General features: G+C 42.7%; 1 protein-coding gene, 1 long non-coding RNA gene and 1 pseudogene across 2 annotated transcripts; all 3 read left to right on the forward strand.

Annotated features, from left to right (window-relative positions):
• The first annotated feature begins 3,264 nt into the window (after positions 1 to 3,264).
• Positions 3,265 to 17,936, forward strand: LOC115792460 (N-acetyllactosaminide beta-1,3-N-acetylglucosaminyltransferase 3-like). The gene is made up of 2 exons (XM_030746997.1): positions 3,265 to 3,319; positions 15,950 to 17,936. Exons 1-2 carry the CDS (start codon positions 3,312 to 3,314, stop codon positions 17,067 to 17,069), a joined length of 1,128 nt encoding a protein of 375 aa, XP_030602857.1. The 5' UTR covers positions 3,265 to 3,311; the 3' UTR covers positions 17,070 to 17,936.
• A 32,008-nt stretch (positions 17,937 to 49,944) lies between these two features.
• Positions 49,945 to 51,373, forward strand: LOC115792395 (N-acetyllactosaminide beta-1,3-N-acetylglucosaminyltransferase 3 pseudogene; annotated as a pseudogene).
• An 8,020-nt stretch (positions 51,374 to 59,393) lies between these two features.
• LOC115791432 (uncharacterized) lies at positions 59,394 to 60,384 on the forward strand. Its single transcript, XR_004020948.1, has 3 exons — positions 59,394 to 59,524; positions 59,703 to 59,743; positions 59,849 to 60,384. It is a non-coding gene; the product is annotated as an uncharacterized LOC115791432 (long non-coding RNA).
• The last annotated feature ends 11,705 nt before the right edge of the window (positions 60,385 to 72,089 follow it).

Raw genomic sequence — 72,089 nt, forward strand, 5'->3', positions numbered from 1 at the left:
TTGTGCAGCACCAATTTATATGGCAAATTATCTTTGATTTAAACATTTCAGAAAGACAACAATATGAAAAAGTGTAAATGTTTAAAAGAAAATGTGGTTCACAAGTACATGTACAGTTGTTCAAGAGCACAGCTAAGGCGTAATGCTGTCCTGCATGGATGTGGAGAAGAGAGTTTTTTTCCCCCTTTTGTTGTTTAGTAAATTGCTGCCTCAAGATTGGCCTGTAATACAAGCTTGCGCTCCTTAGACGTGTTTCTTTCTTTGGTCAGTAGCCATCCACTTTTCAAACTTTGCTTTCCTTCTGTGGATTTTTTTTTTTTTTTTTTTTGTAAAGACAAAAGAATAAACAAACACTACAAAAACAAGGAAGAAAATATCATATAACCCTTAAAGATTAGTCTTTTTTTCCTACATATTCTACATACTTTGGATAAGCAAACATCCTCTTTGAAACAATGCCCACAGTTAAACGAACCATTACTACAGGACACAATTTTCTTTTAAAATCATTTTATTCAACAAAAATATCAATTGATGCAATAGTCTTTCTTGGCCATATATTAGCAGTAATAACTTCTTGAAGATTTTACTCCCTGATGCTACCTTGCTATTGTTGACTACTCTTCCATACAAAATTCCTTTGAATTGAAGATTTGAGGTTTGAGGATCTTCTTGCATGTGCTGCCTATTCCAGCCCCTGTCCACAACATCTCAGTGAGATTCCATAGCTCTCCTTTTGATCTTTTTGAGCTAGTCGACTGAAGATTTTTAGTGTGCGTAGGATGATTTTGTTGTTGAAAGGTCCACTTTTGCTTCACCTTCAGCTTCAAACAGATGGCCTCTTTTAATCTTCAGGCACTCTTTGATAGGATACAGATATAGCTGGTTATGAGCTGTCCAGGCCCTGACAGAGCAAAGCAACCCCAAGCCATAACAGTTCCACAGAATGCTTCACATCTGGATTGAGGTTCTTCTGCTGAAAAGTTGTCTGCTGTTACTCTGTCAAGAACATATTATTCCAAAAGGCCAGGTCCTTGTCTATATGTTCACTGGCAAACTGAACTTTTTCTCTCTCTTTTTTTTTCCTCAAATGTCCCCCCTGAACTTACTGAGAGCATACAATTTTCTGAAAAAGAAGAAATGAAACAGAGGTGTCTTGAACAACTTTGTAGTCATTTATTTGAATCAAAAACACAACCCTAAACCTAGACTGGTGACCTGGTGGATGGTAAGCAATTAAATTATTTTCCAGAAGTCAGAATTATAAAATAGGAAAACAGGCTCAACTCTGACTCCCTGAGGAAGTTCTAGTCCTTTGTCCCTGATCTGAAACCTCCATCTATTTTATTAAACTTGTAATAAATGCAGAGGTGTACTTAATATTTTCAAGTCACTGATCTGCTATAATTATTTAATTAATTCAAAAGTGATTACAAAATATCAACTTCAAACATTAACTTTGTGTTTGTTTATAGCCAGTGTTTCACAAAGGATCGAAACTTTGAATGTTCAAATATGTTAAATATTTTGGATTGTAAGTTTTTTCACATGTATGTGCATTACCTTATATTGAATCTGCTCAAATGGTTGAATGCCATTAAACTGTATGAATTTAAATATGAGGATTGTGTCGGTTTGTAACAAACTAAAGACTCCTTTTTTCAGATGTCAGTAAAGTCTATTGTATTTCATAAAGACTGTTAACACTATTCCCGCCACTTACAAAATATTCCAGCAGTCAGTGTTTTCACATAGTGCAATAGCATAAAAAAATAAATTTTTCACACATTCTTTTAATATATACTCACAGAAAAAATCTTTTGTGGAGCCTTGAATAATTAATGAATCATGAGTGACTTGTAAGTTCAAAACAATACTCTGGTGGGAAAAGTGTTAAAAAATTAAAGGACAATAAACACCATAAATACCCACACCCATAGCTTGAAGTTCTGGGATGTAGTTTCTTGTTTGGCTTCATTTTGTGACACTATATTTGTTTGTTGTTCAAATAAAGAAAAAATAATTCTGGTAATGCCAAAGATAACATCTTAAATTCCACTCCTTGTGCCATACTCATAAGGGTGCCTGTAGCGTCTTTATTTCTCCAGTTCAAACCATTATACAAACAATAAAAAACACAATTAAAAGAATTAAAAAAACACAAACAATAGAAAACTATACTAAGACTAAAATCTACCACATTTGGTCATGCTGTGCCCTGTCTCCTTAAAAAATTTCAGGAAACTATACAAGTTGGGGACAAACAAAGTGGCAGGCCTAAAAAAAATATTGCAGTAGATTAAAAGTATCTGAAAGGCATGTCCTTAAGAAATAGGCAAAATAATCCAGTAAAGAACTGACACTGGACCTGAGAGATTCAATTCAACTGAATCTAATTCAATTTTATTTATATAGTGCCAAATCACAACAGTCACTTCAAGGTGGATTATATTGTAATGTAAAGACCATACAATAATTAAGGAGAAAACCCAACAGTCAAAACGGCCCCCTGTGAGCAAGTACTTAGCAACAGTGGGAAGGATGAGAAGAAACCTGCAGAACCAGGTTCAGGGAGGGGCAGCCACCTGCTGTGACCAGCTGGGGTGAGGAGAGAGAGACAGGACAAAAGACACATTGTGAAAGAGAGCCAGAGATTATCTGGATCTTCAGTTAATCCATCTACTGTTCACTGAAACCTGATCAGAATGGGACTGAGAACCAGTTAAACAGGTCTCATGTAATGATTTGGAACCTCTGGTTCAAACTGTTATCAGTATGTGTGAAGGAAGTCAGGAGGAAGGTATAACAGTGAGTGTCTACAGCCATCTGTAACACACCATGGAGGCTGCATTTCAGCCAGTGGTTTTGGGAAAACACAAATATGGTCAAACTTTGATCTGCAACACAAAACCATTTGGAAAGCATTTCAGGAGGGCCACATCAGCTTTGTTTTACCTAAAACAGTCTCCACCCTGACACTGCCTTCTCAGGTAGCTTTGACTGTACACTGGTTGTATTTCTGTGCCACTAACTTTAACCTTAATAATATCACCAAGCTATGACAAATGTATTTATCTTTGCATTATTTATTATTTTATCTTTTTATTTCAATACATTTTCTCCTACATCAAATAATTAGAATAATATAGTGTTTTAAAAGGATAGTTTGCCTTGGGATACCTGATCAACTGAACCCAGGTCAAAGTATTTCCTGGTAACAGCCTTTAAAGTTTGAGCAGTTGAACCTGTCTTCACACAACTTTCTCACAACTGACCTGAGGGATACTTGTCAACTGCACTGATCTGCCAATATGCTGAGGTAATTACTGCTGAACAAAACTGATGTTTATAGTAACAGATAGATTTTTAGATATTTATGTTTAATATATGTTTTCAAGTTTAAGGAGCTACAGAGGCTACAAAGGAGAGAGCTTGTGAAGTGAGCAGATAGTGGCCAGTAAGATTTGAGTCAGTTGTTTAAAGTGTGTATTTCATCAGTGAAATGCATGTTTGTAAAGCATAACTGTTGAGTTTATTGTTCCAGCGTAATATAGAATCTCATTCCAGATGTAAAAAATCTCTGAGTATAGCTGTTTCTGTAAACTGGAATGAGTGGATGTGAAACTGGTCTGTGATGTGTTTCTGCCTCATGTTGTGTCAAGAAAATAGAACCATATGTGTTGAAGGTGAGTTTTTATGTTGAATCAGAAAGTCAAGAATTTAAATTCTGGATTATTTGAGTACTGAAATGTGAAAGTTTTTAGAAGCTCTGTTATATAATCTTCCTGATGCTCCAATGTTTTTTGTTTGTTTGGATTTATTTTTTCTTCTTTCTTCCACGGTAAGGAACCAAATTTGGAGAGTAAAATGGTTTGATACTGTTATATTTAAGCAGTTTGAAGAATTTCAGAATCAGCTGATAGTCATTTAGTTACAGACAAAAGCAACATGACTTGTGTGTTTGTGTATATATTTGTACAGAGAGAGATGGCTATATTTGTGCTGTCTGCCAGTTTTGTGTAAACATTTCTGTAAATGACATTCAAGCTGACAGTTAAGGTAGATTTTTCACTCCTTTGAAAATAGCTTAAAGCACATTGTTGAACTATTTTGCAATTCTGGTGAACATTCAGAGAAGATGACACAAACTAAAAATCCTCTGAATGTAGTGAAAGAAGTAAAGTTGGAATGTGCTCCAGGAGGAGTTTAAATAGACAATCAAACAAACTAAACACTCCTTTTTTCAGATGTCAGTTAAGTTTATTGTATTCCTTAAAGACTGTTGAGACTATTCCCACCACTGACGAAATATTCCAGCAATCACTGTTTTCACATCATGCAGTAGCGTAACAACAAATTTTCCCCACTTTGAGGTGTGCCAAGAAGAGTGGTTAAATAATCAAATATTGCCCTCACCTCAGCGTAGCTCATGTCGCCTACCAACCGTGAGTATATATATATATATATATATATATATATATATATATATATAAATATATATATATATGTATTAGGGGTGGGATTCGATTAAAAAAATTAATCGAATTAATTAGGAGCTTTGTAATTAATTAATCTAAATTAATCGCATTTTAATCACATTTAAATATTTAACATAAGAAATATTTATTTAAGTTTGGTTGATATATGAATCAATATACATAAGCTAAAACTTCAAAATTTTGTTTATTTTCCTGTGATAAACTCATGAAATTAAAGTTAAGGATCATAACTTGATAGTTTTATTCAACATTAATGTCTCACTTAATGTAGCTGGAAATTAATCATTCGCTCAGCTGTATTCCTTGATGTTGAAATGTGTTATGCTTGTTTTAACAGCTTATTTTGAATTAAAGATTTAAAATTAAACCAGAAAAGGGAGAAAAAGGTTGTTCTCCATTTAACCAGCTGCTTTTCCACAGCTGTGCTTTGCACTCATGGTTGGTAGGCGACATGAGCTACGCTGAGGTGAGGGCAGGCGACGCTGATATGAAGGCTAGCCGCTCACTTCCGGCCTTTGCGGTCTTCGTGGGCTGCGCAGGGGTCGGGGCCGGGTCCTTCGAAGGATGCGGATACATATATATATATATATATATATATATGTATATACATATAGCTTGCTAGCAAACTCTGGTTATAGAGATCCGTCCAGGGAGCTAACAACTGAAATAAAGAATAAAAAAATAACAGCTGAAATTCTCAGCACAGCGAGCACATGGCAGAGAGCAGTGGAGGCGTGGAAAAACATGTCAGTGGTGATCCACTCAATGTTAAAGGGAATCCATCTCGACTGAGAACTTTTTAGTATGTGTGTGTGTGTGTGTGTGTGTGTGGTGGGGGGGGGGGGGGGGGGGGGGGGTCTAACTCCACACTAACTCCTGATCCACACTCCAGTCCAGTTGGTTTGCCAATCGCCATTAAACCCACAAAATGAAGATAAAGAAGATGACAACAGAGAACTTTGCTGCTAATGCAGGTGAAATGCTCCACTTACATGGAGACACCTGAGCGCTGCAGAGTTTAAATGAACCTTTGAAGCAACAAATTTGCTTCGTTCGATTTTTTTATAATTAAATCATTTGAGTTACTTGAGGAATCATTGCAGCCCTACAAGCAACCATCAAATGTAACATAGGGAGGCAATAGAAGTGCAGTTTTGAAATTTTTAAAACCCTTGAAGAATTTTCTGTGTTTTTACTGGTCAAATTGAATAAGTAATGGTTGCTGAGTTACGTAAAAAGCCAGCTGATCAGGTTCCTTTAACCAACTGACTGAGGTGAGATGCTATGTCTTAATCAGCTGTTCGCAGCTAGTAAGGTCAGGAAACAATCGCCTGGTGTTAAAGGATTAATGTGATAGACTGTGTAGACTGCAAATTTAAAATTTACTATTGAGCAGGCTCCACAAACAACCTGCACAGGCATATACAGTGGCTTGCAAAAGTATTCATACTCGTTGAACTTTTCCATATTTTATCATATTACAACCACAAACGTAAATATATTTCACTGGAATTTAATGTGAAAGACCAACACAAAGTAGTATACAATTGTGAAGTGGAAAGAAAATTATACATGATTCAAAACATTTTTTACAAATAAAAAAGTATTTTACAAATACTTTTGCAAGCCACTGTATGAATTGTTCATCCCTTAGTACAGGTGTCGGCAACCTGTAATCTAGAAAGAGCCATTTGAACCCGGTTTCCCCGGAAAACAAAACAGTGAGAGCTGCAAATACTAGCGGAAGCCGGTAGCGGGTACTGCGAGTGACGCATATATTGAGAAACGAAAATAAATAAATAAATATATAAATAAAATCATTTTATTTTAATATTTCAAGATCACAATAATGTTTAAATTTAAAACTACAACAAAAACCGAACTGACAAAAATAAAATGCACTTCAATTGGATACTTATAATTTACTTCCGCGAGCCGCACAGAGCCGCAGATTAAGCCTGAATGAGCCGCGGGTTGCCGACCCCTGCCTTAGTGCAATTACAAGAATAAAACAGGGCAGGTCATCAGGCAGGAGAAACAGGATCAACTCCTCAGAGGCCTTTGTTTTTTCTGATTTCCAATCTTTTGTTTTTTTATTTGGAGCACTCTATTATATGTTGAGTATATAAAGAAACGTTTGATATATAAAATATAACATGGTATTCAGACCCTCATATTTAACTCACATGCTGTCCATTTCTTCTGATCCTCCTTGAGATGGTTCTACTCCTTCATTGGAGTCCAGCTGTGTTTAATTAAACTGACTGGACTTGATTAGGAAAGGCACACTCCTGTCTATATAAGACCTCACAGCTCACAGAGCATGTCAGAGCAAATGAGAATCATGAGGTCAAAGGAACTGCCCAAGGAGCTCAGAGGCAGAATTGTAGCAAGGCACCGATCTGGCTTAGGTTACAAAAGAATTTCATGCAGCACGCAAGGTTCCTAAGATCACAGTGGCCTCCATAGTCCTTAAATGGAAGAAGTTTGGGATGACCAGAACTCTAAGAAGAACCTAAAGATCACTGTGGCTGAGCTCCAGAGACGCAGTAGGGAGTTGGGAGAAAGTTCCACAGTCAACTATCGCTGCAGCCCTTCACCAGTTAGGCAGTTATGGCAGAGTGGCCCGATGGAAGCCTCTCCTCAGTGCAAGACATATGAAACCCCCCATAGAGTTTACCAAAAAAACACGAAGAACTTCCAGACTATGAGAAATAAGATTCTCTGGTCTGATGAGACAAAGGCTACGTTCACACTGCAGCCTGAAGTGACCCAGTTCCAATTTTTTGTGAAATCCGATATTTTCTTTTTTTGCGTGGTCGTTCACATTTCCAAATACATGCGATTTGTATGTGATCTGTGTGTGAACTGCAAACGAACCTAAAAGTGTCCCACATGCGCAGTAGAGGACGCGATAACATCAGACGTAGGGAGTGTGCTCAGTGTTTGTGGAAGTAAGTTTGTTTTCCTTACCGCGTCCGCGTAATGGGACACAGAATAGTGATGTTTGTCGAGAATCAATGACGTGCGGGTCGGATAAACGTGACCTGGCCGTACAGACACAGGTCGCATTTGAAAAAATCGGAGGATACGTATCGGGTTTAGGACCACATATCCAAGTGGCCTGGGTTGCATTTGAAAAAATCGGATCTGTGTTGTTCAGACTGTCATGAAAAGATGGGATACAGGTCGCATGACAGCAAAAAAATCGGAACTGGGTCACTTTAGGCTGCAGTGTGAACGTAGCCAAAGACTGAACTTTTTGGCGTTAATTCTTAGCAGTATGTGTGGAGAAAACTTCATCACATGCCCAATACAATCCCAAAAGTGAAACATGGTGGTGACAGCATCATGCTATGGGGGGTGCTTTTTAGCTGCAGGAACAAAACAACTGGTAAGATGAAATATGAAAGATGAATGCAGCCAAGTATACCCTGGAGGAAAACCTCTTCCAGAGTGCTGAGGACCTCAGACTGGGCCGAAGGTTCGCTTTCCAAAAAGACAATGACCCTAAGCACACAGCTAAAATAACAAAGGAGTGGCTTCGGAACAACTCTATGACCATTCTTGACTGGCCCAGCCAGAGCCCTGACCTGAACCCAATTGCGCATCTCTGGAGAGACCTGAAAATGGCTGTCCACCAACATTCACCATCCAACCTGAGGGAACTGGAGAGGATCTGCAAGGAAGAATGGCAGAGGATCCCCAAATCCAGGTGTGAAAAACTTTTTGCATCATTCCCAAGAAGACTCATGTTGTACTAGCTCAAAAGGGTGCTTCTACTCAGTACTGAGCAAAGGGTCTGAATACTTATGACCATGTGATATTTCAGTTTTTATTCCTCTTTATTCATTTTTATTCCTCTTCTTCAGCCCCTACTGTAATTCTCTGTATTTGGGTCTCGAACAATCATCTCTCCATTGTTTGCAGGTAGTCCAAAATGCTGCAGCACATGTTTTAACAGGTACTAGAAAGCATGAACACATCACTCCAGTTCTAGCAGGTTTACACTGGCTCCCTGTCCAGCCTCATATTGATTTTAAGATTCTTTTACTTACTTTTAAAGTCTTAAATGGAATGGCAAATTTAAAGGGGTCTGAGTACTTTCCACACCCACTGTATCTGTGGCATTAACCGTTCAGCTAAGAAGGGGTGTGTGTGAGAGGTGTTATAAAGAGACTGTGTCTTGTGCAAGATTCAGAACTCATTTACACTCCTCTGTGTGTGTGTGTGACTTACAAGAATAAAAACCATCTAACAGAATCTTGTCTCTCTCATTTGATAAATAATTTCCATATCACCAAGTCAAGCTGACATTACGGTGCTCAACACTGCGCCTCTGCAGCTCTGCACTCCATGTGAAATCACAGCTTGTATTGGTGAGTGCTGGGCCAAACCCAGTGAACCCACAAGCCAGCAAAAAAAAAAAAAATTGCAGAGACACAAACTCAGGGCTCACACTGATTCAGCATTATGGTGGATTGTATTTTTTCATGTGCTATATACAGCAAAAAAATGGCCTAAGTTGAAGTCACACAAATCAGAAGCATCAGAAGATGCTCTTCACCCCCGCCCCGTGTTGTGACCTGTATGAACTGGTATCCTGGCAACCAAGGCTGACTATACCATCTTATTATGAACATTATCATGAACAGCCTCGAAGCTGGCTGGCCATGACATTATCCTGCTCGTCTCCGCTGGCAGCCCCTCCCCTACCCACCCTAGTGCTCTCCAGACTTTAAATGTGCTACTGCTTTGCTGAGGTGTTTTTTGGAACATCGTAAGGTGTTGATAATGAACACAGTACGAGATGATTTTTTTTTAACCTACCTATCTCCCCTAGGTAAGTGTATCTCCCCTTACCTACCTATCCCAGTGTATCTTTTCCTGCTAAAGGTAGTGCCGGTAAAATGGCTGCGTGGCCTCAGACACCTGTCTCCCCTGTTTGTTTCTGTTGTTTGTATTTCTCTTGGATGGGTGTTCTGGAATGCAAATTTCATTATATGTTTACATATAATGACAAAGTCTTCTTCTAGTTGGTGTCATGGTCCAGGGTCCATGTGACCCTGTGTGGTTGTTTTGGCTTCATTTGTCTGTTCTTTTCTGGGTTTCTTTGGGTTATGGGGTTTAAGCTTGTTATCTCTATGTAGCACGGCGGCAATTTCTTACACTCGCAAGAGTGTAAGGAAAAGGATCCCTCCGGAATAATAAATAAATTAATTACTATAAAGATTACAAGGTTCACAAGTTCGAAATGCACCAGGCCAAAGAAGAGGGATCTCTCTTAATAATCCAATAAAATACTTTATTTAAAACAAAAGAAAACCACAATTCGTCCTCGCTAAGGGAATCCTGCTCCCCTTTAGTAATTGCTACCGAGGACAGAGCCTCAGCACCCAACAGCGAGGGCCCTGGACCTATATGCGCCTTCAACATATCTCGATTGACATGTCGTGTTTTGTCTAGGTTTTCTACCGGGGCAACAGTGTACACAGCACCTTCACTTTGGGGTCCTTTCAGGACGTGGTATAACCCAGAATCCCACACATCTTGAATTTTGTGCCGACCTCGTGCCCCACAATCTCGCAAGTACACCAGCTCATCCGCTGCCAGAGGTGTGACACAAACCTTCCAGTCATGCCTCTCCTTTCACCGAGTGGCGGCCACCGCCAACCGTTCACTAGCTTCGGAGAAAGCAACCTTTAGCCTAGCTTGATGTTCGACCATCCAATCCTGTATTTCTCCAGGCACAGCATCCGGCACTTGCCCCAACAAGAAATCTACAGGTAGCCGAGGTTCTTGGCCGAACATAAAGAAAAAAGGTGACTCACCAGTACCTGGGTGAGCGGTGCTGTTATAGCAAAACAGCACATGTGGCAGACATGAGGCCCAATCGTGCTTCCGAGAGAATGGCAGTGTACGCAATAAGTTATAGAGGGTTATGTCCTAACAAATATTCCCTGAAATTCTCAGTCATGGCCCATTTCAGCGCCAAGAACTCGAGCTTCATCGAGCTGTAGTTGGTCATATTACGCTCTGTAGGCCGCAGCCCTCAGCTGGCATAGGCCACTGGTCTGACCCCACTCTCGGTCTCCTGGGAGAGAACAGCGCCAAGGCCGCTGTAACTTGTGTCAACCTATAGGAAAAATGGACGCGTACCAATCGGGCTTTCAGCGTCTCAAAGCTTGCTTCGCACTGCGAAGTCCAAACCTCACTCAGGGCCTGTCCTGAGCTCCTCCTGGTCTTTGTACCATGCAGGGTGGCTACCACTTTATGTAAAGGAGCAGCCAACGTGGCAAACCCTTTCACAAAGCACCGATAATAGCTGGCGAACCCCAGAAATGAGCGTAATGTTGAGACATTCGTTGGCTGTAGCCAAGTGGTCAGTAGCAACGCCACTACGGGAGATCACGTGTCCAAGGTATTTAACCTCTTGTTGGAAAAAGGCACAGTTCTCTAACTTGACTTTCAATCCTTCCTGTCGTAAGCGATCAAGGACTACCTCTAATCGCTGTAGGTGTTGTGACACGGAGGATGAAAAGATGATAATGTCGTCGAGATAGAGAAGCAGGGACTGACACTGCTGGTCCCCAAACATCCTCTGCATCAGCCGCTGGAATGTGCTGGGAGCATTACAGAGGCTGAAGGGCATTCGGTTCCACTCAAACAAGCCAAACGGTGTGCAAAAGGCAGGCTTTGGCTTGTCCCATTCTGCAACTGGAACTTGATTATAACCGCTGGCCAAATCAATGGTCGAAAACCACCGAGCTCCCGCCAATGCATCCAGACTTTCTTCAATCCGTGGTAGGGGAAATGCATCTTTCCTAGTCTTGCTATTCAACAGCTGGTAATCGACGCATAGTCGCAGGCTACCATCCTTCTTTCGGACCAAGATGATCGGGGAAGCGTAGGGACTACTGCTTTCCCGTATCACCTGTGCTTCCAACAACTGATTGATGTGGTCCCGGACTACCTCGTAGTCTGAAGGAGGGATGCGGCGATAACGCTGCCGAACTGGAACATCGTCCAGCAATGGTATCTCGTGTGATACGAGAGAAGAGCAACCCAAATCACCATCCCCGCTAGAGAAAACAGAGATGTATTTATGCAGGCAGGATTTTACACCCTGTTGCTCTGATTCGGTCAATACCGAAAGGTCCATTGCCTCAAGCTTGCCCTGGACAGAAGTGGCAGTAGTTTGAGGGGCAGCTGCAGGGGAAGCACCCATCTTGCTAACCCCTGCCGGAAGGCTAACCACCACTACCCCACTTAATGTCCCCAGACTAGTGCGTGGATGCAGGAGAGCCTCTACGGTCCCCACATTGGTCACTGGAAAATAGGCAGTGCCCTTGGTAACCTGGACCAAACATGGTGAAGCCAACAGACCAGCGGGTAAACCAGACTCCGGGGGCTCAAAGAGCACTGTTTGACCAGATAATTGCTCTGAACAAGTAATAGGGACCAACTTCATAGTTCCACCCGGCACACGCACCACTCGAGGGCCCCGAACCTTAACGGTCCCAACCAGGTCCTTCGGTGCCTGCTCAGTGGTCTGATGGCACTGCTGTAATGCCTTCACCACAGGCTCTGGAGCCTGCAACACAACACAGGAATCAAGCAGTGCAGAGCCATGCTCCCCAAATAATTCCTGATAGCAACGATGAATGACATTCATTCCCAAAATGCCTGGGGTAGATACCCATCCCGGAGGATCTCTCACAATCAGGATCCCACAGTCTGGCATCTCTTTACCGTACAACGACACATTAAGCTCCAGATAGCCAACATACGGGATAGACAAGCCATTAGCAGCCCAAAACTGCAGCCAATGGCAAGACTGTAACCGCTCGGGTCCCCACGGGGCAAAGTGTTCCCTAAAGAAACTCTCTGTTACTGTAGACACCATGGAACCGGTGTCTACCAAGCACGGAACCACCACTTCCCCCAGGGCTACGTCCATCGTTGGGCACGATGACATTAATTTACCCAAGCGCCCCTCAACCGAGCCATCCAACTGCCCACCAGAACCGTGCCTCCACAGCTCGGTGGGCTTCAGTTTTCCGTCAGCCTGACCGAAGCGTCAGAATGTACCGGGTCCTGGGGCTGGCTCGTCATGGCAGTGACTCGAGCCCGATGTGGCACTTGCTCGTTACGACATTCCCTTGCAAAATGCCCTGGCCGTTGGCACCGCCTACAAATGGCAGAGGCCTTATGTGTCGATCAGTCGACCGGTTTTGGAGGCTGCAAGGAGGCCACAGCTTGCGTGAGCTGATTCAGTTGCTCTTGCTGTCGCTGCAACAACTCACGTAGCTCACATATCTCAGACCTCGAGGAAAGAGGAGGTACAGGGCCCGAACTGCCCTGTACGCCACACAGCAGCCCGTACATGGAGGGGATCAGCAGCTGACAGGTACCGAGCACGCATGCAGGCCCGCATTTCCTCAATCCATTCTACTATGCCTAACCCAGCCTTGCCACTGAACATGGGACATTTACGGTCCAGAGGCACCACCACCAACCGCTCGGTAATAGGGTGGGGGGCACCAAATGAAACAGGACCAGGCGGGTCAGAGGGGCCGGCTCTAACCCCATCAGACCCAGCGCTCCTCTCCTGAAGAAGCCGCTCATTCTCAGCCCACAACTGCACTACTAATTCCTTAAGCTGCTGCACTTCCTCCTCCATCATAACCAGACAAATACGAATTCACACTTTTCGCTGTCCCTACAACCAGGTACTGCTGTTTTGCCTATAAACAACCCACCACAATAATGTTATTCTTACAAAAGAAAACAAAAAATATCATAATCCTGTTTAAAAAGAATAAAAGATAACAGAAACCCCTTTTCTTGGCCTTCAAACAATGCAATCCTGCCGACAATGCCAGATTGTAGCACGGCTGCAATTTCTTACACTCACAAGAGCTCTAAAATTTCCGACAACGCCACCGGAGGAAAAGGATCCCTCCGGAATAATAAATTAATTAATTACTATAAAGATTACAAGGTTCACAAGTTCAAAATGCACCAGGCCAAAGAAGAAGGATCTCTCTTAATAATCCAATAAAATACTTTATTTAAAACAAAAGAAAAACACACAATGAGCAATAAAACCAACATATACTTAATAAAACAAGAATACTCAGCTGAACAAAAACACTTTAAACACCTCCCAGACTCGGCCACAACAACCCTACTAGGCCAAGGGAAAGAATGATAAAATACAACAATAATTATATTGGGAGGTATAAATGTATGGACTCACCAGTGGCTGGACTGGATCCGGACCGAAACACACACGCACACGCACACTACACACAAGGGCGCACAGCACCACAACGTCACCCAGTGCACAACACTGCAAATGTGCCACACAAAACTTCCCACCACCAGGGCAAGGACCCCTCGACCACTGGCTCGCCCACACTAAAACAAAAGATAAGAACACAATTAAAAACAACACACAAGATCAGCTGGGTTCAATAAAAAAGAACACACAGAGCTCACAGGCTCACGCTATAAAAGGTGTCTCAGAGCTTTAAGCCCCCAAATAAAACTGTCCGAGGAGTGCGACACTGCTGCAACTTCACACTTCTGGGTTAAACTTGCTGGTCCCTGAAGTAGCCAGCCCAACCCGCAGCCACATGCCGCTCTCTGCAACAGCTTAACAGTGCTCCTCATGCACTTTATTCTTGTAAGGCAAAACAATATTTATTTCGCAAGCCCCGTAAGCAAAACAGGCCGGTAGGCAAAACAGCAGACTGGTAGGGAAGAAATCCCAGAATAGTGGTAGCCACCAATTGACCCAGAGACACAAAACTGTGATGGAGTAGCCACGGGCACGCTCTCAACTTGGTCGCTAGCGGCGCCGACGTGCCACAGTTAGCCTAACGTGCGTGATCACGCAGTGAATCACTTAAACTCCAGCACAGCTACAGTTGCTGCTGAACACCCAGAATGGCACAGGAAAAAGAGGACTGCTGCAAGGCTGAATCCCAGCCCTCTTATGCTGCTGCGACACTGCACCATAATCAGCCACAGGTGTGTCGCAACAGGCGGAAATGGAATGCGAGCCCCCGGAAGGGAATGACCACCAAACTAAAGTCTCACCTGGCCACATCTAGTTCCTTGTGTTTCCATGTGTCAAGTCTACATCTTTGTTCCTCTGTCTGACTTCCTGTTTTATTTTGACAGTCTCGTGTTCCCTGTACTTTGTGTTCAGTTTTGCTTCCCATGTGTCATTAGGTTCATTTGTTTCACCTGTTGTTCCCTGCAGTTTTTACTTGCCCTAATTACGTTGTGTGTATTTAAGCCCTCAGTTTTCTTCTGTGATTTGTTGCGTCGTTGTCTTGTTTACTAGTGATGGTGAGATGAAGCTTCATGAAGCTTTGAAGCTTTCCATCGAATCAGTGAACCCATGGGTCAAAGCTTCATGGTGTTTCATTTGCTCTATTGCTCCATCAAGTGGACAATCAATGTAAAACAGGCAGGGTGATTATAATCTAGTGAAGGTGAGATGAAGCTTCATGAAGCATTTAAGCTTTCCAGTCAATCGGTGAACCCATGGGTCGAAACTCCACCATCAAGAGGACAGTCAGTGTAAAACATACAGACTGATAATAGTTGTGGCTTTGGTGTGTGAAGCTTTGAGCAGAATAAACAATTTTTGTGATGACAATAAATAAATCCCAAACATGTTCCCAAACAGGGAAAATCTCCTCTTAGTTGGTTCCATCACCAAAAAAGAAGCAGCTCAAATAGAGTGCAAACCAAACTGTGATGGGGGGGATCCGTTGCGTTTCGCTGTCCCTTATATTTCGAATCACACACCAAAACCATGAATAGTTTCCTGAATCAGTCACGTGGTACGGCCGGTTTGCGAGGCTTCGCATGTCCCGACACAAGCCTCGATGCACGCTTCACAAAAGTCTCCCTCAATTACTCGACACACGCTTCGAAGCCTCGACGCAGAACGACACATCACTAGTGTTTAGTGTTGTGTTGATGTTATGAGGATGCTGCTGATAGAGTTACACACAAATACACAGTGGATTCACATTTATTATTATACTTAGAAAATATCACACTTTTGATTGTGGTTGTATCATTTATTTTGTCATATTTATCTGTGACACCTTAAAGTCGGTCTGTGAAAACATTGTCTAACACTAAACTGGTCTGTGGCTCAAAAATGGTTGGGCTCCACTGCTCTAGAGTACCTGTGAAGTAGTCCCTACAGTGACAGACCACTGTTAATTGAGAGAAAAAAGGTAATGCAAAGTTTTAGAAATCTAAATAAGCCAAATAGACCACTGATTGTTAAAAGTTTACAAATCTCCCTTTCAAGACTTTCTTTTACAAACCAGTTACAGGTGCAGCTTAAATCCTTTACATTATTGTACAATTAGTCACTGAATGGTATGTCTAATGAGAAAACTTTCCTGTTACCACAGGTTTTTGAGGATGAACCCCTCAAAAGCAGTTGCTTTCCTGGTGGCAACTGTTGTCCTGGCTGTGACTTTTCTCCATAAAGATACAGTACATCAAGTAATCATGAGAGATGATGTCATTCAAACAAAGCTGCCCCCCACGACTTCACCTTACATTTATTCCTGGCCAAAGTGTCAACAAAACATGTCTGCTGCCAACATCATGAACTTCAGCTCTCTCCCTGGTCATATACAAGACTTTCTGTACTATCGCCACTGTCGACATTTCCCCATGCTACTAGACATTCCTGATAAGTGTGGAGGACCCGACAGATCTGCAGAAGTCTTTCTTCTACTGGTCATTAAAAGCTCTCCTGTGAACTATGACCGCCGAGAAGTACTGCGCAAAACTTGGGCTGAGGAGAGATTACATAATGGTGTGTGGATCCGAAGGCTCTTCATCTCAGGAACAACAGGTGATGGTTTTGAGAAAGAAAGACTGAACAAACTCCTTGAAATGGAGCAACGTGAGAATAATGATATTCTCCAGTGGGACTTTAGTGACACATTTTACAACCTCACCTTGAAGCAAATACTCTTCCTCGAATGGATGGAAAGAAACTGTCCACATGTTCACTTCCTGGTAAACGGTGATGATGATGTCTTTGCCAACACAGACAACATGGTTGAGTATCTCCAACACTTTGAAAAAAAAGGTGGACAGAAGCACCTCTTTACTGGCCATCTGATCCAATATGTTGGCCCAATTCGATCCCCATACAGTAAGTATTATATTCCAGTTCAGGTACAGGAGTCAGACTCTTATCCCCCTTACTGTGGTGGTGGGGGTTTCCTTTTATCTGGTTACACAGCTTTGATTATATACAAAATGTCCCAATCTATCACTCTTCTTCCCATTGATGATGTTTACATGGGAATATGTCTGTCCAAAGCAGGACTTCAACCTGAGTCCCACGCTGGTGTGAGGTTAACAGGACTTTATCTTTCTTCCAGCAAAGATGATGGCTATGATCCTTGCTTTTATAGAGAAACTCTACTCGTTCACAGATTCCTGTCAGGTAGCTTGTATCTGATGTGGCACCAGATTCATGACCCTAATCTGAAATGCTCTAGCAGTGACTAAAAAAAGCCATGACTTTGGCGTTGCTCATTTACGCCAAACAAAAAGCAACATCCTGGCCTTTAATGATGCCTTTCAAGACTTAAAATGTTTTTTTTTTTTCTTTTTTTTTTTTTTTTTGTTTATGGTTACAAACCACCAGCTCTTAGTTCAGTGTTTTAAATGTTTCTTTTTGGAGCTTTTGCAATGAGGTTGTACTTAATTGTATTATGTGGAAAGCTGTGCAATAATGTGTTATACTCAAACTCTAGCTGATTACAGTTCATTAATTACAGTGTGATTATATGGTGTATAAAGGGTTCAAAATTTACTTTTTTCCCTCATTTTTTCAATGACTTTGTTTTAAGATATAAAACACTTGCTATATGGTAAAGTTTGCTGTTAGTAGGGAACAAAACAGGATGCTAATCCTGAAGAAGAAGGTATATCTTTAACTTTTTGGGCTGTGATTTTGTGCACATTTTGGAATAGCAAATACATTTCTGGTGAGGACTAATATAGCTTGGGTTCCACAAGCAGATGATATTACACAAGCACAGACTACCAAATATCCCCAAATTTTATACAGAACTTCAACAACAAATGTATTCATCCATTATGAAACAGGCAAGCAAGGATAAAATTCACAACAATATATTTAGTAATCAGACTTTTAAAAGTCTGAGATGTTTTTTAAACAAACAAAACTTGCTTCATGGCAAATCCCAATAGTGTTGTCAGCAAGATCTCTATTCACCACTGGCAGAAAACTAAACAATGACCAAACTTAAAATGATAATAAAAAAATATATAAAATAAATAAAACATGGTGGGAAATGCACTATAACTTACTAGACTGAATATTTACTAAACTATTGCTGAATTTGTAGGTAGGTGTTCTTTGGTTGTATCAAACTCTGGTGGTCTGTAAAGGGTGATAAATGGATGTTAACCATTACAGAAATAAAACCTATTGTTATGTGATTCAGTTCTCTCTGCTTTTTATTCAAGGTTTTCACTTTTGGATTTTTTGTGCTTTTGGTATTCAGCATTTCTTTTTAAAGATGTGGGCACAGTCATTTTCTTTTTTTTTCTCCAGGGTCATTTTTTTCCTCACACACACCCAAAATTTATATTATGTGCACGCACACACACACACACGCACGCACACACACACACACACACACACACACACACACACACACACACACACACACACACACACACACACACACACACACACACACTAATCAAGCATAGCATTATGACCACGTGCCTAACATTGAGTTGGCCTCCCTTTTGCTGCCAAAGCAGCCTTGACCTGTCAAGACACGTACTACCAGACTGCAGAAGGTGTGCTGTGCTATCTGGTACCAAGTTGCTTGCAACAGATCCTTTAAGCAATTTGTGCTACAGTAGCTTGTCTGTTATATTGGACCACATGGGCCAGCATTTGCTTCCCACATGCATCAGTGATCTTGACCCACGAACCTATCACTGGCTCACCACTCTTCATTCCTTCACAGTAAATTTTGCAGCGTTAAATCAACACTTATAGAGTTAAATTTAACACTGCATCCGAGTCTATTTGAGTGCCTACGTTAGTGCCCTGCTAGTTTACGATCGTCAAACGCTACTGGATCTTCGACTTTGGGCAGAAGTGAACTCTTTTCATGGTGACCATAAACCCTTACCTCCATTTCTGTCAGAGATCCCGGACTACCTCTGCCGAACTCAGGCTCCACCTCCCCGGAGAAAACGCCACCGTTCCTGTGGAAGACGTAGCAGCAGACTGGTACGGCTAAAGGCCTGCTTATTAGTACATCATGCCGGGCCTACTGGAGGAATAGGGTCTTGTTCTGCCCATGGAGTGGTCTATGCCCGTTCTCCTTCCTCCTGCTTAAGGGAACCTGCCTACACCTGGTTGGTGCCTGTTGTTAGTTCGGAGGGTTTGTTCCAGCTACCACGGCCTCGTCGCCGCCTCTCTCCCTGTTCCAGGCAGCTTGGAGTGAATTCGGGAAATCTTCGGTTTCTCCGCTGGGATGTCTGCAGTATCGGCGCCCCGGTCCCACCCGCTCCTGTTAGGTTTGGTCTGGTGAATGCCAGATCCCTTGCAAACAAAACTTTTATTCTTAAGGATTTTTTTATCTCTAAACCACTGGACTTCCTCTGTGTGACCGAGACCTGGGTGAACGCTGGTGAGTCCAGCGTTTTTTCGGAGCTTTTACCGCCTGACTGTGGCTATTTTAACTCACCACATCAGGCCATGGAGGAGGAATAGCGACTGTAGGTTTCCACACCGTGGAGCTCGGCTTGACGCTCTCAGTAACTCCCTCGTTGTTATCCATATCCGTGCAAAAAGAAATCCACAGGACCACTTGTAAACATTTAAAAACGTTTACTTAAACTAAAAACACAAAAATGGTGGTACAGAACATTCGCAAAATTGTTCGTTAATCTTCCATCATATCCAAAGTGTAAAACGAGAGAGAGTGAGCGAGGTCAAAAAACCGTGTGGCTCCCCTCACTGCACCCGACGGTCTGATGAAACCGACCTTATGGGCCTCAATTAAAGTTACAGCACCAAACCCCATCACCTCATACATGCTCCCATACGTTAGAAATACCACAGAAATTACATTTTTATCCCTCTTAAACAAATCAAATGCCCTTTAAGAAATCAACTTATTACAATAACACACAAATAATCCAACATACCTATAAATAAGCCTCTTAATGCCTTCTAAATCAATTAACTTATACTACTATAAACTTAAACTGTCCTTTTAAACTAAATATCACAGAACTGCATTTAGGCTCCTACATTACCGGCCCCTAATTGTTATCAACTCCTTGAAACAATTACTCATAACATGTTTACATCAATGGAGCCTACATGCCACAATATTACTTAAAGCAAAAGAACTGTTCTTATTCTTCCATCTGCCCAGAACCAGTATTTGGCTTCAGAGTCAGTCCATCAATTGTTCTCTGATTCCTGAAGAAGACATAGCTTTGTTATTGGTCGACAAAGCTCATTGGTCTTGGTCTTGACCTTCACCTGGCGCACAAGGCCTTTCTTGTCAGGAAGAGCCTCCACAATTCTTCCAAGTGGCCATGAATTTCTGGGTGAAGTGTCATCCACAATCAACACCACGTCACCAACACAGAAGTTTCTTCGAGGCGTGGACCACCGTTGGCGCTCCTGGAGCTGTGGGAGGTATTCCTTGCACCACCGTTTCCAAAAAATGTCCGCAAGGTACTGAATCTGTCGCCACCTGCGGTTAGCGTAATGATCTTCCTTGCTGAACACCCCTGGTGGTAATTCAGGCTTGACCTTGAGCAATAACAGGTGGTTGGGTGTTAAGGCCTCTAAGTCGTTCAAGTCTGACGAAGCCTTTGTGATGGGTCTGCCGTTTATGATGGCCTCAGCTTCGCACAGTAATGTGTGCAAACCTTCATCATCCAAAAGCTGTTCTTTCACTGTCACGCTTAAGATTTTTCTCACAGAACGGATTAGTCGCTCCCAGCTTCCCCCATGATGGGATCCTGTCGGTGGGTTAAAATGCCATTGCACACCCCTTTGTTGCAAGTGTTTGACAATCTTGCTGGTGTTCCATTCTTTAATGCACCTCTTCAATTCACTGTCTGCCGATTTAAAGTTGGTTCCATTGTCGGAGTACATTTCTTTGACCTGCCCTCTTCTGGCAATAAACCTTCTGATTGCATTAAGACATGCATCGGTGTCCAGCGAGGATGCAACTTCCAGATGTATGGCTCGTATGGCAAGACACGTAAAGATGACGCCATATCTTTTTACTTGTCCTCTTCCTCTCTTCACCAGGAATGGGCCAAAGTAGTCGACTCCAACTCTTGTGAATGGAGGATCATCTGGCAAAATCCTGCATCTTGGCAGATCAGCCATTAGTTGCTTGCCTGCAGGCCCATGTAGTTTTTTGCAAGGAACGCACTTGGACAGAAATTTTCTAATGGCTCCATTTGCTCCGGGGATCCAGAATCTTTGACGGAGTTGAGCCAGCATGTGGTTCCTTCCAGCGTGAGCTGTTACATCATGGACGTGTTTCAGCACAAGCTTTGCAATGTGTGAATCTTTGGGCAGGATTGCTTGCTGCTTGGCGTTGTCTGGCATTGCTGCACGACTCAGCCTTCCACCAACTCTTATGACTCCGTCTTGGAGCATTGGATTTAACTTCTGGAGTGAACTACTTTTCTTCACTCTTTGGCCTTCCTTTAGCATTGCCAAGTCCTCCTTGAATCTTTGCTTTTGACAGTACTTCACAATCTCTGTCTCTGCCTTGGTTAAATCCTCACAAGTGAGGTGTGTTCCCTTGTAAGCTTTCTTAAACTGACTCATTCTGTTTTCCTCACTTAACAAGTTTGCTTCCGTTCTCTTAGCTTTCAGCTCCTTCAATAAATCTCTCAATTTTAGAAACCAGGCCACAGCACATTTTAGCTTCATCCAGGATGAGTAGTGGGTCATCAACTGGTCCACTGGATCTTTGGGCTCTTGTGCCTGAATGGTATGTACTTGAACTACTTTTTTGACCTCTGGGTCATCAATTTCAAGCATTCCAGGATCGGGATTCTTTGGCCATTGGTCTTGTGCGTCGGACAAGAAATCCGGTCCTGAAAGCCATTTTTCATTTTTTAGGAAAGCTTCAACCGTCTGTCCTCTAGAGACATGATCTGCCGGATTCAGAGTAGTACTGATGTATCTCCACTGTGAAGCCTGCGAGTGCCCGAGAATAGCTGATATTCTGTTAGCAACAAAGGTTTTAAATCTTGTACTCGCACTGCTCAGGTACTTTAGCACAGCCGTGCTATCTGTCCAAAAGATAGATTCGGCAAGTTCCAGTTCAAGCTCTCTCCTCAGAAGCTTATCCATCTTGACTGCAACTGTAGCTGCAGTCAATTCCATTCTGGGGATAGTCGGGGATTTTAAGGGTGCAACCCTTGCCTTTGCCATAATCAGCGTAGACTGAGATTCACCAGTAACAGAGCGCAGGAGTAGGTAGCTTGTTGTTCCATAAGCATCTTCACTTGCGTCAGCGAAGTGATGTAGTTGCGCAACGACTGGTGCTTGTAACTGCTTTGTCTTAACACATCTGTTCACTCCAATCTTCTCCAGCTGCTGTAGACTAAATATCCACCTTTTCCAGCTCTTAATCATACTGTCTGGCAAGTCTTCATCCCAGCTATATTTCTGCCTGCATAGATCTTGCAGCATTATTTTAGCAGGAAGTATTACTGGAGCAAGGAAGCCCAGTGGATCAAAGATGGAGCTGACGACAGAAAGCATACCTCTCCTGGTGCAGGGTCTATCCTTGAGGTTGACCTTGAACTTGAACTGATCTGATTCAACACACCACTGGATTCCCAGTGCCCTTTCTGTCGGCAAGTTGTGTTCATCCAAATCCAGATCCTGAAAACCTTGGGCTCTGCTCTCCTCTGGAATGGAGTTGAGCACCTTCCGGCTGTTGCTTGACCATTTTGCCAGCTGAAAACCACCTTTAGCCAACATATTCCTCAAATTAGCACAAAGGGTGATTGCTGTGTCATCATTTGCAGTTGACTTAAGGCAGTCATCCACATAAAAATTTGTCTTGACTGTCTTGGCAGCTTCTGGACCAAACTGTTCCACAAAATCTGTTGCACATTTTTGAAGTGCAAAAGTGGCTACACTTGGTGATGATGTTGCACCAAAGATGTGAACTAACATCTTGTATTCCACAAGCTCCTTATTGTAGTTCCCATCAGGCCACCAGAGAAACCTGAGGAGATCGGTGTCTTCGTCGTTGACTCTGACCTGATAGAACATGGCCTCCACGTCAGCCATAACTGCCACAGTCTCCTGCCGAAATCTCACAAGGACCCCGATTAGAGAGCTCGTTAGGTCTGGTCCCTGCAGGAGCTCTTGGTTCAGTGATGTTCCTCCAAAGCTTGCTCCACAATCAAAAACAACACGAAGCTTCTGTTTGATTGGATGCCTGACTCCATGGTGAGGCAGATACCATATTCGTCCCTCAGTTGGCTCATATCCAGTACCGTTGAGCTTGACTGCGTAGCCTTTCTTAAGGATGTCCTCCATGAATGCAACGTATTCTGCATGAAACTGGGTATCTCTTAAGAATCTTTTCTTTAGGTTAAATGCACGTTGCTCTGCAACCGATCTGTTGTTAGGCATGCACAACGCCTTGTTCTTTAATGGAAGGCAGACACTGTAATGACCATCCATAAGTTTTGAGGATTGAGATACCATCTTAATGAATTGGTGATCATCCTTCGACATTTCAATGTCTTCATTTAGTCCAGCATCAGGAAAGTCTTGCTTAAACTGCTGTTGCCATAACTCCTCTAGCCTGGCTACTGAGATTCGATTTGCAGTGACTTCCTTTGAGTTGCCAGTTTCCATCATACCACTTCCCCCTCTGAGTGGTCCATTTACTGTCCAGCCTAATATTGTCCTCACAGCATATGGTCCATCATCCACGCTACTGATCACTCGTAATGGCTCCATCGCCCTGTGAACGTTCGCTCCAATGAGCAATCCAATCTCTGCTTGAATAGGAGGAAGTTTCACCTCCTTCAGGTGAGGCCAGCGGTTAACATCCTCTTGGCAGGGAATGTTGTCTTTGGTTACGGGGATGGTCTTCTGTGAATAGACCTCAGGAAGTTCGATGAACTCGTCTCCATTTAGGCTGCTGATTTCCAGTCCAGTTATAATGCAAGTGTTCACAATGGATACATTTCCCATTGTTCGCAGCGAGATACTTGTATTGCGTCCATTTATGTTGAGTTGATTAATCAATGACTCTGTAACAAATGTAGCTGAGCTACCTGGATCCAGGAATGCGTACATTTTCACTGTCTTGGTTCCCTTTTTTGCCTTGACATGCACTGGAACAACTGAAAGAACACAGTCTTCCCTCCCGGCCCCAGTGACACTAAAAGCTTCCATTGTTTGCACAAGCGCACTTGACACTGACTGTTGCTCCCCCTCATCCTTCGCTCCCTCTACTCGTGAGTCTTTAGTGCTTATGTGCAGCAGCGAGGGATGCAGTCGAGAACAGTCTTGACATTGAAGCTTCTGTTTGCAGCTGCTACTTATGTGACCATGTTCCAAGCATGCAAAACACAAACCTTTGCTTCTCAAGAACTCAATCTTTTCTTTGTGTGGTTTGCCCTTAAGTTTTCTGCATACTGTGAGGTTGTGTTGTTCACCTTTGCAATAAACGCAAGGTTTGCTATTGGCATCCACTGTGGTGGGTTGTGCCCTTGATGATGCTTGTGTATCCTTTTCCACCTGTATTCTGGGGGGACCTACAGCTGTTGTGAATACTTTCTTAGGTTTGAGTGTCTCTGCACCATGTGCCTTTGGTTTCTGCCGGACTATGTCTCTCGTAATGGTGTTGGATTCTTTTAGGTTTCCAAAGAGCGGGTGTAATATATACTTGACTTGTTTATTTACAAAATAGACAAAGTCCTTGAACTTTGCTCTTTTCTTTGTTTGCTCTTGTAGGTCACAAGCATACTTTCTCCAGGCTTCTTTCAGCTTGTATGGAAGCTTATTAGCCAGTGCCTTTATGTTAGCAGTATTGTCCAAATCTTCCATGTAGCTAACATCTGTCATTGTGTTGGAACAGCCTGTGAGGAATAATGCAAAGGACTGTAGTGCAGTGCCATCTTCTGGCTTGATGATTGGCCAATCCAAGGCTTCCTTTATGTAGGCTTCTGCTATCATGTAGTCATCACCAAAGAACTCCTTTAACATTTGCTTCGCTTTAGCATAGCCTGCCGAAGGTTCCATGTGGATGCAGCATTTAACCAGTTCATGTGGCTGTCCACCTGTGTACTGCAGCAAAAACTGTAGGCGGTCACGGTTGTCACTAGTGCGGCCTTCAACTCCATGTTCAACAGATCTGATGAAGGATTTATATTGCAGTGGGTCACCCTTGAATATTGGAATGGTGAGATCTGGCAATAATGAGGCCTTGTGATTCCTCACAAGGTACTCTGTAACATTGGCTTGCTGAGTGATAGCCTGGCATAGACTATCGAGCACTGATCCTTCATTGGTTCTTTCTGGTGCTAGACTGTCGGGATCTGGTTCATCTTTAAATTCCACCTCTGGGATGAGTGAGACTGTTGGCGGCAGTGCTGCCTGCACATTAGGGTTAACATCAGATGAAGGAGCAATGACTTGTGGTGGTGGTTGAATTGCTATATTCTCTTCATTTTTGATAGACTGTTTGGCACCTCCAATGCTGCTCCTGTCTGCATATGCATTGTCATATCTTTGCAAAACTTCCATTTTTGCATCAGACTCAGCGAGCGCTGTCTGCATTGCATGCATTTCCTTTCTAGCCTTTATTGCAGCTTCTATTCTTTTTTGTTGTGCTTCAAACTCTGCCTCACGGCGTTTTTCTTCAGCTTGCAATTGAGCCTCCCTGCATCTTCTTTCAGCATGCCACTCTGCCTCTTCCTGTTCTATTGCCAGCTTCTCCTGCAATGCCGCTGCCTTTGCCTTTAATGCTGCACGTTCCATTTCTGCCTTCACTCTGACTGAGGATGATGATGACAAAACGCTTCCACATTGAGATCCAGGTCTGCTTACGCGCTGAACAGTAGATTTGGATGTTGTAGATCTACTATCTGCAGGAACTACCTGTTTATCACACTCTTCAGCCTGTTCAGACCGCTTCATAACCTCTTTCATCCATTCCTCACACTTCCAGAAAAAATCATGCATTGATTTATTTTTAGGTTCAAACCAACTCTTCTGGTTATCTGCGAATTCCTCTTCAGTCATTAATTTTTCCAAACCAGAGTTTAGGTCACATAACTCCTGCTGCAGATCGCTAAATTCAACACGCAGCTTATTTTTTACAGTGTCGACATTTGCGTCGTCCTCCATTAACTGCTCAATCAGCTTCTCCAAACTCGTCAACTGGGATAACTTGTTCCTACGTGCCTGCAGCTGTCTAGTCTTGTGCTCCTCCACAGCCTTCTCCGTCATTTTTACGACTCGTTTCTCACTCTGAAGTTCATCCATAATGTTAATATCCACTTCGTCATTCAGCCGAACGACCTCTATTTTTTGCAGCGTAACTAGCGTGACACAGCTGTATGCTCGATCGCTGCTTCGGCTAGCGACCCGTAATAGACTTAAAGAAAGTTAGAACTTACTTAACTTGCTGTTCTTCCTTTCCGAAACCACCATGAATCCCTTCCTTCGTCCGATTCCAGTAAGGCTGTGCCACTGTCCAATTTTCCATGCAGAGCAGGTTTTTTGACTAAAATGTAGGTTTCCACACCGTGGAGCTCGGCTTGACGCTCTCAGTAACTCCCTCGTTGTTATCCATATCCGTGCAAAAAGAAATCCACAGGACCACTTGTAAACATTTAAAAACGTTTACTTAAACTAAAAACACAAAAATGGTGGTACAGAACATTCGCAAAATTGTTCGTTAATCTTCCATCATATCCAAAGTGTAAAACGAGAGAGAGTGAGCGAGGTCAAAAAACCGTGTGGCTCCCCTCACTGCACCCGACGGTCTGATGAAATCGACCTTATGGGCCTCAATTAAAGTTACAGCACCAAACCCCATCACCTCATACATGCTCCCATACGTTAGAAATACCACAGAAATTACATTTTTATCCCTCTTAAACAAATCAAATGCCCTTTAAGAAATCAACTTATTACAATAACACACAAATAATCCAACATACCTATAAATAAGCCTCTTAATGCCTTCTAAATCAATTAACTTATACTACTATGAACTTAAACTGTCCTTTTAAACTAAATATCACAGAACTGCATTTAGGCTCCTACAGCGACTCTCTTTCGGAGTGTGTTTAAATGTAAACCGCTGTCTCCTCCATCCTCGTATTCAAGCTTTGAAGTGAGTCTATTTGAGCTGGGTTGCTCTCACCCAGTGCTGTGCGCTGTTATCTACAGGCCACCTAAATACAACAAGGATTTTATAAATGATTTCTCTGAAATATTGTCTGAATTTTTGCCTAAATATGACCAAGCCCTTTTTATTGGAGATTTTAATATACGTGTGCTGTCCCGATAAGCCGATGGTTAAGGACTTTTTAAATTTAATTGACTCGTTTAATTTTACTCAATGGGTGTCGGGCCCCACTCAAAAATGTGGACACACTCTGGACCTAGTTTTAACAAATGGTTTGACTATTCCTAACCTGTCAGTTTGTGACGCAGTGTTTTCAGACCACTCGCCTGTGTTATTTGATCTTACTTTGCCATGTAACATTGTTAAACCTCGTGCTCCGGCGTGACACTGTCGTGTCTTTAATTCGTCTACTGCTGCACATTTCTCTGCTATTTTTGATTTGAATGGTGGCATTCCTGAGTCCTCTAATACAGAGGTGCTCACTACCCCATTTTATTCCGTCTGCCAGTCTGTTTTAGATACAGTGGCTCCAGTAAAGCCCAGGAGGCCCAGAACTAAATTCGAGCCCTGGTTGAACGACACAACTCGTGCTGTCAGACGTGAATGCTGAAAGGCTGAGCGAAAATGGAAAGAGGACAAGCTGCAGGCGTCTTTCGAAATATTAAAGGACTGTTGGCTTCGTTATCAGGCAACCGTGAAAGATGCTAAACGAGAGTATTTGTCAAATATTATTGTAGCAAATAGTCACAAGCCCCGTGTATTATTTGACATTATTGACTCTGTTTTGAATGTCCCTCAATCCACCGGTGCTGAGCCTTCAACTGAGGTTTGTGAAAAATTTCGAGATTTCTTTGTGGCAAAAGTGGAAAATGTTAGGGCTCTCATTCCACCTCCTACTTCTGACCCATCAGTCTCTGTTCCCTGCTCTGCTGCATTGTACCAGTTTGAGCCTGTCACTTTGTCTTTTATAAATGAGACTGTCGGTCACCTGAAGCCCTCAGGCTCCCCAGTTGATGTTATCCCTCCTCAATTTTTTAAAGAGGTTTTTCCTGTATTAGGCCCAGCTGTTCTTGCCCTTATTAACAGTAGCCTGTCCTCTGGTGTGGTTCCTGATTCTTTTAAGCATGCAACAGTGTTACCATTGATTAAAAAACCTGGACTGGATTCTACTGTGCTGTCTAATTTTAGGCCTATTTCGAGGCTTCCATTTCTTTCTAAAATTCTGGAAAAGGTTATGTATAGCCAAGTGAAAGCCTTTTTAGATGAAAATGATATCCTTGAGGTCTTTCAGTCTGGCTTCAAGCCTCTTCATAGCACTGAGTCTGCCTTGCTAAGGGGTTTTTAATGACATTTTCCTGGCCACAGATGCGGGTGACTATGTGATTTTACTTCTTTTAGATCTGACAGCTGCTTTTGATGCGGTGGACCACAATATTTTAATATCTCGTTTCGAGCAGTGTATAGGTATTCAGGGCACGGCGCTAGAGTGGTTTAGATCCTACTTGACCCAGAGAACTTTTGCTGTTTGCTTAAATGATTTTAAATCTTCCTGTGCTCCTTTGTCATGTGGGGTGCCCCAGAGTTCAATTCTTGGACCATTGCTGTTTTCTCTATATTTGTTGCCCCTTGGTTCTATTCTCAGAAAGCATAAAATTGCTTTCCACTGTTACGCCGACGATACCCAGATTTATATGCCCCTAAAACATAGTGATGCAAACTCCATACAGACCTTGACAAAGTGTCTCAATGAAGTCAAAGCTTGGATGGCTTTGAACTTCCTGCATTTTAATGAAAATAAGACGGAGGCAATCGTTTTTGGTTCGGGCGTCACTGGGGTGCCAACTTCTGTGGATCTGGGTCCTCTATCCCAGTATGCAAAACCCATGGTCACAAATCTGGGAGTTAAGATGGATGAGAGTCTTAGGTTGGAGGGTCAGCTTTGGTGAAATCCAGTTTCTTTCACCTGAGACAGCTCACCAACATTAAGACCATCTTGTCAAAAAATCATTTTGAAGCAGTAATCCACGCCTTTGTTACATCCCGGCTGGATTAGTGTAACTCTTTGTATATTGGCGTAAACCAGTCCTCATTGGCTTGTCTTCAGCTGGTCCAGAACGCCGCCGCACGACTTATGACTGGAACACGTAAGAGGGAGCACGTTACCCCTGTTTTATCTTCATTGCACTGGTTGCCTGTTTATTTTAGAGTTCATTTTAAAATCCTTTTATTTGTTTTTAAGTCTTTAAATGGCCTCGCCCCATCGTACCTCTCTGAGTTACTGCACCTACACTCCCCTTCCCGCTCGCTCAGATCAGCTGATAAACTGCTTTTGGACGTGCTGAGGACTAAGCGGAAGCTTAGGGGGGACAGAGCCTTTGCAGTGGCAGCCCCTAAACTATGGAACTCGCTGCCATTGCATATTAGACAGGCCTCTTCACTGACAACTTTTAAAACCTCTCTTAAGACCCACTTATTTCACCTGGCTTTTGACCAGATTTGAAATGCTGATTTTAGTTGTTGTGTATTTATTTTGTATTTTATTTTACCTAGTTATTTTATACTTTTATTATTTGATTCATGATAAACTATGTATGTTATTGTTGCTTTTATCCTATGTTATTTTAATTAATTAATTTTTATCTGCACTTCCCTTGTGTACTGTTGTCTTGTTTTCTTTGTTCAGCACGTTGGTCAGTGCTTGCTGTTTTTAAAGTGCTTTATAAATAAAATTGGCTTGGCTTGGCTCTATTTGGTCCTTATCGGAATTGGTGTCAATTTAACTCTTTCCATAGTGTTACATTTTCAGAGTACAATTTAACTCAAATTAGAGTTAAAAATTAACACTGACTAACACTGTACAGTGTTAATAAAACTTAACACTACAAGTCAAATAACTCTGATGAGTGTAAATATGATTCTAAGCAGAGTTAATAGGTTACTCCACTGTGGTGACAAATCAACTCTGATTCTCATGCTATTTAACACTGCACTGAGTTATTGAAGGTTAACGCTGGAGGCTCATATAACTCCTGAGTGTTAATTTGGCACTCTACTGTGTTGATTATTTACTCTTTTGCTGTGAAAAAAATAGTCAAATCCTAACACTGCACATATAAATATGTAGTGCTATTTTTACACTTTTGTAGTGTTAAATTGCATCAATCCATTATACTGTAACTCAATAATGCTTTTAAAATGTACAATTGAGTAAAATAAGGTTACCACAGAAATTAATTTAAATTCATTTTATTGAACAAAATCACCTTTTAAAGATACATTGTGAACTTTTAGTAATGTTACAGTAACATATGGTGTACTTCCAACTATGTTGGAGGGCTTTAAGTTGACTGTAAAGCTGTTGTGGTAAATGGTTTCAGGTGTGCTTGCCGTGCCAAGCAACTGATCCCAAGTCCACAAACAATTAACATTATAAGGACACCATTAGGTCTGCATAAAATGGCAATATGGAACCACATATAAGGTGGTATCTGTCATACCATACTTCATTTGAACATCAAATGGTTTGAAGTAGAAAAGATCATTTATTTGCAAAACTTTAAGAACATTGTCTGAATGCAGCTTGACCTTAAAGGTGTGGTAGTGGTTATCAAAACACATGGTTTCCATCAATTTTCCACAGAGCAAAATGCTGTCATCTTTTACAGCAATAGTTTTACAGGCATCTCACATACTACCTCAGTACATATAATAAAGTCAGGATGGTACTCTGTACCATGGTATTTTATCCACTTGGCAGAGAATACACTGGATAAAACAATCCCAAATTTGGGGTGCCTGGGTGGTGAAGCCAGCGACCACATACATATACTGCGTTGCGGTGCAGGCGGCTCGGGTTCGCGTCCCGGCCCATCGCCAACTTGCCTGCATCTTTCCCCCATTTCCTGTCTCTCTCTACTGTCAATAAAAGTGGCCAAAAATGCAAAAAAAAAAAAAAAAATCCCATATTTTGCAGCAATCACTGCACCCAATTTTAACTGATAAAGTGTCACCATCTTTCCTGGACCTAAAGTTAATCTTTCCTTGCCAAAAGATTCATGACACATTGCCATGTAACTTTGGTGCTTTTTGGCCAATGTTTTTGTGATGTTTTTAAAGCTTTTTAATTGTTGCTTGAAGAAATTATGTTTGGCTTCGTAACACATGCACCATGTATGCAAAATTGGACCAATGTGCCTTATGCTACGAGGATAATGTATCATAAAGTGATGCTTTGGCAAGAGTTCAGGAAATAATTGCTTGAACAGCCGATGATGCTCAGTGATTAAATGTTTGAGGTACACTGTCATGCCTTCTGACATGACTGGTGAAAATACAATGCTAACACAATATGTAGAAGCAAAAGTAGGAGATGCCAGTGTTTATCATCCGTCTCAATCAAATCACCAAATAGCAGAGGCATATTGCGTAACAAGCACCAAGACTGTATGGCTGTTAAAGCCAAATCATTACTTCCATCCAGCATCTTATCTGTTGACATAGGTGAACGGTTTCGCTGCTGATTGAAACCATAGTCATATGCATGTATTCTACCAGTATTTTAGAATCAGTTTCCCCTCAAACTGACCAACCCCCTCTAGAATATCATGCATGATATCTACGGAAAGGTTTTTGGCTGTGTTGAAATACTGAAGTGAATTCAACAGACAAACGCGTTTCATACCATATACATGAGGGAGCCTAGGATCTACTTGTACAGTTTGACAGTGTTGCACATGCCCATCAACCATCAACCATCAAACAACTTCGGGGTCATCTTCAGAGAATACAGTTTGAAAACTGTGTTTTTCAAGGAGACAAAAACGACAGCAATAGCGAGCGCCAAATGACTCCACAAAGCCAAACACACCATGCAAACCAAGATTGTCCCCTGTGACCTGAACAACAGTACCACGAATCGCATGTTCAAAAATTGGAATTTGAAGTCCCTCTGTCTCAAGCACTTTCAGATCACTTTCAGAGGTTCAAGTATCAAATTAAAGCTGTATCGTTTGATGTCCTGTGCATGGAATAGAGCACATAAATGAATATTAATCAAAGATGAATTAAAAATTGGATTAAAATTTCTTAGAGTAAAATATATAGCACCTAATTTATGTAAACCCTTTTTAGGTCCCAAGACATTTGCAGTTTCAAAGTCGTCATAAAACAGCTGAATCTGAAGGGCATCTTTTTGAATAGAAAATAATGGACTTTCTTCAAAATAGATGGCATCTCTCAAGTCTGCATATACACCTTCTTTGGGAATATTCCCGGGCTTGAACAGGTCTGCAAGTTCTTTTTTTTGTAAAATACTCTTCAGCGTTTCCAAAATGGGAATATAAGCAAACCTATCAGTTACAATGACTTGATCATATGTCCCAGTACTTTTGTTTCTTCTGCTGTCAAATCTTGTGCCAAGCACTTTTTCAATAGGCTCAACAAATCCCCATTTCTCTCTTAAGTGTTTGTTTAGCTTTGCTTCAGAATTTAAAGTTTCAAATGGATTTTCCAATGTTTTGAATGATTGCTCTAGTAGACCTGTTGACACACTGATGCAGCAAAGGCAGTAAGCAAGAATTGGGTGCAGAAGTTTGAATATGAACATTTGACCACTCTTCTTGGCACAATTGAATGATAATCCCAATGCACTTGTGTAGCAAACATATTTGCTTTTACAAGAACAGCGCTATAAGTTTTCTATATGCTCCTCTTGTTAATGTTTGTACTTTAATCTTTATTTTATTTATTTATGCCAGGTCTGCGAGGTAGAAAGGAAGAGGTAAGAAAAAGAGTGAGAAAGAGGAAAAAAAAAAACAAAGTGGGAGAAAAAATAATTGAAGAATGATAGATATGTTATGAATGTTATGTTATGAATACCTTTATTAGTCCCACAATGGGAAAATTACAGTTAAGTGAACACCCATCCAAGAAATACAAACACAGAAACAAACAGAAACAACATGCATACACAAATTCACATATCTGTACACATGCATATACGTATACACACATACACACAATCTTGCTGTGTCTTGGAGTAATGTGTGTATGTGCCTCTGTCATGGAATGTACTCACTAATGAGAGGAAGAAACTGCAACAACGCCCCCTGTGATCCAGAGGCAAACAGGGAAACCCGGTCAATCCTTTGCCCACTAGAAGCTCAGAAGACAGGAGGCCACACATCCTGATGGCAGCTACGAGCACACCCCAGAGAGGGAAGGAGGGAGACCCCAGATGGAGCCCCCACAGCCAAAGGGCAAGCGTCCAGAGAGCCAGAGGCAATGAGCAGTGTAGGCCGGCACCCCCTGCACGAGCCGAGAACGAGGCCCCAGGTGCCCAAGAGCCGCCCGACAGCCAGCTGGTGACTCCCACCCTCCGCAACCGTGTCCCACAGGTGCCAAGGCTCAACAAGCTACAGACCAGGGTTATTATAGTTAACGAAAACGAAAAAAATAATGAAAACTGAAATTGAAAAAAACATTGTCATTAACTGAAATAAATAAAAACAATTAAAAGGAAAAACCAATAAATAAAAAAAACTGTATTATGAGTTTAAAAAACTAACTGAAATGATAGATAAAATTACCTTTGTTTTCTTGTATGTCATTTTATTTAAAAGCCTTGTGGATTGATCATTTTTCCACTCTCCGAGTTTAAGCTGGCAGCGCCGTCAGTAAGCTGTGTGTGCGTGTGCACAAGAAAGCGGCAGAGTTGCTTAGAACCAATGTAACCTGACGTTCAACTCTGGAGAAATGTGACTACTCGCCGGGTCCACGCAGCCGCAACATTGTGATTAACCTGTTCTATCCTTTGTGCATTTCCAGCTACTTTATCAGTCAGAGAATAACAATCAGGACTAATAATCAAAGCATCAATATAAGGCCTCACAAATATCAGTAAATTCCTGGAGGGAGACTGCTGAAACTATCGGAATGGATGTGAGGAAATGAAGAAAGTGAAAAACATACAAATATGTTTGCAGCAATAAAACTGAGCAAAAAGAGCAAGGACCAAAAAAAAAAAAAAAAAAAGTCCCAGCCGGCACCGCATATAAAACAGCTGCACATGACAACAAGGTACTTAACACATACAATCCAGCTACACAAGCATAAATGCAGACATGAGGTCGGCCACTTCTGTAGGTTATGTACACAGGCTGCAAAGACGATGTAAATCTTATTAGCGAGCATCTAGCCAAGCTAGCTCCAAAACAAAAGCAGCATCATGTGGTGAACATCAGGATGCAGCTGGATTTGAGCTTTGACTCCTTCAGAGAGTCTGTTTTTGTTAAACACCAGATGTAGGCATTGTAATCTACTGCACTGACGCTGAACTTTATTGGGAGTTTACTGAAGAATTTATTGAGTTTGGGAGTTCATATTTCTTCCTGTTGATAAACATACATTTAGCACGCAGTGCTGCTGTCTTGTAAACCGTTGATTGTTGAATATATTTCTTTAAACAGTATCTTTCGTTGAGGTTTTGTTTTTTACACAATAGTCACTCTTGTGCCTTGAATCTTGCACCTGACAAAGTATGAAATACTAATACTGAAACTAAGGAAACTAAACTAAAACTAAGAGAGAAGAAGAAAGAAGAGCTTTATTTGTCACATACATATTCATGCAGTGAAATTCATTCTCTGCATTTAACCCATCACACACATGGAGTATGTAGTACACACAGCACAGCATGGAGCAGGGGGCAGCCAAGGGGCGCCCGGGGAGCAACCTGGGGGGGTGGGCTTGCTCAGGGACCCACAGTGATGCCAGCCCGAGGATTTGAACCAGGGTCCTCTCAGTGATGAACCCTCTTCTTCTCCCCTAGGCCACCACTCCAGTATAAGCATGAAACCCGAAATAAAAACGGGCATGGTCTTGGCTCTTACACATAGTTCACAAATTTTAAAGAGCCTTTGAAGCTGCCCACAAGGACAAGCCAAATGTCTTCTGGAGAAAAGTTTTATACTGAGTTGAGCCAAAGATTGAACTATTTGGCCAAATTTACTGGTACTTGTGCATTCCAGAAGGAAGACGGAATAATAAAGGAGGACGACTACCTCAAAATTCTTCAACTACACCTCAAATCAATAGCTAGATGGTTGAAACTTGGACACAAATGCACTGCATGAAAAGTTGTTTAAATGTACAGCATTTTGACACAACATTGACAACTATGAACTGCTTTATAATGGCTGGCCATGGTTCTGCTAAAGGCTCAATGACTGGTTCCTCAAAACTGTTAGGCTATGTTCACACTGCAGCCTGAAGTGACCCATATCCAATTTTTTCGCCCTCATGCAACCTGTATCCGATCTTTTCATGCTAGTCGTAACAACACAGATCCAATTTTTTTCAAATGCAACCCACGACACTTGGATATGTGGTCTTAATCCGATACGTATCCGATCTTTTCAAATGCAACCTGTGTATGTATGGCCAGGTCGCATTTATTTGACTTGCACGTCTTGATACTCAACAAATATCACTATTCTGCATCCCGTTACGCAGACACGGGAAGGAAAACGTGTGACTTCCGCAAACATTGAGCACGCTCACTACATGTGATGTTATCGCGTCCTCTACTGCACATGCAGGACACTTTCACGTTCGTCTGCTGTTCACACACAGAATGCATCCAAGTTGCATATATTTGGAAATGTGAATGACCACACAAAAAAAAAAAAAAAAATCAGATTTCACAAAAAAATTGGAATTGGGTCACTTCAGGCTGCAGTGTGAACGTAGACATAGTGTTTCCACACCACTTAGCATATACATGTGCTGACCTTTCTGCTCTGGATCCATCTATGGAGTAAGTCACATTCTGATATGTTATCCTGTTGCATGTCATGGCAAAGCAGTCAACATCAGTGATACCACGTTCAGGGAACATCTGTTGATACATTTTCAACAATGCATGCTTGTCAACCTCATTTAAGATTGTGTGGTGGAATGGAGACCGAGGCATCGCTGTACACTCTTACAAGAGAAGATTGTCTGCTGACACCAAAGCACTGTGCTTTACATAAAGCATATCAGATGTGTCATCAAGTAACAAAGTTCCAGTTATTTGTGAATGCAAAATATTAGCAACTTCAGCACCATATTCACATGTCCATCTTCTTTTCATAATTCCATCTGTCCATCTAGTATTTATTTAAGTGTGTACCGTATTTTGCGGACCATAAGGCGCACCGCATTATAAGGCGCAATATCAGGGAACAGGTCTTTTTTCATACATAAGGTGCACTGGGTTATAAGGCACATGATAAAACATTGTAAAGGTCACTGTTATTGTAATGCTGTGTACGGCCACATGGTGGCACCCCTTGCTTATTGTGACTGTTAAGTTACCGTTTTTCTTCGTTGTTCTGTAGAGAGAGAGAGAGAGAGAGAGAGAGAGAGAGAGAGAGACCTTACATCTGTGTGTACGCGGAATAGCGTGCTTTCTCCGTAGCGTGTAGCTTAGCCAGTGCCTTATTTTTTTTAATGCTTGGAATAAACCACCCTTTTTGTGAAATACTACCAGCTGTTGCGCTTTTGCTATCCACCTGCACACCTCCGTGACTGGCTTCATCTCGCCTCATGTTACAACCCTAACTTTTTTTCCTTGGCTATCAGATGATAGTCGGATCCCACTGAGGATTCAACTGAGTTACGTGAGTTTCTGGCTCATCCCCTTGCGGCGGGCGTCCGTACGTTTTTTCGGCTGCCGTCACAGACTCTGCTCAAGTGGGACCCGACTAATTCCTGGATACCACAGTAAGTGCAACGCGGCTCTACTTGGATAGAAAAAAAGAAGCTAAATGCGCAGCACAAATGACCACTGTGGATCTGTTATTTGGACGTAATATTGGATCTGTTTTCTACTAACAACTTCTGCCGTGGAAAGTCTGGAACTGAACATTTATGCTGACTTTCCCTTTTCTTCTTTTTCCCTCTGTTGCGACTGAACTAATTACAGCCTATGTGAGTAGTGACTTAACCAACTACGATTATTAGTGCAGCTCACATACTCAGTATAAATATAAACTATACTGACCACCTTTTACATTAAGCACTAGTTGTAACTGACATGCTTTTTGTAAGACATGCTTTATGAGTTTGATCACTCCAGTCTCATTCTAGTCACAGTGACATTTTAACCCCCGCTGCTTCTGGTGGTACGGAAACAACAGTGTCCGACTCAGGCGAACGCAAATGCACTGCCCCGTAAGCTGTCTATAGCTGTCGTCTACTAGCGGCACTCGCGTCAGTATAAAAATCCCTCTTTTAGTGCAGTGTTGGGTGTGGCAACAGGACAATAAACTGGTTTTGGAATGAATAAAAGCAGGCCAAAATTAAGCTTCTGGAATACCCATCTCAAGGCCCTGACCAAAACCCTAGTGAAAATTTATTGACTGTGCTTAAAAGCCGGATCGCTGCCAGGAATCAGACCATCCATCCATCCATCCATCTTCTTCCCATTATCCAGGGCTGGGATGCAGGGGTAGCAGCTTGAGCACAGAAACACAGACCTTGCTTTAATGCAGCCACATCCTCCAGCTTATCCAGGAGAACACAGAGACGTGGCCAGGTCAGTCTAATCGATAGTAGTAGGATATGCCAGGAACACCTCACCCAAGAGGCACCCAGGAGGGATCCCAATTTAAACCAAAGGTTCCGAATTTGTATTCATAATCCCATAAGATCTGCTGCAACTGGTTTTCAATCCAGTTCTGATGAGGCTTCAGTGAACAGTAGCTGGAGTGACTGAAGGGCCAGAAGCATCTCTCAGGTCTGGTGTCAGTTCTTTGGTGAATTATGCCTATGGTGGATTGGTGCCTATGCCTGTTCCTTAAGGACATGACTTTCAGATACTATTCAATTGCTGCAATTATTTTTTTTAGATGTTATACTTCTTCTATGACACCTCCTGCAGGTGGTGGACCTACAGGAGGGCAGGCTCATGTAACCTCTTCGGGCTGCGCCCGGCCGAGCACCACGGGCTAATACCCGGCCACCAGACGCTCTCCCTCGAGCTCCCTCCCCAGGACTGGCTCCAGGGTGGGGCCCTGGTAACCCTATCCCGGGCAGGGTAAACTGTTCCCTTGCTGTTACAAATATAGGGGTCTTTTGAACCGCTCTTTGTCTGGACCCTCACCATCGTAGGGGTCAGGTGCAGTGTGTGTCGGGCGGTGGCCAAGGACGGAGGCCCTGGTGGACTGATCCCCGGCTATCGAGACTGGCTATTGGGACATGGAATGTCACCTCTCTGGTGGGGAAGGAGCCTGAGCTAGTGCATGAGGTTGAGAGATACCAGCTAGATATAGTTGGGCTCACCTCAACGCATGGCCTGGGCTCTGGAACCAGTCTCCTGGAGAAGTGCTGGACTCTGTTCCAGTCTCAAGTTGCCCTCGGTGAGAGGCGGCGAGCTGGGGTGGGTATTCTTGTATCCCCCCCGGCTTGCTCCCTGTACGTCAGAGTTTTCAGCGGTGGATGAGAGGGTTGTTTCCCTGTGCCTTCGGACCGGGGAACGGGTCCTGACTGTTGTTTGCGCTTATGCGCCGAATGACAGTTCAGAGTACCCACCATTTTTGGAGTCACTGGGCAGGGTGCTGGAGAGTGCTCCATCTGGTGACTCCATAGTCTTGCTGGGAGACTTTAACGCACACGTGGGCAATGACAGTGAGACCTGGAGGGGCGTGATTGGGAGGAACGGCCTGCCCGATCTGAACCCCGAATGGTGTTTTGTTATTGGACTTCTGTGCAAACCAGTTTGTCCATAACGAACACCATGTTTGAACATAAGGATGTCCATAAGTGCACATGGCACCAGGACACTCTAGGTCGATGATCGATTTTGTAATCGTATCATCAGATCTGCGGCCATATGTTCTGGACACTCGGGTGAAGAGAGGAGCTGAGCTGTCAACTGATCACCACCTGGTGGTGAGTTGGATCAGGTGGCAGGGGAAGATGCTGGACAGACCTGGCGCACCTAAACGTATTGTGAGGGTGCGCTGGGAACGCCTGGCAGAAGTCCCAGTCTGGGAGATCTTCAACTCCCACCTCCGGCAGAACTTCGACAGCATTCTGAGGGAGGCTGAGGACATTGAGTCCGAATGGACCATGTTCCGCACCTCCATCATTGAGGCTGCTGCTCAGAGCTGTGGCTGCAAGGTGGTTGGTGTCTGTCGTGGTGGTAACCCCCGAACCAGATGGTGGTCACCGGAGGTGAAGGGAGCCATCAAGCTGAAGAAAGAGTCCTATCGGGCTTGGTTAGCCTGTGGGACTCCAGAGGCAGCTGACAGGTATTGGCAGGCCAAGCGGAATGCAGCTTGGGCAGTGGCCAAAGCAAAAACTTGGGTGTGGGAGGAGTTTGGTGAGGCCATGAAAAAAAGACTTTCGTACAGCATCGAAGAGATTCTGGCAAACCGTCAGGCGACTCAGGAGGGGAAAGCAGTGCTCCACTCACACGGTTTATAGTGCAGGTGGGGTGCTGACTTCAACTGAGGCTATAATCAAACGTGGAAGGAATACTTCGAGGACCTCCCGAATCCCACTGACACACCTTTTTTTCTTTCCTGCTCTCGGTGGAGACGGACGCATTTTTCTCTTCTCCCCAGCCTTCCCTATCTACCCCTGCTTTTTGCTGCTTCGCTGCTTAGAGCATCTCTTCACACATCCCCAAACTGGAAATTAAATTATGAATCTGGTCAGCTGGTCTCTCAACACTACTGATGGCCAAATTCTCATCACGAGGAGATTGGGAGAAGGGGAACCCTCTTTCCTCTGGTCTGACTAGACACCCGGCTGGCTATGTTATGGATTCCTGTGGGGATGGAAGATAACGTTCCTGGCTGCACTGTGTGGATGCGGCATATATATTTTGATACCAGGATTTCTTTTCCCGAATTGGACCTGGGGATACCTGGTATCCGGGCAGCTGTTCAGGCCCTAGTAAGGCTGCCTATGAGGGATGCAGAAACAGTACGAACTCAATCAGACTCAGTAGAGCTGAATCGAAATGGACTATATCTGGAGAAGTGTTGGAGTGTCTGTTCTGCATGGCGGAGTAGAACCAAATACGGATTATTGGACTTCTGAGAGGTAACCAGAAAACTGTAAGGTCTGTCAGCAAATAGTTATGACGGTCTGAACCAAAATAATTGCACTATTTGGAATTTGGCTCCCAGACGGCCTTGGATGGCTGTCTATCTAAATCGCCTCTTGGAGATGTTATGTAAACAGATGCTCTTCACCCCCGCCCCATGTTGTGACCTGTATGAACTGGTATCCTGGCAACCAAGGTTGACTATACCATCTTATCATGAACATTATCATGAACTGCTGGTCTTGGAAGCTGTGTGGCCATCACAGTATTCTGCTCGTCTCCGCTGGCAGCCCCTCCCCTACCCACCCTAGTGCTCTCCAGGCTTTAAATGTGCTACTGCTTTGCTGAGGTCTTTTTTTGGAACCTCATAAGGTGTTCATAATGAACACAGTACGAGATGATTTTTTTTTTACCTACCTATCCCAGTGTATCTCTTTCTGTTTTCCTGCTAAAGGTAGCGCCTGTAAAATGGCTGCATGACCTCAGACACCTGTCCCCCCTGTTTGTGTTTGTCTCTATGTTTGTATTTCTTGGATGGGTGTTCTGTTAACTGTAATTTCCCCATTGTGGGACTAATAAAGGTATTTGTATTCATATTCTGTAGTGGAAGCAGAGTCTGGGGATGAGGGAGATGATTTGACCATCACTGGGGGTGAGGTCACTGAGGCAGTTAAACAACTCCTTGGTGGCAGGGCCCCTGGGGTGGACGAGATTCGCCCTGAGTTCCTGAAGGCTCTGGATGTTGTAGGGCTGTCTTGGTTGACACGCCTCTGCAACATCGGGTGGAGATCTGTGGCAGTGCCACTGGAATGGCAGACCAGGGTGTTGGTCCCCATCTTTAAGAAGGGAGACCGGAGGGTGTGCTCTAACGTTTGGGGGAATCACACTCCTCAGCCTCCCCGGTAAGGTCTATGCCAGGGTGCTGGAAAGGAGGGTCCGTCCGTTAGTCGAACCTCTGATCCAGGAGGAACAATGCAGTTTTCGTCCTGGTCGCGGAATGCTGGACCAGCTCTTTATCCTCTCAAGGATATTTGAGTGTGCGTGGGAGTTTTCCCAACCAGTCTACATGTGCTTTGTGGACTTGGAGAAGGCATTCGACCGTGTCCCTTGGGATATCCTTTGGGAGGTCCTGCAGGAGTATGGGGTGTCTGGCCCGTTGTTGCAGGCCATTCAGTCTCTGTACAACCACGGTAAGAGCTTGGTCCAGATTTGTTTCCTGTGGGTGTTGTACTCTGTTAGGGCTGCCCTTTGTCACCGATTCTGTTCATAATTTTTATGGACAGAATTTCTAGGCATAGCCAGGTGGTGGAAGGCTTCTTCCTTGGTGGCCTCAGAGTCTCATCTCTGCTCTTTGCAGATGATGCAGTCCTGTTGGCTTCATCAGGGGGTGGCCTCCAGCTCGCAGCGGAATGGTGACGGGAGAAGGGAGCGGGAGATCGACAGACGGATTGGGGCTGCTTCTGCAGTGATGGGGACGCTGCACCGGTCTGTCGTGGTGAAGAGGGAGCTTAGTGTAAAAGCGAAGCTCTCGATTTACCGGTCGATCTTCGTTCCTACCCTTACCTATGGTCACGAGCTTTGGGTAGTGACCAAAAGAATAAGATTGTGAATACAAGCGGCAGAAATAAGTTTCCTTCGAAGGGTGGCTGGCCTCTCCCTTAGAGATAAGGTGAGGAGTGCGGCCATCCGGGAGGGGCTCAGAGAAGAGCCGCTGCTCCTCCACATCGAAAGGAGGCAGTTGAGGTGGCTCAGGCATCTGATTAGGATGCCTCCTGGCTGCCTCTTGGGTGAGGTGTTCCGGGCATGTCCCACCGGGATGAGGCCCCGTGGTAGACCCAGGACACACTGGGGAGATTATATCTCTCGGCTGGCCTGGGAACGCCTTGGGGTCCCTCTGGATGAGCTGGAGGAGGTGGCTGGGGAGAGGGAAGCCTGGGCTTCTCTGCTTAGGCTCCTGCCCCCACGACCCGGCCCCGGATAAGCGGAAGAGAATGGATGGATGGATGGACAGATATACCGTATTTTCCGGACTATAAGGCGCACTTTTTTTCATAGTTTGGCCAGGGGTGCGACCTATACTCCGGAGCGACTTATATGTAAAATTATTAACACATTAACCAAAATACTCCAGCCACTTGACATCTCCGTGAACGGGAGCTTTAAGGCAGTCTTGCGTAACCTGTGGGAGCAGTGGATGATGGATGGAGAGCACAGCTTCACGGCAACTGGGAGAATGCGCCACCCAACTTTCCTGGAAGTCATTGGATGGATCAACAAAGCATGGGCTTCAGTGACAACCGAAACCAACCTGTCGGGATTCAGAAAGGCCAGAGTAAATGGAACTGCAACTGACGACGAGTCTGATGAAAGCGACACAGAAGAGGAAGCGGTGCTTCGTCTACGTATGGAGTGTGCGGAGTTGTTTAGAAGCAACACAGAGGATGAAGCATGTTCTTTACACTATGGTTATCTGAATAACTGTTAATGTTACATTAACATACCAGACACGTACTCAGTTCGTTGTGCATCATGTAGCTGAATGTGTTACATTAGCATAACGTAGGCGTAACCGTGTTCGCCCTGTTCTTTAATCCATTATTATTTTAAATTGCCTTTCAAGATGGAATTTCTGCTCTGGGTCTCGGATTCTATCAAATTAATCCCCCATGCGACTTATAGTCCAGTGCGACTTATATATGTTTTTTTCTTCTTTATTATGCAGTTTTTGGCTTGTGCGACTTATACTCCGGAGCGACTTATAGTCTGAAAAATACGGTACTTCTTCTGTTGACCTCCACTTAGACCAGGGGTATTCAAATAAAATTTAAAGAGGTCCAGTCAGACAAAATTTCATGAGGCCAAGGTCTGAAAGTCCAACTATTTAATGTGATATATTATATTTTATTAATATAGATAGATAGACAGATAGATAAATAGATAGATAGATAGATAGATAGATAGATAGATAGATAGATAGATAGATAGATAGATAGGTTTTGTTAGTTTTCAGAACTTTAGTTTCTATATTTGGTTAATGCTTAGTTTTAGTTTAGTTTTCATCATATATACATATACACACATATATATATATATATATATATATATATATATATATATATATATATATACACATATATATATGTATATGTATATCTCACGTGTGAGTACCACAGTAACAAGTGTGTGACACCTGTATGAGGTGGATGACAAGGAGCAATGAGGACAGCGGACTTCTTTGCTTCGTTCCAAACTATTTTGAGAGGTGGGAGGACGAGTGTTGTCACTCCCCCCCCTCCGGACAATTGGAACGTGACAATAGCTCTGCCCCACTGCCACCCAACAGATCACCTCTCCTTTTCATATCAGGGCCCTTTGTTTATACTTCAAAGTTAATATCAACACATCCATGAATTCAGATAAAATAAAAACATTACAGCAATCCTATCAATCTTTTATATTATTTATACCCCTGCAACTTCCCATATGTGGCTACACTTCTGGGGTGCCACACACACACACACACACCCCCACACACACACCCACACACACACATATATATATATATATATATATATACTCTCTACAGAGGTACTGGCTGGAGAGAGAAGAGCTGGTCTTTCTCCTCTCAGCTTCTCAGCTGGAATAGCGCAGATGCAGCTGGAATAGTGTAGATGCAGCATAGTGTTAACATTACGGTCTTTGGAGCAGGAGGTCGGGGGTTCGAATCCTGACCAGGGCAAACCTCCAGTAAGGGTCCCCAGGCTAGAGCCCCCACGTTAATCAAGCCTATCTCGGAATATGAGCGAGAGATACATGATTCAAGCCATACCGGCTCGGACGTCGCCCAGATTAACAAGGTCCGCGTCAGATGTTGAGGAACCAGGGCATTCTGATGATAAGTGGGCTACTGGAACTAGAAGGTTACGGCATAAGTGGACACGAGATGAGAACCGGGAACTGTTGGAATGCTACTATACATGTAATCCCAGCAAGAGGGGTTACATGAAGAGGATGCGGGACCTATGGATTCTTTGAAACCCAACATCCACACTGACAACGAAACAACTTGTGGCTCAGTGTTCCAACATACGAAGGAAGCAGCTGCTATTGCAGCTAGAGATTGATGAGGTACGACACAAATGCTACGGCAAGGGGGAGCCAGGTCAAGGGGGAGATTTCATCATCCCCACACTCCGAGATTGGGTACCAAGCCCCAATAATAATAACAAGTACACTGAATACCAGAGCAGCTGACCTGAAAGATAAGATCATGGCTAAGAAGGCAAATTGGACCCCTCGACGCCGACTACTACTACTGGTACTCTCCGAAGACCTACTAGAAGATGCGAATGCAGCACTACGGACAATCCCTACCAGTACCATCACTGAAATCAGTTGATGTATAACACGGCAGCAGTGATCCTTGAGATGCTTGGCTATAAGATGAACAGCAATAAGGAGCAGTACGTAGACCGCAAAGACTGGAAGCGAGCGGCTAGCCTTCATATCAGCGTCACCTGCCCTCACCTCTGCATGTCGCCTAGCAACCGTGAGTGCGAAGCACAGCTGTGGAAAAGCAGCTGGTTAAACGGAGAACGAACTTTTTCTCCTTTTTGTGGTTTAATTTTAATTCTTTAATTAAAAATAAGCTGTTAAAACAAGCATGACACATTTCAGCATCAAGGAATACAGCTGAGCGAATGATTAATTTTTAACTATATTAAGTGAGACATTAATGTTGAATAAAACTATCCAGTTACGATGCTTAACTTTAATTTCAGGAGTTTGCTCATCCAGGAGCACTTCCACCCTTCGTTGGTCTGTGTAGTAGACGGGGGGGAAAATAAACAAAATTTTGAAGGTTAAGCTTATGGAGAGTGAGTCATGCATTAACCAAACGTAAAGGTAATATGGAGCAGGGTGAAAGAGGCAAAGGCGAGGAAAAGGCGAGGAAGGGTGAGGAAGGAAGACAAAGCGCCGAAGAAGGAGAGGAAGGGGGGAAAGCGGGCCACCCCGAAGAGAGAGAGAGAGAGAGAGAGAGAGAGAGAGAGAGAGAGAGAGAAGAGAGAGAGAGAGAGAGAGAGAGAGAGAGACACAGAGAGAGACAGACAGACAGACAGCAGAGACACAGACAGACAGATAGACACACACACACACACACACAGAGAGAGAGAGAGAGAGAGAGAGAGAGAGAACACATAGAGAGACATACGACAGACAGACAGATACACAGACAGACAGATACATACACACACATATATATATATATATATATACACATATATATACATACATACATACATACATACATACATATACACATACATACATATATACATACACACACACACACATATATATATATATATATATATATATATATATAGCTGGTTCCACAGAAAAGGGTTCTGAAAGCTGAAGGCTCTGCCCCTCAATCTACTCTGAAACAATGAGCAAAGTTAGAAAACGAACAATTTTTTTCCTATGCTTCCTTTGGGGTGGCTGTAGCTCAGGTGGTAGAGCAGGTCACCTACTCATCGGAAGGTCGGCAGTTTGATTCAAGGCTGCATGCCAAAGTATCCTTGGGCAAGATACTGAACCTCAAGTTGCTCTCCGACGCAAGCCTTGGAGTGTGAATGGAAAAAGGTAAACATGTTGTATAAGCACTTTGCTCAGAGTAGAAAAGCGCTATATAAGAACTAGTCCATTTATTTTTAATATATATTCATAGAACAAAAATATCCTCTGGAGCCTTGAGTGATTAATGAATCAAGGGTGAATGTTTCTTTTTTTATTAATTATAAAATGAATTTAACCTATGTATTCATCAACTCATTTCTTAAATTATGAAGCCATCACATATTAAACACAAGTAGTGAATGGCCCTACTCCAGCACGGCACTGAACAGGAGCGGTCCTCCCATCTAATTGTACATTCTGTATAATGACAACAAAGGCATTCTATTCTATTCTACTCTGAAGCCCCATCCTAGGTCAACATGCTTTCTGCCACACAGCCAAACAATGATGTGTCACTAACTTCACTATCACCATTTCCTGGTCACAGCCGTTCGGGACGTTTCCCGAACGGCCGGTTGTTTCCAGGCCGAACCGGCCGGTGATCAGAATTTTTTTGTTTTGTTTTTTTTTTTACCCACAGCAGCACTTGCGTTGCAGCTCTCGCGGCCACAGGTGCAGACAGTGGTGGTCAGTCGGCGCTGGCTCTTCACTGAGAGCCGTTTTTCATCAGGAGGGGCTACAAACACAACAGCCCAGCCAGCACACCATGAGAGGTGAAGGGCGAGACACCCATACCTGTCAAGTCTCCCGTTTTGGCCGGGAAACTCCTGTATTTTACCTCTGTCCGTCTTCCCGTATTATTTTCCCATACATTTCCCATATTTTAATATAATAATTTTTTTTTTAAAAATTTAGGACTCCGCTCCATTGTTTAGCGGAGTCCTAAATTTAGCGGAGTCCTAAATTGGTTTCAACTGAAACCACTGATTAAATATGACCCACGCCCTCTTCACACCTGGGCACATGTGTTCACGCACATGATCAATAGAGGGTCATAACCACCTCCATGGGACTACGCCCACAGGGGTTTAAATACCTGGGTCTCTCCACCATTTGGTTGAGAACTGAAGAAGCCTTTTGGATGAGAGGTGAAACGTCTTCAAGAAACAAAAAGAAGTCCAGTCGCCTTTTTCAAGCTCCAGAGACTACTATGACCTGGATGACTGAGAATCTACACAGACGATCCAGAGTAATATGAAATCTTATTCCAGATATAAGTGCATGTGTGAAAAAATTAAGTATAGCTGTTTCTGAAATTGAGTACATGTAAAATTGCCCTGTAATGTGTTTCTGCCTCATGTTGTGTCTAGGAAATTGAACCATATGTGTTGATGGAGAGTTTTTATGTTGAATCTGAAAGTCAAGAATTTAAAATATGAATTATTTGAGTAGTTGTGAAAAGTCAGTGCATTTGAGTGTGGAAGCTCTTAGAAGCTCTGTTTTGTAATCTTCCTGTTGCTCCAATGTTTTTTGTTTTGATTTTCTTCTTTTTTACATGGTAAGGAAACAAATTTGTAGACTTTTAAGCAGGTTTGTAGAATTTCAGAATCTGCTGAGAGACTGAAGTAACATGACTCATGTATTTGTATATATATTTGTGCAGAGGGAGACAGCTGTATTTGTGCTGTCTGCCAGTTTTGTGTAAACATCTCTCTAAATGACATTCAAGCTGACAGTTAAGTTTTTCTCTCCTTAGAAAATAGCTTAAAGCATATTGTTAAACTAATTTACAATCTTGTTGGAACATTCAGAAAAGACAACACAATTGAAAAATGTTCTGAATGTAGTGAAACAAGAAAAGCTGGAATGTGCTCCAGGAGCAGACAAAGGAGCCCCTCCTTTTTTTCAGACGTCAGTTAAATCTACTTTTTTTTTTTTAAAGCCTGTCATGTCTGGCAGTTTTCGCAATCGGAGTATGATCCGAATGCTCTGGTGTACCAAATATATTTGCTTTTCCAAGAATAGCTCTATAAGGTTTCCAATAGGCTACTCTTGTTAATGTTTGTATTTTTATTTTATTTTATTTATTTACACCAGGCCTGACAGGTAGAAAGGAAAGGGTAGGAAAAAAAGAGTAAGAAAAGAAAAAACAAAACAAAAACAAAACACGAAATAGAGGAGCCGTTTACACGACACCGTTTTCATTTTGAAACGGCATCATTTTGATGTCTTTCGCCCTTCCGTTTACACGACAAAAGAGTGAAAACGATGTGTTTCGGAAGCAGGGTCCAGAGTGGAGCGTTTCAGAAACGCACCGGCTTGCGTTCTCGTGTAAACACCTTAAACCAGGGTGATTTGAAAACGGGTGACTCGCACATGCGTACTTGCGATGGCCACAGTTTTCGTGCATGCGCAAATTGATAAACAGCACTCGTGGATTCACGAGTGCTTTTTATGCTTTTCTTATGTTTTTACCGTTTTGTAATTCAGCGATGTGTGCACCAGCGATCCAACCTCATCGTCAGTCCAAACAAAACCTCTCACATTGGCCGTTTTGTAAGTAATGAACAATTTGCCGCGCTACCTACTGTCACTCCACGCATGCGCGTCTTGTGTAAACAAACTTTTCAAAGAGAAAACCAACGCCATCTTGTGGCCTGGCATGAGAACGACATCGTTTTCATCGTTTCACGTGTCATCGTGTAAACACAGATCGTTTCTGAAACGCTATCGTGTAAACGGAAGGCTGAAACGCATCAAAACGACACCATCGTGTAAACGGGGCCAGTCAGCTGTAATATTACGCAACACCCGGCTCAGCTGCGAGTCACGTGACATCTATTCAATTTTCCCTGCCCACTATTATTTATTTACATTTTACCTTATTATTATTTTAATTTTCCTATTTTTTTCTTTTATTCACCTATTACCCTTTTCCCTGAAACAAAAGTTAAAAATGAGGTTTGACTTCACAGGGTTCTTAGGTTTGACAGTCTCAACTTTACTACCCCAAACACACCTCTTGACATTGTGGCCAAATAGCTCAATCAATCTTTGTCTCATGTGAACATAAAATTTTCTCTAGAAGATATTTGGCTTCTCTGTTGCTACTTTCCCACCGCCGAGGTTCCGGAGCCGGAGCAAGTTCCCGTGCCGATCCCAATGAACCGGCGAAACGCTTAAGAACGGGCCCGCCTTCCCACCGCGTTTCTGTGAACTGCTCCTTTACATATGAGTGTGGGTGGGTCTTCGTCTGGACACGGAAGCTGAAGCGCACAAATGTGGGAGAACACGCTCTTCTTTCTTGTGCTGCAAATACGTCCAAACCAAACAACTGCAGCATCTGTGTGCAGCACAGAGGGAAACACAGACAGCGTGTAGAGCAAGACGACAAGTACGCACTTTGTGTCCTTTTATCTGTGATATGAACCGATACAAAGCAGCAAGTTCAGCCTTAGAGCCCAACCTAATTCACAGCCGTGAAAAGCGCTTCGCATTTCTCATGTAATACACATGTAATATGGTAGAAAACTTGATGTTGAGACGGCAGAGTCACGCCCCTCTGCCGCTTTCGGCACGGGTTCCTGGTTCCAGACCAGCTAGTTTGCGGGGCCGGAATTGAACCCGTTTTTCGGCCAAGCACCGAGTGCTTCGGCAGTGGAAAACCCGCCTAACGGTTCAATTCACGGCCCCAGCTCCGGAACCCTGTTGGTGGGAAAGAGGCTTGTGTGGGCAGCTACAAATCCCCGGCTTCAACTGTATTGAAAATTTGTGGACTATGCTTAAAAGCCAGCTCCACACCAGGAAAACAACCAACTTAAATTAATCCTACAAATTGTGCCAGGAAGAGTGGTCAAATATTCAGCCTGAATTGTGCCATTAGTTTGTTACTGACTATTAAAAACATCTGGTCAAAATGCAACAAAAATATTAATGGGCATTTATGCATAATTGTTCAAGGAACCTAAATGAATGCATTGGGAGAAAGGGATAAAAATAAACAAAAAAAAAATCACAATCAGTAAAAGGGCAGTCATCATCGCAAGGATGATCACTGTCTTTGCTGCATCAAAGTGTCAACAGGTTCTACTATAAATTAAGTAACCATGTAACCTAGGGAGGGAGGCAACAGAACTGCAGTTTTTTCAGGGGTTTTACTGTTGAAATTGAATCAGATCAAGGTTTTCTCACAAGGACTTACATTACATATCCACCAAAATGAAGCCCAGTATGATTTCTTTTCAGTGCATCTAGTGGAGAAACAATATAGCAGTCTCTAACATTACACATCTCTTTCTTTTGTCTAGAATACCTGTGATGTAGTCCCTACAGTGAACGCCCACTGTTAATTAAGAGAAAAGGTTAATGGAAAGCTTCAGAACTGTGAAATAGACTGCTGGTTTTGAAAGGTTACAAACTCCCTTTCAAGTCTCTCTTTTTCAAACAAGTTATATGTACAGCATAAATCCTTTAGATTATTGGACAATTAATTTTTGAATGGTATTTCTAATGAGAAAACTTTCTTGTCACCACAGATTTTTGAGGATGAACCTCTCAAAAGCAGTTGCTTTCCTGGTGGGAGCTGTTGTTGTCCTGGCTGTGATTTTTCTCCATGAAGATAGACTACTACATGAAATCGTGAGAGATGATGTCATTCAAACAAATCTGCCCTCCACAACTTCACCTTACATTTATTCCTGGCCAAAGTGTCAACAAAACATGTCTGCTGCCAACATCATGAACTTCAGCTCTCTCCCTGGTCATATACAAGACTTTCTGTACTATCGCCACTGTCGACATTTCCCCATGCTACTAGACATTCCTGATAAGTGTGGAGGACCCGACAGATCTGCAGAAGTCTTTCTTCTACTGGTCATTAAAAGCTCTCCTGTGAACTACGACCGTCGAGAAGTACTGCGCAAAACCTGGGCTGAGGAGAGATTACATAATGGTGTGTGGATCCGAAGGCTCTTCATCTCAGGAACAACAGGTACTGGTTTTGAGAAAGAGAGAATGAACAAACTCCTTGAAATGGAGCAACATGAGAACAATGATATTCTCCAGTGGGACTTTAATGACACATTTTACAACCTCACCTTGAAGCAAATACTCTTCCTCGAATGGATGGAAAGAAACTGTCCACATGTTCACTTCATTCTAAACGGTGATGATGATGTCTTTGCCAACACAGACAACATGGTTGAGTATCTCCAACACTTTAAAAACAATGTTGGACAGAAGCACCTCTTTACTGGCTACCTGCTCGAAAATACTGGCCCCATTCGATCCCCATACAGTAAGTATTATGTTCCAGTTCAGGTGCAGGAGTCAGACTCTTACCCCCCTTACTGTAGTGGTGGGGGTTTCCTTTTATCTGGTTACACAGCTTTGATTATATACACTGTTTCCCACTCTATCCCTCTTCATCCCATCGATGATGCTTACTTTGGATTGTGTCTGGCCAAAACAAGACTTCGACCTGAGTCCCATGCTGGTGTGAAGTTAGGTGGACTTTATCTTGCTTCCAGCAAAGCTGATGGCTATGATCCTTGCTTTTATAGAGGAACTCTACTTGTTCACAGATTCCTTTCAGCTCACATGTATCTGATGTGGCACCAGATACACGACCCTAATCTGAAATGCTCCGGCAGTGACTAAAAAAAAGCCATGACTTTGGCAATGCTCCTTTACATTGAGCAGCTTCTTTATTTGATACACTTATAAGCCCAACAAAAAGCAACAGCTTGGCTTTAAATGATGCCTTTCAAAACTTAAAAAGGGTTTGGTGGTTTTTTGTTGTTGATATTTACAAACCACCAGCTCTCTCAGTTCAGTCTTATATATGTTTATTTTTCAGACTTTTGAACTGATAATGTACTTAATTGTATTATGCGGAAAGGTGTACAATACAGTTTTTATTGATTGTTTTGACGCAGCCGTCAACTCAAAATCCACATTTTCAAAACAGTTAACGCAGAGGCCTAAACAGTGCCACAGTGGTCAAAGTGACACATTTTGCTTGCAAAAGGCTCTAACTGTGCCAAAACATTTAAAATGTGGAACAAAAGCAAATTTTGCCGTCAAACAACTCAACTATGACACAAGTGTATGAGCACCTCCAATCAATCATTACACAATGGGCAACAAAATCCAAAATACAGCACCCGTGTGTGAATCGGTGCACCATTGCTTGTCATTGTAACCTATGACTGTACATAGCTTACATGCCAGTGCTGTTTGTAGTCAAATTTGCCCTCTTGCAAAAAATGCATTCAGAATTAGATATGCTTTGATGCAAATTTTATTGATTACATTCTTTTTTTCAGACTGTGGCTGACAAATGAAATATTCCAACAGAGAATACATGGAAATAAAAATAAAATCCATTACTGTGTGAGAAATTAGGAAAATAAAAAAAACAGTCTTTTCCAGTAAAGAACAAAAATCTATAGTAGGCCTATACTATAAGAGTATAAGAGATAGCCACAAGTGATACACTTCTGTCTCTTCTTTCTTGAAGAATGGGCAACATGGCCTCATCCACATCGCAGTCAATATTCTCTCGTGCAATGCACCGAGGGAAAAATCGTCTAGCATGCCTGATCCATCCTTGACATGCCTCTGCATCTATATCTTGGGCAGCAGCAGTCATTGCATTGAGCAAGGGCATCTGTTTATAGGGACGGTGATCATTTACCTTCCATCTCCATGCACTAAAGAATTCCTCTATGGGATTTAAAAATGGAGAGTATGGAGGAAGGAATTGTACCATCATCCGAGGGTGCACTGCAAACCACTCATTCACAACAGGAGAGTGGTGGAACACCACATTGTCCCAGATAATCACGAACAGTGGCATGCCAGGCCCCAACAGGCAGGATCAGGATGTCATGAAGGGCATTCAGGAATGCTCCGAGACGCTCAGTGTTGTATGGGCCAATGGTAGGGATATGGCACAGGACGCCATCATTGGAGATGGCAGCACACATAGTTATGTTGGCACCCCTCTGCCCTGGAACAGTAATAGTGCCCCTATGCCCAGTGAGGTTCCTTCCACGTCTCCTTACTTTACAAAGATTGAAACCTGCTTCATTGACATAAATGAAGACATGATGTGCCCCCTCAGCTTCAAGCTCCATTATTCGTCAATTACGTCAAAGTGAGTCCAGTTCATTCTACAGTAACTGCATGATATGACAAGGCATAAGAGTATAGTACTGTTGTGTTTCCTTACCTCCACATATTGGCATCTGGCCTCCTTCACAGCTTCAGAGTTCCTCTGAAATGGAACTCTATAGAGCTGTTTCATGGCCATATGGTTCCTTCTGAGGACGCGGTCAATTGTGGCCTCGCTCACAGTATGGATGTTCCTAAATACTCCCTGATCAGCAATCACTGCTGCTCTGATTTCACGCAGCCTAATGTATTATGCCAGAACCATGTTGACAACGGCTGCCTCCTGCTCGGCATTAAAAATTCTCCCTCTACCGCCACCGACTGGTAGCCTTTCGATTCTATAAAGAATACATGAAATGTGGAAAAAATTACATGAAGTACTGTATATCACTGCAGATATTTCCGTATATACTGTATAGCAACATTACCTGTTCTCCTGTTGAAAAACTCTAACAATGGATGCAACAGTGTTTCTGTTTAGAACAGGTTGGACTCTTTGTCCAGCCTCTCTAAGTGAAAGGCCATGATTTACAACATGATCAATCACAGTTGCCCGAATTTCATCTGTAACTTGAGCCCTTCCAGCTATACCTCCACTTCGCACATGGACTTCTCTTCCTCTGACCCCTCTACCTCTTACTCTACCTCTCATCTGCCTCCTCGATGATCCATGCTTGCAAAGAACAACACAGGCCTGCAGACTGATTGCAAACTGAAAAATTCTGTGAAGAAGTGTCAAACAGGTGCTTTCAGTGATTTCATACTGATCAGGGAGTTTCTAAGAGCTCGGAGCATATGGTTTCTGTTCTGTAACCACAGCTAAAACAATGGAGTTTGGACTTCTTGAATGACATCTGCGTTAACTATTTTGCAAAAGGGTGGGAAAACTGTGTCAATCCAATGAGAATGGGTTAACACATTTGCAAGTGTGTGTACTTGTCATAGTACCGGCAAGAATTTAAAACTATTTTGGACTCACTATTACAGAAATAAAAGGAATTGTTTTTTGATGCAGTTTTGTCTTTTTATTCATGATTTTCCATTTTACAGTCATTTTCTTCATCTGTTGACATATAGACCAATATCATGACATGCAGGGCACAATCTGCTCTTTGGCACACATGCTCTCACACACACACACACACACACACACACACACCAAGCATAACATTATGACTACCTGCCTAATATTGTGTTGGCCTCCCTTTTGCTGTAAAATCCGCTCTGACCCATCAAGGCATGGACTCCACTAGACCTCTGAAGGTATGCTGTGGTATCCGGTACCAAGATGTTAGCAACAGATCCTTTAAGTTGTGTAAGTTGCAAGATGGATCCTCCATGAATGTTTGCCTAGCACATCCCACAGATGGATTGGATTGAGATCTGGGGAATTTAGAGGCCAAATTAACAGCTCAAAATTGTTGTGCTCCTCAAACCAGTCCTGAACCATTTTTCCTTTGTGGCAGGGCGCTCAATCCTGCTTAATGAGGCCTCAGCCATCAGGGAATACCGTTCCCATAAAAGTCTGTATAGATGCGGGTAACAATGCAGGTGTAGGTGGTATGAGTCAAATAACATGCGCATGGATGGCAAGACTCAAGATTTCTTTACTACCCAAAGCATCACACTGCCTGTACTGGCTCTCCTGGTGCCAAAGTGCTCCCCAGGTAAGCGATACAAACTCATCCTGCCATCTATATGATGTAAAAGAAAAGATGAATCATCAGACAAGACCACCTTCCATTGCTCTGTGGTCCAGTTCTGATGCTCATGTGCCCATTGTTGTAGTATTTGGGGGTGCACATGGGCACCCTGGCTAGTATGTGGCTATGCAGCTCCAAACAAACTGTCCTTCACTATGTATTCTGGCACCTTTCTATCAGAACGAGCATGCATTTTTTTCAGCTGTTTGAGTTACAGTAGCTTGTCTGTTGGATCGGCCCACACGGGCCAGTCTTTGTTCCACGCGTTCATCAATGAGCCTTGCCCACTTGTGATCCTGTCACTGGTTAACCACTGACTGCTACAGACCAGGAACACCCCACAAGAGCTTCAGTTTTTTATTTGTATACCACTTTTTGTTGGTATTTCACATTAAATTCCAGTGAAATATATTTATGTTTGTGGTTGTAATGTGACAAAATATGGAAAAGTTCAAGGGGTATGAATACTTTTGCAAGCCACTGTATGCCCTTCCTGCTAGCATCTTGCACCCTGTTTTGTGCTGGATTGTCTCCTGGGTATCACTGTGTAGACTGGACCTGGGGTCTTGCCTTGTGTGGTAGACCCCAGCCACTATCAATCTTGTGCTTAGAGCTTAGAGGCTACATTAAAGACCTAAAAATGGACATTAAGCTGGCTGATGACATTCCAGTTGCCAAAGTTTATATATTCAGGAGATTCTTGATGAGCTTGATGGAAACACATGGTTTGGTGTGCTGGGTCAAGGCAGCTTATCAAGGTAATGTCAGTGAGGTCTCTAAAATGATCACAGCCTTCACAACACCATGGGGGCTGTGTCAATGGTCCCTGGCGGTCCTGGGGTTGCTTTGCTGGGGTTTGTCTCTCTCTCTCTCCCTCTCTCTTTCTCTCTCTCTCTCTCTCACATTTGTTTTCTGGGATGGACTAGCCTGGGTCTCCACCTACTGAGCCAGCAGTTGCAGTAGGCTGACTCTCACACCTGTTCGTGATGTGGTCATCATGACTCCTATTTAAGCTGACAAGTGGCATCTTCACTGGATCGTTGACTGTGAAACAGTTAGTCTGGATTTCTCACACCCCATGCCTGTAATTCCTTCTGAGTCTCTGTTAACCTGTTTTTTGTCCTGTGTCCCAGATTACTGCGAGTGGAAGGAGAGACGGGATAACCACTACTAGGATAACTGACCCAAGGAGTATACCGGAAACCAAACAGGAAGCCCCGCAACCACCTTGCCCAAGACTGCTCTGCATTATTCCCCAGTGTTGCTGTTCTTGTAAAATAAACCTCCCTAAACTTTCCCCGGGAGTCTGCCTCTTGAGTTCTCCCACCTCTGATCCTTGACAGAACGATCCAGCTACAAGATGAAATCAGCAGACTCAGATCCAGTAAGCCATGCTCTGGCCATACAGGAGGAGACACTCCAAAGACATGACCATATGTTACGTCTGATCACCAGCCACCACCCAACAGTTGGCGGATCTAAAAGGTATGTTGGAAGCCTCCACCTCACAGTCCTCATGTAATCCTCCCCTGCCTCTCTCATCTCAGCCACAGTCTGATACCTCCGCTCCCTGTTTGGCTCCTGAGCCTTATGAAAGACCCCTGCCTAGTCCTGAAGTCTTCTGCAGTAAGATAAATGTGGTGGATTCCTGACTCAGTGCTTTCTTGTGTTCCAGCAAAACAAAGGAAGACATTTGCTACCGATGGTTCTAAGATTGGATTGGGGACAGGCAGTGTTGAGGTCGGATACACATCTGTCTTTTTCTGAATTTTTAACTAAGTTTAAGAGCATTTTCAACAAAGGCATCAGCCCAGATATGGCGGCACAGAAACTAGTCACCCTACAGTAGGGCAAGAGAAGTGTTGCCGATTTCTCTGTTGATTTCTGCATCATGGCTGAGGAGACCAGTTGGGAGGAGAAGGCCCTCCGAGATGTGTTTCTGAACTGTTTAAATAAAGAATTGAGGTATGAACTTGCCAATAAAGATCTCCCTGAGTTGCTGGATGCTGTAATTTCTCTGTGTATACGCCTAGATGATCACATGCGGAAGCGGCAGTGGTCTAGGGGCTACAATTCCTATCATGCTTAACACCTCTCACTGCCTGCTTGGGGCAAGGTCACTCTGGAAGTAGATGGCGGAGAGAAGTGCACTTCCAGGGTTACAGACGAGCAACCTATGCAGCTGGACCAAGCCCGTTTGTCTCTCGCAGAATGGAGAAAGAGGCTGGCTGAGGGTGAATGTCTTTACTGTGGCAAAAAGAGACACTTCATTAACAATGATAACCTTCTTCCATTAAAACATTGTATGGGGGACTTATGCATGATGATGATGATATTAAACTGGCATTAGCTGTTAGCTTACCTCTATCTCATCTATTGTTGTGTTTTGAGCTGCATACGAGTTACGTCATGAGACTACCCGCGCTGCTATATTGACTCCATCCACAGTGTGGTGGTCCTCAATTGCAATGGAAACACAACACGATCGTGCCGAGTTGTTGACTGAGTCGACCCACACCGAGTCGTCCCGTATGGAAACGCTGGTTATGTTGTTCAGCCACTGTGTTGAGCTGTCAGTTTTGATTCCACAGCCCCATCATCTGAGGCTCTTCCCCCCACGCCAAAACAGGGTCTTAAGTTTAAACTTGAAAAAAAAAAATCTGAAAGCGCAAAAAAAAAAACTTGAATCTGAAAAGTAGTTTTGAATTTATTTTTTTTTTCCAGTTTCACATTATTTTGTTTTTTCCTGTTAAAATTATTATTTTTTTCTCAGGTTCAAATTTTCATTTTAAACAAACTTTATGGCCCCAATTTAGCCCTATAGGATGTTGTTTGCTTAAGGGAAGATGCCCCCGTGTGTGTGTGTGTGTGTGTATATATGGGCTGCTGCTAAACAATTGGAGGAATGTGTATGCATAAGAGTCTGTAAGTACTTGTACTTTTTTTCTCTTCATCAAAGTGCTTCTTCGTCGCAAGGGATATGGAAGGCCACTTTAACATAAAATCTGATTCACCACATTTACATTCCAGATATCTGAAATTGATTTATGACTAGACGTATTAGTAAATTAAGATGTCTCTAATTATGTTTTGACTAGATAAAATACCTAATTGAGATATCTCTAATTACATTCTGACTAGTCAAAATGACGTCAGATTTACCATTGATATGTATGGCGGCTTCAATTCAAGATATCTTCGATGAATTGCTGACTATCTGAAACTTACATTTCAGATATCTACAATTAAATTATGACTAGTCATAAAGTTAATTCAAGATATCTTGTTTTTTTATTGTGACTAGTCATAATTCTAATTAAATATATCTTAAATGACACCATATTTCAAGATACCTTAAAATTTTTTTTTAGATAGGCGATAAATAGTTTTGACTACTGCAAATTCAATTCTAGATATCTTGAAAGCAAATAATGACTAGGCAAAACTAGAGATATCTAGAACTGTAATTTTGACTAGACAAAATGCCTTTTACGATATCTCCAAATGAATTACAGATATCTTGAATTAGACAGCTTTTCTATTTAAGATATCTTAAATTAACATTCTGACTAGTCAGAATGACGTTTGAGATATCTTGAATTTCGGAGCATTTTGGCGGAATGTTTATAAGACAGTTTGTTAAAACGGCCTGACATAAAATCAGAGATTCTATGCAGATGTCTTAAGCAGTCTTTAAGTACACGATTCTCGCGCTCTCTATGGCAGGCCGTTTTAACACAAAATCTGTTTGTCTGACTATCTGAAATTACATTTCAGATATCTAAAACTGCATTTTGACTAGACAAAACTACATTTTGACTATCCAGAATGGTAATTTAAGATATCCGCAATTCCATTCTGACTAGTAAGAATAATAATTCAAGATATCTTCAATAACATTTTGGCGAGTCAAAATTCCTTTCAAGATATCTCAAATTACATCACCGGATTCGTCATTTGACGGGTCACACATCCGTAATTACAATTTAAGATATCTAAAACGTAATTATGACTAGTCAAAATTACCTTTTAGATATCTGAATTTAACGATTGCGTGAAGGCCCCTTTGTGCTGTACTGAGCTGTCCAAACAATTGCCTGTGTAGAATTTCAGGTGCCTGCAATTGCGCTGGCCGTTATGGACAAAATTGTAATAAAATGCAACAATATAGAAAGAGCTCCTCAGTTTGGGATATGCGGAGAGTGCGAGAATCGTGAACTTAAAGACTGCTTCAGAAATATGCACAGAATCTCTGATTTTATGGCAGGCCGTTTTAACAAACTGCCTTATAATCATTCCGCCAAAATGCTCCGTAATTCAAGATATCTCAAACGTGATTCTGACTAGTCAGACTGTTAATTTAAGATATATTAAATAGAAAAGCTGTCTAATTCAAGATATCTGTAATTCATTTTGAGATATCTTAAAAGGCATTTTGACTAGTCAAAATTACTGTTCTAGATATCTCTAATTTAGTTTTGCCTAGTCATTATTTGCTTTCAAGATATCTAGAATTTAATTTGCACTAGTCAAAACTATTTATCGCCTATCTAAAAATACATTTAAGATATCTTGAATTATAGGGTCATTTAAGATATCTTTAATTAGAATTATGACTAGTCAGAATAAAAAACAAGATATCTTGAATTAACTTTATGACTAGTCACAATTTAATTGTAGATATCTGAAATGTGAGTTTCAGATAGTCAGTAATTCATTGAAGATATCTTGAATTGAAGCCGCCATACAAATGAATGGTAAATCTGCCGTCATTTCGACTAGTCCGAATGTAATTAGAGATATCTCAAATAGGTATTTTGTCTAGTCAAAACATAATTAGAGATATCTCTGTATTGTGATACTGAGAAATGTTTATATAGAAAAGCCTGTATTCTGTTGATTTACTACCCCCTTGTGGCTGGATTTGAGTTAGGTTTCGTTTTTGTGTCAGAAAGTCAGTCAGTCGAGCATGGACTCTCACAGCATGGCAGAGAGACAGTGTTTTCAGCGTTTTTAAGCCTTGGAGTATCTTTGTCCGTAAGTTAACTAAATGTTATTGTATCTGAACGTTGTTTTGATGAGAAATAACCGAGCTGTTATGTTGCTGTTCATAATGTTTCTGTGTTAGCCATAAATTAGCTAAATGTGTTTCTAGCTGCCTTAACAGCTATACATGCAAGCTAATGCTAATAAGAGATACTTTGATTGCTAACAGACGTCTGTAGCCGATTGTGTGAGCAGAAATGGGTCGACAAGGTTGACACATTCTTTCTTTAATTCGTGTGTTTATTTAAAAGGCAAAATATGCATGTAAAGTTTGCAAAATGTTGATGCATATCTTTTTTATATTTATTTTTTCAGTTTTACATAAAAGATGAAAACGTTATCAACGCCTGAAGTCTTTTTTGTCAGCTATCTGTCTAGCATGGTCCAGAACGCTTGTGCGAGGACAGAATAGTAAAAGGACAGTTACACGGCGGGCTAGAACCAGATTCACTGTCGACCACACACTGCAGCCAAGACAAGAACATCATGGACCAACAAAGGCAAGCAGACCAAACCGGAGATTTTGAGGTCGTGTCACAAATTGCAGGGTCCAAGTCATCTGGGAGATCAAGTAGGTCCTCAGCCAGTGCAGCAGCTACCAAGGCAAAAGCTAAAGCAGAGGCGGCCCTGGTAGAAGCCAGGTATGCAGCACAAGAAGCGGAGATGATGAAAGAAAAGGCCCGCATTGAAGCTGAAAATCGAAAAATGTTAGCTGAAGCAGAACAGCGCAAAGCAGAGTTGGAAGCAAATCTGTATGTCCTAAAAGTAAACAGGAGCGCTAAAGCAGCCTCAGCAGAAGCAGCAGTTTATGAAGCTGCAGCAGCAATAGAGTCTACTCCACTGGAAGAAATGACCCAGATATATCCTGAGGATCGCACTCAACGCACAAACGAGTATGTGCAGGCCCACTACGTGACACCAAACGCTCAGCAGCAAGCTCCGGTCTCACAGGAGTCACCTGCCATACCCATGAGTGCACAACGAGCATGCCCCGATCCGATTCAGTGGTATCCAACTCATGACCAGGACTCCCATTTAGCTAAGCTCCACATCGATGACGAAGGAATGCCTGGGACACAAAACAGAGGCTACCCACTTAGGGTTCCTGCCCCAATGTCTCACACATCCAGTCTGAGAGATTACCCATGTGAACTAGCACAAACAATGGATCTCACCAAATATCTTGTTAGAAGGGAGATGGTAAGCTCTGGACTGCTGAAATTTGATGACCGTCCAGAAAATTACTGGGCCTGGAAAACATCTTTCCAAGACATTACTGGAGAGCTCAACTTAACAGCACGTGAAGAACTTGACCTGCTGATAAAGTGGCTCGGTCCAAACTCATCTCCACAAGCCATGCGTATCAGGTCAGTGCATGTCCACAATCCAACATCAGGTGTAGCTATGGTGTGGCAAAGGCTAGATGATACATATGGCTCTCCTGAGATCATAGAGAATGCACTTCTGCTAAAACTAGAGACTTTTCCAAAAATATCTAACAAAGACAACCAGCGTCTTAGAGAACTGGGAGATATTTTAATGGAGGTTCAGTCAGCTAAATCAGGTGGAAAGTTACCAGGTTTAGCCTATCTTGACACGGCAAGGGGGGTTAACCCGATTGTGGAAAAGCTTCCCTATGGCTTACAAGAGCGCTGGATTACACAGGGCTCTAAGTACAAGGAAGAACATAATGTTCCCTTTCCACCCTTCAGCTACTTTGTAAGCTTCATATATGGTCAAGCAAAAACCCGTAATGATCCAAGTTTTGCGTTCTCTACATGCAGTACTGCAACCCATGTAAAGCCAGAGAAACCATTAAGACACAACAATTACAAAACAGTGTCAGTGAGAAAAACTGAAGTTGCAATTGCACCTGCGGTCAACAATAGTGTGTCAGAAAAGAAATTAGAGGAGCCAGCTGAGCGGTGCCCTATTCACAGTAAGCCACACCCCTTAGCAAAGTGTCGGGGGTTTAGAGTCAGACACTTAGATGAGAGAAAAGCTTATCTAAGAGAAAACTCTATCTGTTTTCGTTGTTGCGCATCCACTAAGCACTTGGCCAAAGACTGTAAAGTTGCCGTGAAGTGCAAAGAGTGCAATAGCGACAAGCACCTTACTGCTTTACATCCTGGCCCAGCTCCTTGGGTTACAGACGTTGAAGCGACAAGGCAAGAGCATGGCGGGGAGCAAGAAAATAGCCCATCTCTGGAAGTCACTTCAAAATGTACAGAAATCTGTGACACAGTTCATGGACTCAGGTCATGTTCAAAAATCTCTTTAGTGAACGTGTACCCTGTTAACTGTCCTGATAAAGCACAAAAAATTTATGTTGTCTTAGATGACCAAAGCAACCGATCTCTTGCCAAGTCAGCCTTCTTTGATCTCTTTGGCATTAATGCAGTGTCCTCCACTTATACTCTAAGAACCTGTGCAGGAATAAAGGAGGCAACAGGAAGGAAAGCTCACAATTTTGTTGTGTCGTCGTTAGATGGAAAGACTCATGTAGCACTCCCACCTCTTTTGGAATGCAACACTATGCCAGATGATCGCTCAGAAATTCCTACGCCTGACATTGTGCAACATTTCCCTCACCTAGCTCCTGTTGCAGGTGAAATACCACCGATTGAGCCAGAAACGCCCATCCTTCTCTTATTGGGGAGAGATGTGCTGAGTGTGCACAAAGTACGTGAACAGTACAATGGTCCATACAACACACCATATGCCCAGCGGTTAGATTTGGGGTGGGTCATTGTAGGCGAGGTGTGCCTTGGAGGGGCACACAAACGAACAAAGGTCAATGTCTACAAAACAAATGTGCTAAACAATGGGCGCACTTCCTTTCTTGAGCCATGTCCAAGTGCAATCCATGTAAAAGAGAAGTTTAGTGCTCCCATCCAGCAATCTATAGATCATGCATCGGACATCATACAAACAGCTCCACCCAAGGTAACAGACAACCTGGGGCTTAATGTTTTCCAAAGAAACCCTGATGATGACAAAACAGCCTTGTCTATTGAGGACAAGATCTTTCTTGAAATTATGGACAGAGAGGTTTACATGGATAATGACAATCACTGGGTGGCGCCACTACCATTCCGTACACCACGTCCTCTACTTCCCAACAACAGAGAACAGGCCTTGAAGCGTCTCACTGTTCTGTTACGGACGCTAGAGAAAAGAAAAGACATGAAAGAGCAATTCACTGAATTCATGCAGAAAATCTTTGATAATGACCAGGCAGAAGAGGCACCACCACTCAAACCAGGGGAAGAATGCTGGTACCTACCCACATTTGGAGTGTACCACCCCCAGAAACCAGGCAAAATACGAGTTGTGTTTGACTCAAGTGCCTCATTCAAGGGTATTTCCCTAAATGACGTTCTACTTAGTGGGCCTGACTTAAACAACACACTGCTCGGGGTTCTATTGCGCTTTAGGCAGGAACAAGTTGCAGTCACCGTAGATGTTGAGCAGATGTTTTACTGCTTCAGAGTCAAAGAAAGCCACAGAAATTATCTCCGGTTTCTGTGGTTCCAAGATAATGACCTTAGCAAGGAAATCATGGAGTTTCGCATGAAGGTGCCGGTTTTTGGAAACAGTCCTTCCCCGGCTATTGCAATCTATGGTCTAAGACGGGCAGTTGAACTTGGAGAAGAAGAGTATGGCTCCAACACAAAACAGTTTGTCTTGCGCAACTTCTATGTGGATGATGGACTGGCCTCTGTGCGCAGTGAAGGTGAAGCCATTGAACTCTTAACACGAGCAAGAAACATGATGGCAGAGTCAAATATAAGGCTCCACAAAATAGCCTCGAATGTCACTCGTGATGAATGCATTTCCCCCAGAAGAAAGAGCAGCAGATCTCAAAGATTTGGATTTGGATGTTGACCCTCTACCTCTTCAGCGAAGCCTTGGGGTTAGCTGGAACCTGGAAAATGACTGTTTCACATTTCGCGTTGCTAAAGACAATAAGCCCTTTACCCGCAGAGGAATACTCTCTGTTGTCAACAGCCTTTATGATCCCCTTGGATTTGCTGCTCCGGTTACGATCCAGGGAAAGGCATTGTACAGAGAGTTAACAGTTGGACAGCAGGACTGGGATGAACCTTTACCGGTAGACCGGGAGGCAGAGTGGTTAAGGTGGACTGATTCACTTACCGCTCTTGAGGAGCTCCAAATCCACAGACCATTTGTTCCAGTTTCATCATCACATGCTCAGAGAAGGGAACTATGCATCTTCTCAGATGCTTCAACAAAAGCAATAGCAGCTGCAGCATACCTCAGGGTCATTGCCACTGGTAGCCAATGTTATGTTGGATTTATCATGGGCAAATCCAAGCTAGCACCCTCATCCGCGCACACTATCCCACGCTTGGAATTATGTGCAGCTGTATTAGCAGTGGAGTTGGCCCAAGTGATCATAGATGAAAGTGACATTGAGTTTCATGCAGTAAACTTTTATACAGACAGCCGAATAGTTCTAGGCTACATACACAATGTCACCCGGAGATTCTACGTGTATGTGGCTAACAGAGTTGCTCAGATTCACAGGTCTACCAAACCAAATCAGTGGCATTATGTCACTACTGACCAGAACCCTGCGGATCATGGGACTAGAGCTGTATTGGCAGCTCAACTGCAACAGACCACCTGGCTCTCTGGGCCTCAGTTTCTCACACTATCTGACACTGAGCCAAGAGATCCAGAACAGAGCAAAGAGACTTTTGACCTTGTGCAGCCCTCAATGGATGTTGAAATTCGTCCTCAAGTGATTTGCTTAGCGACAAAAACAGAGGAAAAGGAGCTTGGATCTCACAGGTTTGCGCGTTTCTCAAGCTGGAAGTCTCTGGTGAGAGCAATCACATCACTCATTCACATTACTAAGTCATTCTCTAAAGCTTCAAGCACCTGTAAAGGTTGGCACAGTTGCAATCTTGTAAATGCTACAGAAATCTCACAAGCAAAGACAGCAATCATCCAGTGTGTTCAAACTGAGACTTACAAAGAAGAGATTGAAAGCCTTAAAAGAGGAAAAGACATCCCCCCACGCAGTCCTCTTGGAAAGCTCGACCCCTTTATTGATGGTGGGTTGTTAAAGGTTGGAGGACGCTTACAGGCAGCAGATCTTGCAGACGTGGAGAAACACCCCTTGATAATTCCAGGTGATCATCATGTAGCTGTTCTCTTAGTTAGACATTACCACAGCCAAGTAGCTCACCAAGGCAGGCAGTTCACTGAAGGTGCTCTGCGCTCAGCAGGACTATGGATTGTTGGTGGCAAGAGACTAATTTCCAGCACACTCCACAAATGTGTCACATGTAGGAGACTTAGAGGTCGCCTAGAAGGGCAGAAAATGGCTAGCTTGCCCTCCGACAGGCTTGCAGTTGACCCGCCCTTTACTCATGTAGGCCTGGATGTTTTTGGGCCCTGGAATGTCAAGTCCCATCGCACAAGGGCAAATAACATTGATTGTAAAAGGTGGGCTGTAATGTTTACCTGTCTGAGCACCAGGGCCGTCCATATAGAGGTCATAGAGGCAATGTCAACTTCGAGTTTTATAAATGCCTTACGCCGTTTCCTGTCGATCAGAGGACCTGTCAAACACTTACGGTCAGACCAAGGAACAAACTTCATTGGAGCCTGTAAAGAGTTGCAAATCGACACTCAAGGCCCGGAGATCAAAGCCTATCTAAGGGACCAAAGCTGCACCTGGACATTCAACGCCCCACATTCATCTCACATGGGAGGAGTGTGGGAGAGGATGATTGGGCTCGTTCGACGCATCCTTGATGGCTTGTTGCTGCAAACCTCAACCACCCGCCTCACACATGAGGTTTTGGTCACCCTTATGGCAGAGGTCATGGCCATAATGAACGCCAGGCCTTTAGTTCCTGTTTCAAACGATCCTGAAGCGCCTGAGGTTCTTTCTCCTGCAATGCTTTTAACGCAGAAGGCTGGTGCTGTCCCAACACCTCCTGGAGACTTTGAACTCAAGGACCTTTACAAAGCCCAGTGGCGGCAAGTGCAAGGTCTAGCGGATCACTTTTGGAAAAGATGGCGGCAAGAGTATCTTGCTACACTGCAAACAAGGCAAAAGTGGAAGGGAGAGAAGCGAAACGTCAAACAGGGTGATATTATTCTATTGAAAGACAGTCAAGTAAAACGCAATGAGTGGCCAATTGGGATTGTAGTGAAGGCCATTCCCAGTGAGGACAACAGAGTGAGAAAAGTTGAGGTTAAAATCATAAAACAAGGTACCATTAAAACATATCTTAGGCCTGTTACTGATGTAATAGTACTTTTGTCTGAAGCTGAAACTAATGTTTAAAAAAAAAAAAAAAAAGAGTGGTATATTTATTAATATACCAGACGGGGAGTGTATTGTGATACTGAGAAATGTTTATATAGAAAAGCCTGTATTCTGTTGATTTACTACCCCCTTGTGGCTGGATTTGAGTTAGGTTTCGTTTTTGTGTCAGAAAGTCAGTCAGTCGAGCATGGACTCTCACAGCATGGCAGAGAGACAGTGTTTTCAGCGTTTTTAAGCCTTAGAGTATCTTTGTCCGTAAGTTAACTAAATGTTATTGTATCTGAACGTTGTTTTGATGAGAAATAACCGAGCTGTTATGTTGCTGTTCATAATGTTTCTGTGTTAGCCATAAATTAGCTAAATGTGTTTCTAGCTGCCTTAACAGCTATACATGCAAGCTAATGCTAATAAGAGATACTTTGATTGCTAACAGACGTCTGTAGCCGATTGTGTGAGCAGAAATGGGTCGACAAGGTTGACACATTCTTTCTTTAATTCGTGTGTTTATTTAAAAGGCAAAATATGCATGTAAAGTTTGCAAAATGTTGATGCATATCTTTTTTGTATTTATTTTTTCAGTTTTACATAAAAGATGAAAACGTTATCAACGCCTGAAGTCTTTTTTGTCAGCTATCTGTCTAGCATGGTCCAGAACGCTTGTGCGAGGACAGAATAATCTCAATTTACTAATACATCTAGTCATAAATCAATTTCAGATATCTGGAATGTAAGTGTGGTGAATCGGATTTTATGTTAAAACGGCCTGCCATACGCTCTCCGCATATCCCAAACTGAGGAGCTCTTTCTATATTGTTGCATTTTATTACAATTTTGTCCATAACAGCCAGCACCATTTCAGCCACCTGAAATTCTACACAGGCAATTGTTTGGACAGCTCAGTACAGCACAAGAGGGCCTTCACGCAATCGTTAAATTCAAATATCTAAAAAAAAATTTTGACTAGTCATAATTACGTTTGAGATCTTAAATTGTAATTACGGATGTGTGACCCGTCAAATGACGAATCCGGTGATGTCATTTGAGATATCTTGAAAGGAATTTTGACTTGTCAAAATATAATTGAAGATATCTTGAATTATTATTCTTACTAGTCAGAATGTAATTGCGGATATCTTAAATTACCATTCTGGATAGTCAAAATGTAGTTTTGTCTAGTCAAAATGCAGTTTTAGATATCTGAAATGTAATTATGGATAGTCAGACAAACGGATTTTATGTTAAAACGGCCTGCCATACAAGGGATGTCTTCTGAACACGCATATCTCACATGACAGAAAGACACAGCAATAGTCTTCTCGTCCCTGTGTGTTGTGTTCTGTTTTGCTTCCCCTTGTCTTGTCTCAGTAATCATGTTCAGCTGTGGTCTATTTATCTATATGGATCTATATGGACTATTGTTATTCATTATTATCTGGCTGTCGTAAAATCTCCCTGAAAAGCCTTCAGCTGATCCAAAATGCTGCAGCTAGAGTACTGACAGGGACTAGAAAGAGAGAGCAGATTTCTCCCATATTGGCTTCTCTTCATTGGCTCCCTGTTAAATCTAGAATAGAATTTAAAATCCTTCTCCTCACATACAAGGTCTTGAATAATCAAGCCCCATCTTATCTCAAAGACCTCATAGTACCATATCACCCCAATAGAGCAATTTGCTCTCAGACTGCTAGCTTACTTCCTAGGATACTTAAGAGTAGAATGGGAGGCAGAGCCTTCAGCTTTCAGGCCCCTCTTCTGTGGAAGCAGCTCCCAGCTTGGATTCGGGAGACAGACACCCTCTCTGTTTTTAAGATTAGGCTTAAAAGTTTCCTTTTTGATCAAGCTTATAGTTATGGCTGGATCAGGTGACCCTGAACCATCCCTTAGTTATGTTGTTATAGGCCTAGGCTGCTGGGGGTTCCCATAATGCACTGTTTCTTTTCATTCACATTATTACGTTGTTTATACTCCACTCTGCATTTAATCATTAATTGTTATTATCTCTGGCTCTCTTCCACAGCACATCTTTCGTCCTGTCTCTCTACTCTCAGCCCAACCGGTCACGACAGATGACTGCCCCTCCCTGAGCCTGGTTCTGCTGGAGGTTTCTTCCTGTTAAAAGGGAGTTTTTCCTTCCCACTTTCACCAAATGCTTGCTCATAGGGAGTCGTTATGACTGTTGGGTTTTCTCTGTAGGGTCTTTACTAGGGATGCGCCGATCTGATATTCAGTATCGGTATCGGTCCGATCCTGGCCTAAATCACTGGATCGGATATTGGAAAGAAATAAAAAATGCAATCCGATCCGACCAACATTAGCTATATTAGTTTTCGGTCGTCGTCGTCTTCTTCTTGTAGATCTGCGGTTGAACAAACCAGCTGAGAGCTGCATTACCACCACCTACTGGAATAGAGTAGGGGGTCAGGAGTTAGAAAAAACCCTCCTCAGATTACAGGGGTGAAAGTAAGCCGGTACGGTCCGGTACTGCGTACCACTAAAAGATTCTGCGCCGGTACTGTGTTGGTGCGGCTGTCTGCTGTAAAGCCGTCATTCATAACCGGTCACATCCGTACTTTGAGTCACAATAGGTCCACTAGCAATAAGCAGTCTAAAATATGACTTAATCAATTAATAAAGAGCTTTTTTCCTCATTTCAAATTGTTTCTGAACTGTTCGTGCTATGCCGGACCCTCGAGTCTCTAGCCCCCCCGTAAGCAGGACGGCTGTAGTGCATTTTATATGGCAGGCTATGTGACGGCCCCTGGTTATTATTGGCTCTGGAAAACCCATTTCTTAAAATGATTGGCCGAATGAAGTGTCAATCAAAATGGGAGGGTCTAGCCTGCCATATAAAATGTACATACTGGACAGGGTCAGTTAAAAGGTAACGACATGGGTTTTCTAGAGCCAATAATAACAAGAGGGCGTAGCTTTTTCAGGTGATTTTGGTTCGGCCAGTTAACAGGTTAAAACATTCACCGCTATGCTTAATGTCGGTGTCCTTGTTATAAAATATCCCAATTAAAAGCAAAGAGAGATTCACTAATTGTTTCATGTTGTTCTGCTCAAGTTCAACAACACAGCACAGCTTGAAAACACTGCTTATGATCGGAGATTTCATTTACGCTACATGAGAGCGCATTCACCTCCAAAACACAGTGGTAGCCAAGGGGACTGAGGTTTGAGAAAGTTTGGTGGTTATTTCTTTCCAGAAGTTTTGTATTGGTGGAGAGCGAGAAAGTGCAGAGGTGGTCATCAGTTGTGCTAGTGTACAGTGTGTGCAAACATCTCAAAACAAAAAATATATTCCACATTGTCAACTGATTCTAATATCTGCCTTATCCAGGCAGGCAATAGTACACACACATATTGTGTGTGTGCGTGTGTTTTGTCATAGTACCGGCAAGAATTTAAAACTACTTTCACCCCTATTTATCTAAAGTTCTCCATCGCTGCGACGGATTTCCTTTGACACTTAGCGATCATCGCTGACACATTTTTCCGCCTCCACCGCTCTCTGTCGTGTCTGTGTGTTGTGCTCACTGTGCTGAGAATTTCAGCTGTTACTTTTTTTCTCTGCTTCAGCTCCCGGACATACTAGTGATGGGAATTCCGGCTCTTTTCAGAGAGTAGGCTCTTTAGGCTCAGCTCCCAAAGAAGAGCCGGCTCTTTCGGCTCCCAAATGGCTCCTTAGATTTTAATTTATTATTTTTTTAAAGTGTAAAATGAATTACTAATGTAAAAACATACATTAGGCCTATATCAAACATTTCTTTATGTACTCAACATATAATAGAGTGCTCCAAATACAAATTATAAAACAAAAGATTGGAAATCAGAAAAAACAAGGGCCTTTGAGGAGTTGATCCTGTTTCTCCTGCCTGATGACCTGCCCTGTTTAGTTCTTCTAATTACACTGAGGGATGAACAATTCATATACAGTATACCTATGTAGGTTGTTTGTGCAGCCTGCTCGATATCAAATTTTAAATTTGCAGTCTACACTCTGTCTATCAGAATAATCCTTTAACGTCAGGCGATCGCTGCTGAATCGTGGGTTTCCTGACCTTACTAGCCGTGGACAGCTGATTAAGACCTAGCATCTCACCAGAGTCAGCTGGTCAAAGGAACTTGATCATATGGCCTTAACTCCGCGACCATTCGTGCTATCAAATTCAAATGCTCAGAAATTACACTTCACAGTCATGTAGTGGTATTACGGTATTTGTGACCGGAAGTCCGCAAACGCCGGCACTTTTGAAGTACGCTGTGTCTCGTTCGACATGTTTGGAGGTATAAGGTTAAAATGTGTCCAGTCTTTGCTACGCTTTCCGTCACTCATTTTCCTCACCGTTCCGTGTGTAGCTTCTAACGCGCAACTTCCTCTGGCTCTTTCCTGTCTCCGAGTGCATTTTGCAAGAGCCCCTCCCTCTCTGGTGTTTGTTTACTCACTGCGCAGTGTGTCCGTGGACCCTCCCCTCCCGCTCAGTATAGACGATCATATGCTACCATTCATTTTAACCAATCACGTGCGGCTTCCACAAAAAAAAAAAAAAAAGGGAAATGAAATGAACGAAAAGGAAAAAGAAACTACTCACTACCAGGAGCCGGCTCCCGTCGTTCACTTCAAAGAGCCGGCTCTTAGAGCTGGATCGTTCGCGACCAACCCATCACTAGGACATACTGCTAGTGAGCGCAGCTATTAGCATTAGTGACCGTCCAGTACCGGAAGGACCCCTTCCCCATCATAATATTTTTGATACTTTAATCCCTGATTAGTGACTAAATATAGACCTGCAGTAGAAATGTATTTCCGAAAATGCTTGTGAATATAAAGCATTACAAGATTACGCTCACGCAGCCCCTAGTTTTTCAACATAAACACTGATAACACAATAGCAGCAGTCAGCTGTTTTACATGCAGTCTGTCTGCACAAGCGTAAAGAGGCGGAGCCGGTGAGCTCAGATGGAGTGGACGAAATGTTTTTCTAGCGTCCAGATGAAGCTTTTCTCCCTGTAACCTCCATTAAACCTTTACTGAGAAACAGCTGGAGGTCCTTCAATCAACTGATCAGTAAGTGAAGAAAAGAGATTTTTGTAGCTGCTTCATCCACCCTGTTTGTTTCACACAGGGAAAAACTGCAGTACGGAAGTTAAAATATGCAGATGAACTGTTAATACGAAAAAAGTATTTCTTATCCAGTTACTCGGATAATCGATGGAATAATCAATAGAATACTCGATTGCTAAAATAATCAATAGTTGCAGCCCTACTGAAATTTGCAACATACCATAAGCCAATGCATCACCACCTCACATAGGAGCAAGAGGATTCAGGTGATAGAGCGATTGTTCTAAGTAAGCAAAGTTTATTTATATAGTGCTTTACACAGACAAAAAGTCAAAGTGCTGTACAATAATTAAAACACAATATTAAAAAAAAACAGATAAAACACCATGTTAAAACATAACATTACCATATTAAAAGCAAAAGAATAAAAATAAAGTCAACAGAAAGTCTGGTTAAACAAGTTTTCAGCTGTTTTTTAAAAGAAGCCACAGAGTCAGCTAAATGGAGATGGAGTGGTAAACAGTTCCAGAGCTTTGGTGCCACTGCCTGAAAAGCTCTGCCCCCCGGTCCTTAGTCTTGTATGTGGGACAACTAAAAGATTTCAATTTTGTGGTGTGAGAGACTGTTGACTTATGTAAAATTGATCCAGGCATTTAAAAACAATTTTTAAAAATAATACAAAAAAGATCGGATTTGTATCGGTATCGGCGATATCCAAATGTAAAATATCGGTATCGGATATAAAAAAGTGGTATCGTGCCATTCTTAGTCTTTACACACAATACAAAGCCCCTTGAGATTACTGTTTGTTGTGATTTGGCGCTATATAAATAAAATTGATTTGAATTGAATTGATCGCCATCTGTTTCCTGATTATTCCTTTGTGTATTTATGGTCCTTGTTTTCCCCTAGTTCCTTGTCAGGTTGTTGCATAATCAATCCAGTGCATTTTGGCTTCAAATATCTTTATAGAACTTTGATGTTATATTTGTTGCAATTTCTGCAGCCTTCTTAGCAAGATTTCCTGTTTAAAAAGACATTTTTAATGTCAATGACAGTTTTTACCTTGATTTAAAAAACAAACAAAAAAAAAAAACAAATGTGAAAGAGTCACTTTGCCAAAAACTGATTACAAATTCTACCTTCTGATAGAAATGCTGTTTCTCACTCAAATGACT

This window comes from Archocentrus centrarchus, chromosome 14, assembly GCF_007364275.1.
Source record: "Archocentrus centrarchus isolate MPI-CPG fArcCen1 chromosome 14, fArcCen1, whole genome shotgun sequence".
Lineage (NCBI taxonomy): Eukaryota > Metazoa > Chordata > Actinopteri > Cichliformes > Cichlidae > Archocentrus > Archocentrus centrarchus.